Source organism: Bufo bufo, chromosome 1 (genome assembly GCF_905171765.1).
Source record: "Bufo bufo chromosome 1, aBufBuf1.1, whole genome shotgun sequence".
Taxonomy (NCBI): domain Eukaryota; kingdom Metazoa; phylum Chordata; class Amphibia; order Anura; family Bufonidae; genus Bufo; species Bufo bufo.
This window is the reverse complement of record NC_053389.1, coordinates 608590461-608662549: the sequence shown is the minus strand read 5'-3', so window position 1 is coordinate 608662549 and position 72089 is coordinate 608590461. Positions and strand designations below refer to the sequence as shown.

Here is a 72089-nt window from a genome sequence, read left to right as displayed (position 1 = left end):
AGTTTTATGTACTATTTTGAGAATCTTGTAGGTTGACTCTCTATGGTCTATAGCTTCACATGTGAGCTGCTTTTGCTTTTTGAACTTTCACTTCAAACTAATCAGTGACAAACAGGACAGTGACAAACTGAAGTCACTGATCTTTTCAGTCTCTTGATAATGTTTATCTATAGATAGCTTGGCCGTGGGCTGGGCCGGTGCAATGATTTTTGCCAACACAAGCGAAGCAAAATTTTGGCGCCCCCCCCCCCCGCTCGCAGCTCACCTGGCCCTGGTCCCGTCTGCAGCAGCTGGCTTCTCCTCTGTGTGGTCCTGGTATCTTCTCTCTGCTTCAGACAATCGCTGGTTTGAGGACCGTATTTTTCGCCCTCTAAGGCGCACTGGCCCATAAAACGCACCTAGGATTTAGAGGAGGGTAACAAGAAAAAAATATTTTCCATTGCACCTCATGTCAGACCAGCAATTATACCCCCAATGTTAATCAGACCTTAAATCAGCCCCCCAATGCCTCAGATCAGCCCCCTATGTCAGCCATCAGCCACAACCATCAGCCCCCATGTCAGCCATAATGCCCCCATGTCAGCCATCATGCCCCCATGTCAGAAATAAGTCCCCCCATGTGGAGGACCAGGAAGCAGTGAGTACAGATCCTTCACCGCTTCCAGGTCCTCCAGTACTAATGAAGCGCTTCCAAAATGGAAGCGCTTCATTAGTATTCGCCCCATAAGACCCAAGGACTAAAAATATGGGGTATTTTAAAAAAAAGAGTTTCATTTCCCCCCCCCCCCCCCCTGTCTCTGCGCCCTAAGGCAGCCGCTTGGTCAGCCTTATTTTAGCGCCGGCCCTGGACGTGGGCTTGTAAAGTCATGGGGTGTGTGTGTTGACATGAATAATGCCACCTGCAGAATCTTTGTTTGGCACAGAATAAATGGCAGGTAGGAAATTAAATTTTCAGCAAACTAAACTTTTTACTCAGTTCTTAGGCATAGATAGTATGTGGCTTTGATAACATCTTTACATGGTTCACAGCTTACGGTTAGATTCTCTCAATATAAGGGCACATCATGCTTACTGGTTTCCAGCACACTCATGGTTACTGTTAGCGGTTTTTCTCAGGCAGGTTTATGCTGGTTAAATGATGAGGCATCAGACCTCCAACCCGTGAATATTTCCCTGTGCAACGAATATCCGGTTTGCTTCTGATCAGGAGATACGACAGCCCAGACTCAACTCAGGTTGTCAAATATCTGAAATCTTTATTTCCCAGCACATACTTATAGGGCTTTTTGAGGGTGGGAGCAGCATATTGTCTCCCAAGATCCAATTGGAACAATCCTGGGGGACCTTGGGAAACATGTTTGTCAAGATACAGCTGAAACTTTGTTAAACAATACTGGTATCTGCTATATACAATACATGAAAAGGGTTATTTTACATATTGAACAGATTTACTCTACATACTAATAAGTTGAATGACTTATCATAGTTTGCTGTCATTGTATGTGAGGTGAGATGTTAAATAGCCTTTTGTTAAGGGAGGCTACTATTGTGTCCAGCAACTGGCAAAGGGTGTGAGATGTGCTAATTCTGTGTACTGTATTCCACAAGAGATGAGGCTTGTATAATCTATGTCTAATCTGTGATGTATCAAAAGTAAGATTATGAAAAATCCCTTTCAGTTACCATATCTAAATGCGAATCTGTTTACAAACTATGAACTTATGTATGGTTCTGTTTATCCATTTGGTATATTGGCAGCAACCTGGCAGTCTATCCCACTCTTGCAACTCCTATCTGTTGCAGGGGTATATTGCAAGTTGCTCTTAGGCTGATGGTGCTCTCTATCACTCTCACTTTAGCACTAGCGGGGAGTATTCACACTCTAGCAGCAGGTTAGCCTGATGGTGTGAAGTCTCCTTACCTCCACTCACTGCAGATCTTAATAGCACATATTCGTAGTATGCGACCATCGGGTTCGCCTCTAGCATCTCAAATTCTCCCATGTCCAGGTGTATTACATTCTATAAACCTGGCTTCTCTGTATGCCACTGGTACAAGGAGACATTCTCTTTGCCGTATCTCTCTGGTCCACAGGCCACCTTCTCAGCACCGCAGCAGCAATGATCATCACTCATCCCTATGGTTTCAGCCCTCCTTGGCTGGCTCTGTGACTCTCTGCCTATATGAAAAAGTTCTCTTCACTTCATCTAGGAGCAACAGGATCTCCTATCACTCCAAGTGGTTTCTACCACAATCTGCTCTCCTCTTCATGTTGCAAACACTTTTATATAGCTGATGCAACAAGGCTATATAATGGCAGCAGCACACAACAAAAGTAGGAATTAGACCTACCGTTAAGTGGTTTTCCAGGAGTCTGACATGACAGCACCAAGGAGGATGATCCATTTGACCTCTGAATAGTGGCGTACATAGAGAAGAAAGGGCCCCATAGCAAGGATCAAACCAGGCCCCCCACACAGAACAGAAGGGCTTCTGCCTAAACCCTTTTCAATGACCCATGGGAGATTTTTCCACTGCTTCATTTGCTAAAAGTTGTTCCTTTAGAGGGTAGAGTCCTGACCAAGTTTTCACCTCCAGTAGAAGAGGGGATGATCCCAACTAAGACTGGGCCCCCCTTGCCCTGAGTCCCATAGCAGTTGCATTGTCTGCCGCTATGGTAGTTACGCCCCTGCCTCTGAAGGGACAGGAAGACAGAGAAAGAGAGAGATTAAAAAACTCTAAAGCCTCCCACCCACCATTGTTTTCAAAGAACTACACCCGGATGGATGCAATAAGTCTTGGTTAAATCAACATAGTACTATATTACTTCACACAGTATCATTAAAGTATAGGGGGAAGAAATACCAGGTGCTGTCAAGCCAGACTCCTGGAAAATCAATTACCGGTAGGTCTAATTCCTACTTTCCAGGACTTCCTCCATGACAGCACCACAGGAGCACAAGATTCTAGGATGGCACCTTTAATGCTAATGAAATGTTAAGGCCAGGGAGATAAGGAAGGGGGACTTTGGCAGAGCCCTTGCCAGGTGTCAAATAGCAGGGTGGCACACCGGCTGCAGTTGTGCAAAAAAAACCTAAGTAAATACCTTGACACTAAGCAATGGTGAATAGGGAAATACGAGAATGGTCAGTAAACATAAGCCAGGGCACAAGAACCAGAAGACAACCAAAGCCAGAGTCAATAACCAGAGAAACCACTCACCAGATAGCTTCAGATCCAGAGCCAGGGAAGCAACTGAATAATCAGCAGTAAGTGGGGGAAAAGACCAGGTTTAAATATCCCTCCACAGATCACCTGACACTGCTGAGGTCACACACAATGTCCACCCTCAGACCAGGGAGGAACAGGTGAGGGCAGAGTGTGCAGAGGAAGTAACCTCCCACCATATGTCTAAGTCAGGAGACATGTCAACAGAGGTTCCCTGGCAACAGCTGACGCTAGGGGTTCTGGTGTCCCGGGCCCCCTGACGAGTGTCAGCGCTGGGAATGACGGCGTTATGTCTCTCAGCAGCACCAATATCTGGAATGGACCCCACAGAGTGACGCACTAACCTGTACTAGCTCCGCCCCCTAGAGGCGACACCCTGCACCTTGTGGCCAGCAAGGGGTAAGGGATGTCCCGCTGGAGGACCAGAGACTCCCTGGGAGAATGAGAGACACGTCTTTGCATGGTGACATGCTTCCAGCGAGACTGCGTCTGTCTCCCTGGCTGCCTGACAGAACCACTGCCTGATGGACTGTACAACCAAAATCTAGATCCCTACTGGCTTCAATGTCCAGTCTGTAATGTTTGCAGAAGGCATATATATTAGACCAAGAGGTAGCTCTTCAGATTTGGTCAATGGAAGCGCTTTCTCTTTCTGCCCAAGAGGAAGACACACTCTCGTGGAATGTCCTTTGATCCCTGTCGGTGGTATTAGATGTTGAGGTTTATAAGCCTCTGCAATAGCAAATTTCAACCATCTTGCAATCGTTGATTTGCAAACTTTCTCTACCTTCTTTTCTCCTCCAAACAGTATAAAAAGATTAGAGTCTTTTCTTCAAGGTTTTGTGGAGTCAAGATATTGTAATACCCTCATTCTTACATCTAGGGTTTGAAATTCTTCCATTTTTAGGATTTTGGCATATGGATGGCAAGATTATTTCTTGTTCTCTGTGAAATGGCAACACTACTTTTGGGAGAAATGCCGGATCTAATTACAAAATTATTTTATCTTTCTGGACAGTATGGAATGAATATAAAATACAGTACATAGAGACTGTTTCTCGTCTGGCCAATGTAATTGCCACTAAAAAGACTGTTTTAGAGTTAAGAATCTAATATTTACTAAATCTACCGGATCAAATGGGGATTTACATATCCTTTAATGACTATATTTAAATTCCATGCTGGTATATTCTTCCTTAGGAAGGGTCTAATTCTGGAACTGGCTGAAATCAACCTTTTCATGCACCTATGATCTGCTAGGGAGGTGTCAAACATGGCATGGCAGGAAAAATGGGTCGTACCGGCATGAAGTAGCGACGTAGCTACGTGGGCGTGTCGTGCGCCCGCTCAGGCACCTTCCCCCAGCTCGCCTGCCTTCCCCTCACTCCCGGCGCGGCGTCCCGTGTTGAATGCGGGTTTACGATGCGCCGGGGAACCGGTACATGCGTTGTTGCTGGCAGAGGTCCCTAGGAGTGCGCTGTGAGGAGAACTGGTGAAACGGCTGGAGCAAGCGGGATCGAGGGTCGGGAGCCAGAAGAGTGAGAGCACGGTTCTCATGCTGGACCAACACTGAGATATCGGGGTCCTACAGGGACTTGTAGTGGCCTACTTCCTACCTCCGTAGTAGATGCTGGAGGAGTGTTCCTGCACCTCTGCATTTGGAAAAGTTGCCCCACGACGAATGCCTTGAGGGGGGGCGCGTGGGGGCCGAACCGCCCGCAGGTGGATGTAGCTCATTTCTGGCCGGTAGGCTGAAGACTGGTGAGATTAAGATTTCCCCCGTGTGTTATTAACAAGCACTTTACCCGCGTAACCCACTAACTCCTAAATATACAATCAGAGTGTGCGCGGGATACGGGATAGTGTATAAGAGGGAGACTGCATGGTCCTTTCCTGGGACACAGATAACATACTAACTTGCTGGGACATACTGGTGCACTCTGCCAGATACTGGCGATACAATACGGTCGCCATAAAATTGCGCCTGTAGTCTTAACGGATTGACCATTGGCTGATGCACTAACATTTGGGGCTAACGACTACTATTGTGGGGGTTGCTGTGGCTATCCCCATACATTCCAAGTGCTCCTCCTATATATTGGTATCCCGGATTGTGTGCAGTATTCAACCCACCAATTTACAAATACACAATCAGAGTGTGTGCGGAATTGGGCATAAGCGGGGGATTGCATGGTCGGGGACATAAACTAATTCGCTGGAACATATATAATGTGGCTGCCTCTCTGCACTTTTGAATTCCGTTAGATATTGGCGATACAATACAACTGCTACAATATTGTAGCTAAATGGACTGACCATTGATCGACTCACTAACATCTGCGGCTAAGGACTACGACTGCGGGGGTCTCTGTGGCTATCCCCATATATTCCAAAAGTGCTCCTCTCATACACTGGCGTTGCAGGATTGTGTGCACCATTGGGAAGCGGTGGGACGGTGGTCCTCTGGTTCTATGTTAAAGCTCTCATTTGATCTGTTGTACCCGCATGACTGATGTTTTACCTTGATTCTTCCCTGCTCATAATTATGTCGCACAGGCCCCTGAGGGGGGCGCTGCTGGCAGCATAGTTTGGAGTATAGTGACACTTGATACGATCATATTGGGCGGATAACTGGGGGGAGGAGACTGCCGGGAAATCAATGTCTTATGTCTTGTGTTAATGTTTACTCTCAAATGTTCACAGCAATTCACTGATAACTATATATGTGAATTTTGTTCTCTTTTTGCGGATGCCCAACGCTGGTAAATATAACTCCAATTTGGGAGGCTGAGAACTTTTTGTCATCTTGCAGCCCTCCCCACTCTGGGACTTTGATATACTGTAAGATCTCAGGATAAGGGATTTGGTAAGAATATGCCGCCGAAATATAGTAGGAAGTCTGTGGGCACAGTATCACCAAAAGCAGGGGCTGGAAGTAGCCCACAAGCCAGAATGGAAAAATATTTGAAATCCCCAACATCAAAGTCTAGAGGGGGGTAAAAAAACTCTAGAGCTAGTGGAGGGCGTAGAGGATCCACCGCGGCGGGTGGAGCACCCAACGGCAAAGTCGGGGGAATCCGACATCGATCGCTTAGACATCATAGATAGGAAGCTGGTGGACATACTGGGGGTAGTACAGACCACTAATCAATCAGTGATAGATATTGCTACTTCTGTGGATGCAGTACAGATTGATATCACCCTAATTAGAGATGACATGAATAAAATCAGGGCGAATATCAAACATATTGAAACAGGATTAGCCGAAGTTAAAACAGATCAGGGAAATATGAGCAGGGCGATGGATGACCTAGATAGGGAATACAAGAGGCTCAATGAGAAGCTGATAGATCTGGAGGACAGAGCACGCAGGAACAATCTGAGAATAGTTGGCTTTCCCGAAGGAGTGGAAGGGGATAACCCGGTTGGATTTGTACAAAAATGGCTTACACAGGCATTGGGACCCAGTGTGGACTCGCCCGTGTTTCGCGTGGAGCGAGCTCACAGAATCCCTTTCAAAAAGCCTCCAACTGATGGACCCGCTCGTCCTCTCTTGTTCAAAATACTATGCTCAAGTGATAGAGATTGGGTGCTCAGGCGTAAGAGGGAATTGCAGGAGATTGAATATAATGGCAATACGATACAGATATACCCTGATTTGTCCAAAGACACGCAAAATAAGCGCAAAGAGTATTATGAGATAAAGAAAAGGCTACGGGCGGCAAGTATTAAATATTCTATGATGTACCCTGCTAAGCTAAGAGTGGTCTATAGGGATACTGTTCTGTTTTTTGTTAAATCTACAGACGCCCTTGTATGGTTGGACTCTGTGGAGAAATAGGATCCTGGAGAAGTATAGGGAAGTGATGGGGCGGAGTTGGTGGGATGGGGAGGGTGGTCGTCGAGCGGGTGGGGCGTAACGAAAGAGGTTGACAGGGTGAATTTCACCAGTGAACCAGTCTGGGGTTGTGGGGCGTGGGGCCCGGGGGTGGTGGGAGGGTGGGAAGAAGGGGGGGGTTGGAGTGGGTTTGAGTGCGGTTGTCGCTATGGGGCAATGGACGACTCCCTTACAAAGTTAAAACGTAATAATTGATAAAGTCTCAACATGGAATGTACGAGGGCTTGGGGATAAAACAAAGTGGACTATTGTGTTCGACTTGATTTCTCGACAACTCCCCGCAATTGTGGCATTGCTTGAAACCCATGCGTCACCAGAGACCCCCGTATATCTATTGAAGAAATGGGCAAAATGTCAGTTCCACTCCACCTTCTCTTTATACTCCCGTGGGGTCAATGTATATGTGCATAAAAATGTTGATTATGTACCTCTGGAACATCAGATTGATAAGGATGGGAGATTCGTCTTCCTTTATGGCCGGTGGAATGGTCGGAGTTGTATTTTGGCCTTTTTATATAGGTTCGTATACAGTACCGGTGTCCGGTATTAGTATCTGGGAATTTTAATTGCGTTTTGGATCTCGAAATGGACAGAGCATCCAATGTTGCAAAATATAATCAGGGAAAACACGTACTACTCCAAGGGTTTTGTCAAGAAATAGGGCTAATAGATATCTGGCAGGCGTTGTATGGCAATAGGCAGGTTTTTTCATGCTTTAGTAAGACATACAATGCCATGTCCAGAATTTATATTTCATTGGCCAATAGTGATATGATCGCCTCAATTTTGAAAATGAAATACGAGACCCACGGAATCTCAGACCACTCGCCAATCTTGATAGCTACTAAAATAGGGGGACAACACATTAGTGCCAGACCCTTTAGATTGAATGCACATTGGTTATCTATAGTACAGGATCAAGACAGGATAAATAAGGAACTAGCCCACTTTTGGATAAAAAATATGGGATCAACACATATTCATTTTGTGTGGGATGCGATGAAGGCGTATCTCCGTGGTCTGTACTATAGTATAATCAAAGTAAAAAGAGCAGAGTTCTTTAAAGAGGAAAAAGGCTTGGAGGATAATTTAAAATATTTGGAAGGGATTCTTAGAAAAAATAACAAGCTCAAAATAGCTAAAGATAAGTATACAAATTATCTGACGAAGAAGGCATAGAACAAACGGTTTTTCAAGGCTATGACTATTTTAGTGAGGCGGGAAAGCCAGGTAAACTATTAGTTTCTATAATATCTAATCAAAGAGGAGGTAATAAAATTAGACAGATTCAAACAAGTGATGGTCATATTACGAACAAGGCAGAATTTCTGAAATATTTTAATACTCTATACCAGTGATGGCTAACTTGGCACTCCAGCTGTGGTAAAACTACAACTCCCAAGATGCCCCCCTTGCTTGGCTGCTCTCAGAACTCTGTAGAAATAAATAGAGCATGCTGGGAGTCGTAGTTTCACCACAGCTGGAGTGCCAAGGTTAGCCATCACTGCCCTATACCGCTCCGAGATAAATGACAAAGAGGCACTTATAGAAGACTATTTGCAGAAATCTAAGATTCCTGCTCTTGCAGAACAGGACTCGGCACTCCTGAATCCTGCTGAGCGAGCTGCAGGAGATTGTATCTGGAATTCAGGGATCTCCAGTGCCTGGGTCGTATGGCCTCCTGTTTGGCATATACAAGTGCCATGGGGCGGTCCTCCTGCCAGGGTTATTGCAGGTACTAAACGAATCCCACATTGAAGGGAAATTGCCTCCATCATAAATGGAGGCAATTATTACATTGATTTTGAAGAGAGGGAAAGATGGAAATAAAGTGGAATCATATCGACCCATATCATTACTTAACTCAGACTACAAGATAGTCACCAAAGTCCTTGCAAATAGATTAATTAGTACATGTAGATCAGACGGGGTTTATCCCCGGGCGACAGATTCAGACGAATATACGCAGGACTTTCTGGAATATACAGATTGGAGGGGGGGAGGACCGCTCCATCCTGAGCTTGGACGCCGCTAAGGCCTTCGACAGTGTGGAGTGGTCCTTCCTATGGCAGACTATGTATAGGATGAATCTGGGGAAAAGTTTTATTGATTGGGTCCGAATGCTATACAATCGTCCAATGGCGAGAGTCAACATCAATGGGGTGATCTCCCCAGCCATCCTCCTGCAGCGCGGTACCCGACAGGGCTGCCCGCTTTCTCCATTACTCTTCGCAATCTTTATGGAGCCCCTTGCTTGTAGGATTAGAGCCGATGATAGAATTGTGGGATTTGGAGGAAATGGGGTAGGGGATAAGATCAGTTTATATGCGGACGATATATTGCTATATTTACATGATGGATGGAGAAGTGTCCCTCGTGTTATGCAGACAATTGAGGAGTTTGGTCTAGTTGCAGGCTATGAGATAAACTGGTCTAAATCCGTCCTCCTTCCTCTGAATCGATCTCCTCCACAAAGTAATATTAAAGTAAAAGTGATGTCACGATTGGACCATATTGAATACTTAGGGATAAAGATTGGCGGGTCGCTAAGTGACTATAATAGATTAAATATTACCCCCATGATAAACAAAATAAAGGAGAAGGTTAGGGTCTGGCAGAAACTCCCCCTCTCACAGACTAATAGAATTGCATTGGTCAAAATGATTCTGCTGCCATTGATACTGTATGTGATTGGTCCCTGCTCCATCTGGATTGAGGATAACTTCTTCAACTTGATGGAGAGACTGATCAACGATCTGATATGGGGCAGGAAAAGGGTCCGTATCAAACTGAGATATCTGTGGCTAGCTGAAATCGATGGTGGCCTTGGCCTCCCATATTTCCAGGGATACTACTTGTGCCCTCAATTGCAATGGTGTATCAATGTCGGGGATAGTTTTCTGTTATCGTACCTTACTGCACAACACAAGTGTCCCATACAGAATATATTCAGCACATTGGAGGCTGGCAGTTTCGGTAGCAGGGAAAACACTTGCCCCATAAGCATAATGCTGCAGAAAGTATGGAATAAGACAAAATCCATTTTGAAAGTTACATACGCCCTAGAGTTCACCCCGCTCTAGGATAATATTTTTTTTCAAGAATTCCTGGCCTTAAACGAAAATATTTATTGGAGTCGGAGAGGGATCACGATGGTGTCACACATTTGTACAGCAGGTAAATTAAAACCCATATCGGAAATATTTCACGAGACACCAACTACGGTCCTAAATCGTTATAGATATGCACAACTTATGCATGAACTTGCACATATGCGGAATCAAATTTTTCAAAAGATTCCCACGCAGTCACTTTTAGTCATTTGCTACACGTCATATGGTAAAAAAAATGAAGGTCTCACAAATATATGCTAGTTTACAAAAGGATTTTGGCACGGTTATTAAATTTAAAAGCGTTGGAAAATGGGACGCGGACTTAAGGATATGTAATACGTTTCAGTGGTGTGAAGTATATCAAAACATTAAAAAGGCCTCCCTCTCTAGCCAACATCGGCTGATACAGTTTAAAATTGTACATCGACTAGATTACACTCCGGAATTTCTTTCTAAAATGTACAAGAATAAAGAGAAAGAATTCTGCTGTCTGAAATGCCTTTGCCCGAAGGCTGGATATATTCATATGTTATGGAGCTGTCCGGTTATTAATAATTTCTGGCAAAGTATATTTCAGGTAATAAGATCAAGAACCACTATTAAACTTCCCCCCACTATGGAACTAGCCATACTTGGCATATTCCCTCCTGAGAGCAAAAGGTGAACATTTGCGATGGTTGAAGGGGCTTTTACTGGCAAAGGTTGTAATTCTCAGGAATTGGGCGACGACAAGGCCCCAACCCTGTTAGAATGTGAAAGATACAGTCAGGTCCATAAATATTGGGACATCGACACAATTCTAACATTTGGGCTCTATACACCACCACAATGGATTTGAAATGAAACGGACAAGATGTGCTTTAACTGCAGACTATCAGCTTTAATTTGAGGGTATTTACAGTACAGACCAAAAGTTTGGACACACCTTGTCATTCAAAGAGTTTTCTTTATTTTCATGACTATGAAAATTGTAGATTCACACTGAAGGCATCAAAACTATGAATTAACACATGGGGAATTATATACATAACCAACAAGTGTGAAACAACTGAAAATATGTCATATTCTAGGTTCTTCAAAGTAGCCACCTTTCTGCTTTGATTACTGCTTTGCACACTCTTGGCATTCTCTTGATGAGCTTCAAGAGGTAGTCCCCTGAAATGGTTTTCACTTCACAGGTGTGCTCTGTCAGGTTTAATAAGTGGGATTTCTTGCCTTATAAATGGGGTTAGGACCATCAGTTGCGTTGAGGAGAAGTCAGGTGGATACACAGCTGATAGTCCTACTGAATAGACTGTTAGAATTTGTATTATGGCAAGAAAAAAGCAGCTAAGTAAAGAAAAACGAGTGGCCATCATTACTTTAAGAAATTAAGGTCAGTCAGTCAGCTGAAAAATTGGGAAAACTTTGAAAGTAAGGGCTATTTGACCATGAAGGAGAGTGATGGGGTGCTGCGCCAGATGACCTGGCCTCCACAGTCACTGGACCTGAACCCAATCGAGATGGTTTGGGGTGAGCTGGACTGCAGAGTGAAGGCAAAAAGGCCAACAAGTGCTAAGCATCTCTGGGAACTCCTTCAAGACTGTTGGAAGACCATTTCAGGGGACTACCTCTTGAAGCTCATCAAGAGAATGCCAAGAGTGTGCAAAGCAGTAATCAAAGCAAAAGGTGGCTACTTTGAAGAACCTAGAATATGACATATTTTCCGTTGTTTCACACTTGTTTGTTATGTATATAATTCCACATGTGTTAATTAATAGTTTTGATGCCTTCAGTGTGAATCTACAATTTTCATAGTCATGAAAATAAAGAAAATTCTTTGAATGAGAAAGTGTGTCTAAACTTTTGGTCTGTACTGTATATCCAAATCAGGTGAACGGTGTAGGAATTACAACACTTTGAATATGTGCCTCCCATTTGTTAAGGAACCAAAAGTAATGGGACAGAATAATAATCATAAATCAAACTTTCACTTTTTAATATTTGGTTGCAAATCCTTTGCAGTCAATTACAGCCTGAAGTCTGGAACGCATAGACATCACCAGACGCTGGGTTTCATCCCTGGTAATGCTCTGCCAGGCCTCTACTGCAACTGTCTTCAGTTCCTGCTTGTTCTTGGGGCATTTTCCCTTCAGTTTTGTCTTCAGCAAGTGAAATGCATGCTCGATCAGATTCAGCTCAGGTGATTGACTTGGCCATTGCATAACATTCCACTTCTTTCCCTTAAAAAACTCTTTGGTTGCTTTTGCAGTATGCTTTGGGTCATTGTCCATCTGTACTGTGAAACGCCGTCCAATGAGTTCTGAAGCATTTGGCTGAATATGAGCAGATAATATTGCCCGAAATACTTCAGAATTCATCCTGCTGCTTTTGTCAGCAGTCACATCATCAATAAATACAAGAGAACCAGTTCCATTGGCAGCCATACATGCCTACGCCATGACACTACCACCACAATGCTACACTTATGAGGTGGTATGCTTAAGATCATGAGCAGTTCCTTACCTTCTCCATACTCTTCTCTTCCCATCACTCTGGTACAAGTTGATCTTGGTCTTATCTGTCCATAGGATGTTGTTCCAGAACTGTGAAGGCTTTTTTTAGATGTCGTTTGGCAAACTCTAATCTGGCCTTCCTGTTTTTGAGGCTCACCAATGGTTTACATCTTGTGGTGAACCCTCTGTATTCACTCTGGTGAACTCTTCTCTTGATTGTTAACTTTGACACACATACACCTACCTCCTGGAGAGTGTTCTTGATCTGGCCAACTGTTGTCAAGGGTGTTTTCTTCACCAGGGAAAGAATTCTTCGGTCATCCACAACAGTTGTTTTCCATGGTCTTCCGGGTCTTTTGGTGTTGCTGAGCTCACCGGTGCTTTCCTTCTTTTTAAGAATGTTCCAAACAGTTGTTTTGGCCACGCCTAATGTTTTTGCTATCTCTCTGATGTTTTTTTTTTTTTTAGCCTAATGATGGCTTGCTTCACTGATAGTGACAGCTCTTTGGATCTCATCTTGAGAGTTAACAGCAACAGATTCCAAATGCAAATAGTACACTTGAAATGAACTCTGGACCTTTTATCTGCTCATTGTTATTGGGATAATGAGGGAATATCACACACCTGGCCGTGGAACAGCTGAGAAGCAAATTGTCCCATTACTTTTGGTCCCTTAACAAGTGGGAGGCACATATGCAAACTGTTGTAATTCCTACACCGTTCACCTGATTTGGATGTAAATACCCTCAAATTAAAGCTGACAGTCTGCAGTTAAAGCACATCTTGTTTGTTTCATTTCAAATCCATTGTGGTGGTGTATAGAGCCAAAAAATGTCAGAATTGTGTTGATGTCCCAATATTTATGGACCTGACTGTACATGCGCAGAGTAAAGGAATTTGAGCGTATTAAATTCAAAGGGGGAAATCATCGCACTCTATGGGAGGGGACCTGGCTGGAGTGGGACTGATAAGGGTGTTTCGGGAAGAACTGCCCATGTACATATGGTAGGAAAGGTATGAACAGCATAACTGCATAAGAAATGATGGAACAATCCAGAATGTTGGTGGGAGTCGCCCACTGCCCTTGTGTCAACCGCGGTGGGGCTTGGGAGGGGGGGATTTGGGGGGGTAATATGGGAGGAGGGAGACCAGTACTAACACCGTTCTTTGTATTTTTGTTGGCCTATTAGGTTAATTGGCATTTTAATGTAGTAGTATTATTGTAACGGTCACATCCACACAAACACACAGGGGAGAGGTGCTCCACCCTCACCCCTGGCCCTGCCTACTTGCCACACGAGTCCTGATGACAGGGGACAACTGGACGGCAGTCCTTAACTTAGGATACGTGCGGGAAGGACAAACAAGACAAATAACGGATCGTGAACGGACCGGGTCAAAACCAAGAGAGCAACGCAGTACAGAGGGATAAGCAAAGAATGGTCAGGAGAAGCCGGGGTCAAATACCAGGAGAGTAGAAAAGCACAACAGGAGTCCACAAAGAATAGTCAGGTGGAAGCCGAGGTCAAATACCAGGAGAAATGCGCGGTACAGGAGGAGCAGGCAAGAGATCGTCAGGGAACAGGATCAAGTAGGTATGCAGGTAACAAACAAATCGCCAGGAAACCTAAATTAACAGGCAACCTGTGGCCAGCAGGCTGCCTGTTAAATACTGGTTAACTGGCCACATGACCCGCACCAGGAAGTACAGCTGAGCACCAAGTGCCCAGCTCGGTGCTCAGACCTCGGCTGGTTGCTGGGGGAACTGGGGACGCCGACCGCGCGGAGGAGACAACAAGCGCGGCCAGTTTCGTCCCGCCCCCTATCACCAAGGAGACGAGGACCCTGTGTGCGTCCTCGCTCCTGAGCAGAAACAGGACGTCGGCGGCGCTGGGGAGAGCGAGCGCCCTGGCGTCTTGTGACAATTATGTATGTTTTTGCGGTGGCAATACCCCGTAGGTGTAATATGTAGACCTTGTCTCTTTTGTATTTGTATACAGTTGTAAGAAAAAGTATGTGAATCCTTTGGAATGATATGGATTTCTGCACAAATTGGTCATAACATGTGATCTGATCTTCATCTAAGTCGCAACAATAGACAATCACAGTCTGCTTAAACTAATAACACACAAAGATCTAAATATAACCATGTTTTTAGTGAACACACCATCTAAACATTCACAGTGCAGGTGGAAAAAGTATGTGAACCCCTAGACTAATGATATCTCCAGGAGCTAATTGGAGTGAGGTGTCAGCCAACTGGAGTCCAATCAATGAGATGAGATTGGAGGTGTTGGTTACTGCTGCCCTGCCCTATTAAAAAAACACACACCAGTTCTGGTTTTTTTTTTCACAAGAAGCATTACAAGAAGCATTGGCTAATGTGAATGATGCCTCGCACAAAAGAGCTCTCAGAAGACCTACAATTAAGAATTGTTGACTTGCATAAAACTGGAAAGGGTTATAAAAGTATCTCCAAAAGCCTTGCTGTTCATCAGTCCGAGGTAAGACAAATTTTCTATAAATGGAGAAAGTTCAGCACTGCTGCTACTCTCCCTAGGAGTGGCCGTCCTGTAAAGATGACTGCAAGAGCACAGCGCAGACTGCTCAATGAGGTGAAGAAGAATCCTAGAGTGTCAGCTAAAGACTTACAAAAGTCTCTGGCATATGCTAACATCCCTGTTAGCGAATCTACGATACGTAAAACACTAAACAAGAATGGATTTCCTGGAAGGATACCACAGAGGAAGCCACTGCTGTCCAAAAAAAACATTGCTGCACGTTTACAGTTTGCACAATAGCACCTGGATGTTCCACAGCAGTACTGGCAAAATATTCTGTGGACAGATGAAACCAAAGTTGAGTTGTTTGGAAGAAACACACAACACTATGTGTGGAGAAAAAGAGGCACAGCACACCAACATCAAAACCTCATCCCAACTGTGAAGTATGGTGGTGGGGGCATAATGGTTTGGGGCTGGACGGATTGCTATCATCGAAGGAAAAATGAATTCCCAAGTTTATCAAGACATTTTGCAGGAGAACTTAAGGCCATCTGTCCACCAGCTGAAGCTCAACAGAAGATGGGTGTTGCAACAGGACAACGACCCAAAGCATAGAAGTAAATCAACAACAGAATGGCTTAAACAGAAGAAAATACGTCTTCTGGAGTGGCCCAGTCAGAGTCCTGACCTCAACCCGATTTAAGATGCTGTGGCATGACCTCAAGAAAGTGATTCACACCAGACATCCCAAGAATATTGCTGAACTGAAACAGTTCTGTAAAGAGGAATGGTCAAGAATTACTCCTGACCATTGTGCACCTCTGATCTGCAACTACAGGAAACGTTTGGTTGAAGTTATTGCTGCCAAAGGAGGTTCAACCAGTAATTAAATCCAAGGGTTCACATACTTTTTCCACCTGCACTGTGAATGTTTACATGGTGTGTTCAATAAAAACATGGTAACATTTAATTCTTTGTGTGTTATTAGTTTAAGCAGACTGTGATTGTCTATTGTTGTGACTTAGATGAAGATCAGATCACATTTTATGACCAATTTGTGCAGAAATCCATATAATTCCAAAGGGTTCACATACTTTTTCTTGCAACTGTATATCATTGTCTTCCTTCTGAGAAAACAAAAAAAAAAAAAAAAATGGCATTTAGGGCAGAGACCTGTACCTTCAGGGTACTGTTACGTAATCCTTAGTTGAGGTATGACTGGTGAAATTCCAGGATTTTGGGGATATTAGGGGACGATAGGCTAGGAGAAGATTCACCTGACCAAAAGCAATACGTCTTCCAGATTTGAAAAAAATGACAGAAGTTAACTTTTTCCGACTCTGTTGTAAATTCATAATTTCTTTATCAGTTAGGCCTTGTGTATGCAAAGTTTCCCTCTTAGGATCCATGCTGACAGATATCATTTCTGTAGGTTTCGTCAGGGGTCATATTCGAATTCGCTATATTTCGCGAATATTTTGTAGAATATTCGTTGAATATTCGCAAATTCGAATATTCGTTATATTCTACAAATTTTTTACTCAAAAAATCGGCAAGGTAATGATCGCGTAATATGCAAATTTTTATCGCAAATTTTTCAATTGCCGAGTAAAAACATGATTCCTCCCTGCTTCTTGCTTGTGGGCCAATGAGTCATTGGCCCACAAGCAACTTAAGCAGGGAGGAATCATGACTTTAGATGGGAAAAATTACGAATATTCTAAAAAACAAATATATAGCACTATATCGAATATATTTGTTTTTTCGAATATTTGTAGTATTCTAAAACAAGAATATATAGCAATAAAGCGAATATTTGAAAAAAACGAATGTAGAGCAATTTAGCTAATATAGTGCTATTGTCTGGATTCAAACCCAGTAATGCTTCAGTGCCTGGCTGCAGCTCTGTCTGCTGAGCCACCTTCACTGCGGATTTGTTACCTTGTCGGATCTCTTGTGCTAGATACATTGCTTCCCAGTTCCTTGCTGAACACTGAACTCCTGGCTCCTCCCATGTACTTCCTTTAACCGCCTCAGGACCGCCGTATGCAGGATTGCGTCCTGGCGGCGGCCCTGCTATTCTGGGTGGACGCATATACGCGTCCTCTCGCGAGAGGCGAGATTTCCTGTGAACGCGCGCACACAGGCGCGCGCGTTCACAGGATCGGAAGGTAAGCGAGTGGATCTACAGCCTGCCAGCGGCGATCGTTCGCTGGCAGGCTGTAGATGCGATTTTTTTTAACCCCTAACAGGTATATTAGACGCTGTTTTGATAACAGCGTCTAATATACCTGCTACCTGGTCCTCTGGTGGTCCCTTTTGCTTGGATCGACCTCCAGAGGACACAGGCAGCTCTGTAATAAGTAGCACCAAGCACCACACTACACTAAACCCCCCCTGTCACTTATTAACCCCTTATTAACCCCTGATCACCCCATATAAACTCCCTGATCACCCCCCTGTCATTGATCACCCCCCTGTCATTGATCACCCCCCTGTAAGGCTCCATTCAGACGTCCGTATTTTTTTTACGGATCCACGGATACATAGATCGGATCCGCAAAACATATACGGACGTCTGAATGGAGCCTTACAGGGGGGTGATCAATGACAGGGGGGTGATCACCCCATATAGACTCTCTGATCACCCCCCTGTCATTGATCACCCCCCTGTCATTGATCACCCCCCTGTAAGGCTCCATTCAGACGTCCGTATGTTTTTTACGGATCCACGGATACATGGATCGGATCCGCAAAACACATACAGACGTCTGAATGGAGCCTTACAGGGGGGTGATCACCCCATATAGACTCCCTGATCACCCCCCTGTCATTGATCACCCCCTTGTAAGGCTGGCTCCATTCAGAGGTCCGTATGTGTTTTGCGGGTCCACGGATCCATGGATCGGATCCGCAAAACATATACGGACATCTGAATGGAGCCTTACAGGGGGGTGATCAATGACAGGGGGGTGATCACCCCATATTGACTCCCTGATCACCCCCCTGTCATTGATCACCCCCCTGTCATTGATCACCCCCCTGTAAGGCTCCATTCAGACGTCCGTATGTTTTTTACAGATCCACGGATACATGGATCGGATCCGCAAAACACATACGGACATCTGAATGGAGCCTTACAGGGGGTGATCAATGACAGGGGGGTGATCACCCCATATAGACTCCCTGATCACCCCCCTGTCATTGATCACTCCCCTGTAAGGCTCCATTCAGACGTCCGTATGTTTTTTACGGATCCACGGATACATGGATCGGATCCGCAAAACACATACGGACGTCTGAATGGAGCCTTACAGGGGGGTGATCAATGACAGGGGGGGTGATCACCCCATATAGACTCATTGATCATCCCCCTGTCATTGATCACCCCCCTGTCATTGATCACCCCCCTGTAAGGCTCCATTCAGACATTTTTTTGGCCCAAGTTAGTGGAAATTTTATTTATTTATTTATTTTTCTTACAAAGTCTCATATTCCCCTAACTTGTGTCAAAAAATAAAATCTCACATTAACTCACCATACCCCTCATGGAATCCAAATGCGTAAAATTTTTTAGACATTTATATTCCAGACTTCTTCTCACGCTTTAGGGCCCCTAAAATGCCAGGGCAGTATAAATACCCCACATGTGACCCCATTTCGGAAAGAAGACACCCCAAGGTATTTCGTGAGGGGCATATTGAGTGCATGAAAGATTGAAATTTTTGTCCCAAGTTAGCGGAAAGGGAGACTTTGTGAGAAAAAAAAAAAAATAATCAATTTCCGCTAACTTGTGCCAAAATCTTTTTTTTATGAATTCGCCATGCCTCTCATTGAATACCTTGGGGTGTCTTCTTTCCAAAATGGGGTCACATGTGGGGTATTTATACTGCCCTGGCATTTTAGGGGCCCTAAAGTGTGAGAAGAAGTCTGGGATCCAAATGTCTGAAAATGCCCTCATAAAAGGAATTTGGGCCCCTTTGCGCATCTAGGCTACAAAAAAGTGTCACACATGTGGTATCTCTGTACTCAGGAGAAGTTGGTCAATGTGTTTTGGGGTGTCATTTTACATAGTTTTTTTCCTTACAAAGTCTCATATTCCACTAACTTGTGACAAAAAATAAAAACTTCCATGAACTCACTATGCCCATCACGAAATACCTTGGGGTGTCTTCTTTCCAAAATGGGGTCACTTGTGGGGTAGTTATACTGCCCTGGCATTCTAGGGGCCCTAATGTGTGGTAAGTAGTTTGAAATCAAAATGTGTAAAAAATGACCTGTGAAATCCTAAAGGTGCTCTTTGGAATGTGGGCCCCTTTGCCCACCTAGGCTGCAAAAAAGTGTCACACATCTGGTATCGCCGTACTCCGAAGAAGTAGGGAAATGTGTTTTGGGGTGTCTTTTTACATATACCCATGCTGGGTGAGAGAAATATCTCAGTCAAATGCCAACTTTGTATAAAAAAAATGGGAAAAGTTGTCTTTTTCCGAGATATTTATCTCACCCAGCATGGGTATATGTAAAATGACACCCCAAAACACATTGCCCAACTTCTCCTGAGTACGGCAATACCAGATGTGTGACACTTTTTTGCAGCCTAGGTGGGCAAAGGGGCCCACATTCCAAAGAGCACCTTTAGGATTTCACAGGTCATTTTTTACACATTTTGATTTCAAACTACTTACCACACATTAGGGCCCCTAGAATGCCAGGGCAGTATAACTACCCCACAAGTGACCCCATTTTGGAAAGAAGACACCCCAAGGTATTTCGTGATGGGCATAGTGAGTTCATGGAAGTTTTTATTTTTTGTCACAAGTTAGTGGAATATGAGACTTTGTAAGGAAAAAAAAAAACATCATCATTTTCCGCTAACTTGTGACAAAAAATAAAAAGTTCTATGAACTCACTATGCCCATCAGCGAATACCTTAGGGTGTCTACTTTCCGAAATGGGGTCATTTGTGGGGTTTTTCTACTGTCTGGGCATTGTAGAACCTCAGGAAACATGACAGGTGCTCAGAAAGTCAGAGCTGCTTCAAAAAGTGGAAATTCACATTTTTGTACCATAGTTTGTAAACGCTATAACTTTTACCCAAACCATTTTTTTTTTACCCAAACATTTTTTTTTTATCAAAGACATGTAGAACAATAAATTTAGAGAAAAATTTATATATGGATGTGGTTTTTCAAAAAAAAATTTTTGCAAAAATTTCATTAAATTTTGATTAATAACAAAAAAAGTAAAAATGTCAGCAGCAATGAAATACCACCAAATGAAATCTCTATTAGTGAAAAGAAAAAGAGGTAAAATTCATTTGGGTGGTAAGTTGCATGACCGAGCAATAAACGGTGAAAGTAGTGTAGTGCAGAAGTGTAAAAAGTGGCCTGGTCATTAAGGGTGTTTAAGCTAGGGGGGCTGAGGTGGTTAAAAGCCATGTCCTTGCTCTGTTTCATTGCCAGATTATTGTCCTCTCTGCCAATATCTTGCTCCTCGCTGCATCCTGTGAAATCGACGTTATCATCCGTGTACCGACCCGTGGCTTGTATTATCCTACTACGCTTGCTCGTGCTCCTTCACTTATCTGACATCCTCGGCTATTGACCCACGCTTGTCCTGACTTCCATCTGCTTGCTGCCTCGCATCTACCTCTGCTTGTGCATTGCTGCTTCCAGCTACTGGACTTCGAGCCTGAACCTAGATCATTACAGCTATAATCTTTTTTTTTAATAGTTGTCATTTTTTTCCAATCTGAACTTCAGATGAGAAAAACATTACAATTATTAGACAAAGATTATAGCACTATAATGCTCTATATTAGTTTTTTTTTTCGAATATTCGCTATATTGCTATATATTCTTGTTTTAGAATATTACGAATATTCGAAAAACAAATATATTCGATATAGTGCTATATATTAGTTTTTTAGAATATTCGTCATTTTCCCCATCTAAAGTCATGATTCCTCCCTGCTTAAGTTGCTTGTGGGCCAATGACTCATTGGCCCACAAGCAAGAAGCAGGGAGGAATCATGTTTTTACTCTGCAATCGAAAATTTGCAATCAACACTACTCCTAAAGTCAAAGATACTGCAGCCTTCTCATTGGTCCACAAGCTAGAAGCAGGTAGGGATCATGTGTACTGATTAAAAAAAAAAATCTCGAATATTCGAAATTACGAATATGTATCACTATATTCTAAATATTCGCGAATTCTCGAAGTGCCTATATTCGCAATAAAAATTTGCAATTCGAATATTCCTGATCAACACTAATCAACACTAGTTTTGAATAGTGTAACTGTCCCTGAGATAGAAGATCTTGTCTTAGTGGAAGCATCACTGGGTCTTCCATTGCTAGAGTCTTCAGGGAGGAGAACCAATTCCTTTTTGGACAATATGCAAGGATAAGAATAACTTTTGCTGCCTCTTCCTGTATTTTCCTGATTGCATGAGGAATTAATAAAATTGGAGGAAATGTGTATGCCACATTCATTTTCCATGGTTAGGATAAAGTGTCTACTCCCCACAGACGTTCTTGTCTGTTGAGAGAGAAGAATGCTTCCACTTTCTTGCTGTTTTGGAGGCAAATAAATCTATCTGGGGGAAACCCCATTTTTTTGTCAGCATCCTGAGGACCTCTGGGTGTAGGGACCATTTCCCCGGATCGATCTTCTTCCTGCTGAGGAAATCCATTGTCTGATTCTCTGTACCTTTTAGATGAACTGCTGAAATAGATAGAATGGTTGTCTCCACCCAGGAGAATATTTCTTCTGTTAACTCCTGTACGTGTTTGTATCTTGTCCCTCCTTGATGACAAAGAAAGGACACTGTTGTCATATGGTCTGAGAGTATTTCCACGTGGGACCCTTGTAGAAGGAATTGGTCTTTCACTGCTCTCAGCTCTCTGTAATTTGACGACTTCGTCTGGATTTCTGGAGACCAAGCCTGTTGGAAATAGTTGGAACTGAGCCCAGGGTATTATTTGAATGTAGAGTGTCATTAGTCCTAGGATGCTCATTGCTTGTCGTAGAGGTAAGCATAATGTTTTGAATTTTTGTATCATTGATTCCATAATTTCCAACGGGAGAAATTATTTTTGTAGTGTTGAATAAAGCGAGTCGAAGTTGACGAAGTGGAAATTGATCCGAATTTCAGGAAAAAAAAAAATCGCACCGAAGCCGAATTTCCTCACGCTTCATGGTAACGAATTGCAATTTTTCCTAAAATGGCTTCTGCACATGTTAGGACATGGAGCAAAGAACTTTGAGAAGGAGGGATCACCCACAATTTCATGCATGCAACCAATAAGCAGCCAGCCAGCCCCTGTGATGTCACAGCCCTATAAATAGCCTCAGCCATCTTGAATTCAGCCATTTTCTACTGTACTTAGTGCAGGGAGAGATATCAGCATGCGTTAGGGACAGTGCTAGGAAATACTTTATTGTGCTGAAAAATCGATTTAAGAGTTCAGGGAAAGATTATTCAAGGTGTAGGGAAAAGATAGGGAGGCATCATGTACACTATAAAAGGAGAATAGGGTGCAATAGGAGAGTGTTCAGCCTGGTTAATAGGAGCGATTCTATTACACCTTGCTGCACTAATTGGGGATCCAAATTGTAGTTAAACTGCTGCTTTTAGGTTATTTGCACTATATGATACATCAGTAATTCCAGCAAACCTTGCTTGTTATTGGGGTGCAAGTTCTGTGTGATACAGCCAATTACGGGGTGTATTTAATAGGAAAGATACGTCCGTCCTATTAGCCGTTCTGCGGTGAATTGTGATTGTGTTACATTTTGGGGGGGTGGTTTATTAATAGTAAAAAGAATAAGTCTTAATTGCCGTTCTGTGGTGAAGTTACAGTTATTTACGCAGTGTATTAATAGGAAATTTACCCCCATCATAGTAGCAATTAATTTTAATTTTTATTAATTTTTTTATTTTTATTTTTTGGGGGGGTGGGGTGTATTAAAAGGAAAAAATATGTCATAATTGTTGTCCAGCAGTGAAGTTACATTGTACTACAGCAATTTACGAGGTGTACTAATAGGAAAGATACGTATGTCCTATTAGCCGTTCTGCGGTGAATTGTGATTGTTATATTTCTTTTTTTAGGGGTGTATTAGAAAAAATAATACGTCTTACTTGCCTTTCTGCGGTGAAGTTACATTGTATTACAGCCATTTACGGGGTGTATTGAAAGGAAATAAACGTACATCCAATATATTAGCCGTTCTGCGGTGAATCGTGATTGTTATATTTTTTTTGGCAGGGGGGGTTTATTAATCGGAAAAGATATATGTCTTAATTGCTGTTCTGCGGTGAAGTTACTTTGTACTACAGCCATTTACGTGGTGTATTAAAAGGAAATGTACGTACGTCCTATTAGTCGTTCTGCGTTGAGTCGGTGGGTTCCTCTGACATGACACTTAGTTGGCATGGCCCGGGAGCGGACCCTGTGCACAAAACTGTCCTCAACCTGCCTATGTCATTTTCTGTTCCCTCAGTGAGAGAAGTATTATATGCCTAGGCTCAGCTCCACTTTTCAGCGAGGACGAGCTACTAGAGGACAGTCAGCAGCTACTGTCCAGCCAAGATCTGGAGGAGACATCTGCCTCTTTCTCCGGTAGGCGGGCAAATAGTGATGATGAGAGTCGCGTGGGAGCAGGTGTTGCGAGCGGTCAGGCTCCTGGCCCTGAGACCGTTGAGGGGAACATCAGTGACATGCAGATAGTAGCGGATGATGATGATCTAGCCGCACTTGGGAGCCGGGTAAAGAAGTGGCTTCATCATCATCATTTGCGGACTTCATCAAGAAATCGAATTCTTGCTTTCTCCTCGACAACTCAAAATCGGAACAACGGGAAGAACATGGTGTCGGCGCAGCGTCAAGGAGGGCTGAGCCATGCGCCCTGCATGGTGCACGTGTTCAATCTGGTTGTAAAGCGGTTCCTGAAGTCTTCACCCCATCTGCAAGACATCCTGAAAATGGCCAGGAAACTTTGCATGCACTTCAGCCACTCGAACATCGCAAAGCACGCCCTCCTTGAGCTGCAGCTGCAGAACGGCGTCCCCCAACATAGGCTGATATGCGACGTTTCCACCCTCCATATGTTGGACCCATTATATGAACAGAGAAAGGCCATAAACGATTTCTTGATTATACAGGCAGACAGAGGTACTCCCCTGTGCAACTTCAATGTTAGCCAGTGGCAGCTCGTGCATGACACCTGCCGTTTGCTCGGGCCCTTTGAGGCCACTTTATTTGTCAGTCGCCAGGACTACACGATGAACAACGTCATTCCACTGATTTATGTCCTGGAACAGAGGCTGCCAATTCTGGCTGGCCAGGGGGCAGGAGACGTGGCTACTACATCTCACGGCCACATGAGCCCTGCCCTGTGGGGGGCTGAACTAGAGGAGGAGGAGGACATTTGAGCACAAGCAATGCGTGAAAAAATAGCTGTTTTTTCTACACAGGAGACAGGGGAGGAGGAGCAGGAGCAGCCGGAGGAGCTACAGGGCGATGAGGAAGATGAGGCAGATGACCCAGACACACCGTGGCAGTATGCAGTGGAGATGGAGGCAGGGAGTCCCTTTGAGTCACTTGCGCAAATGACCTGATGCATTCTCAGTTGCTTGCGTAGTGACAGCTAATGCCACACCTGCTGCCAGGTGCTCCTACTGCCACCTAACATCTTCAGCTTGTACTGGTTTTTACCCCTACCTCCCCACTCTGTCACTGTACCACTCTGTGTTCTTCTCATGCTGCTGCCACCTCACCACTATGTCACTGGGCCTCTCTGTGGTCTCCTCATGCTGCTGCCACCTCACCACTATGTCACTGGGCCACTCTGTGGTCTCCTCATGCTGCTGCCACCTCACCACTCTGTCACTGGGCCACTCTGTGGTCCCCTCATGCTGCTGCCACCTCACCACTCTGTCACCGGGCCACACTTTGGTCTCCTCATGCTGCTGCCACCTTACCACTTTGTCACTGTGCCACTCTGTGGTCTCCTCATGCTGCTGCCACCTTACCACTCTGTCACTGGGCCACTCTGTAATCTGCTTATGCTGTTCCCACCCTACCCACACCACCCAAGTAATTGTTAAAAGTGGGCTCTGGCTAAATTGAGGAAGAAGGGCATAAATACCATAGGGGCACATGTGGCTGCTATAGACTCATAATAAGTAGACCCCACAAGGTTTCTCTTACCACAATTGCAAAGTGAGAGACAAGCCGCAATTAAGTGACTTGTCTTCCTGCTCTTCTACAAAACATTGGACAGGGGTTGAGGGTGAGAGGGCAACAAGCTGCAGACCATACTAATCTCTACAGACAGCTTCAAACCATAAAGATTTTTACCTGGATTTTGTAAGGTGTCTGTGTTTTATAAGGAAAAGTACAATTTATATTAATAAGAGAAAGTTGCATAGTATAGGGAAAAGTTTATGGACATACAGTATTGTATGTAACTAGAAGCAAAGCTGTAAGAGCTGTAAGAGACATAACACTCCACTTATGTTGTGTAACCTTTTATTATTTAAAAAAAAAGCCACCATAAACTCCTTGAGTGCACCCTTTGCATTTTACAAATGTGTAATTTATTATATCACAGCTGGTGATTGTGGCTCCCTCACCAGAAGTTAGAAGGTACAAAGAGTTAAAGAAGTCACAAAAGACATTCCCCCTTTAAGCCAGTTTTTGTCTTACATGAAAATGACCCCCTAACCCATTGTTGACGCCACTCTCAGCAGGAACCTCTGAATTTAGTGAAAAACCGCACATAGAAATAATAATGGGAGTGTCATATTATGCAGATTTATAGGAGTGTATGTCATTATAGCCAGAAGGGACTTGGATTTATGACACCTTAATGTCTACATCTATGTCCCAAATGTCTCACACCCATATACCAGCTGGGACAGTCTATCAAGCCCAATCTGCAGCTGTGACAAGCATTAACTGTTCCACTGCCTAAGGGAGGATGAGAAAACCAATAGTTTAAAGTGTGATAATTAAAAGACTTAACCATTGTGCTCCTGTACAACTGCCCACTTAGAAAAGTTAGAGAATCTTTTTGTGTTTAAAGTTGACAAAGATTACTCAACACTAGAATTCACATTTCATGCAGATGCTGGGGGCATGCACATACAAAAGTAAAGCTGGTCTCTGCTTGACATTTATCTCTGTATCATGATTAAACTCAAATCATGATGGTGACATTATCTATAGCTTTATATAGGACTGCAGGTAAACCTACAGCATTATAGTTATTCATAGAGTTTATGACAATGCACTAATTATGCAGCAAATTTATTAAATTAACTTAAAAGCATCCAAATCAAAAATATTCTGTTACTTTCTCCACTTATTACAGCAAAGACAGACTTTACATAGTGAACAAGTGTGGGTCAACTACCCAAAGACTTAGTAAAAGAAAAAAGTATTTCTACACAAAGAAAATCTAGGTTCCCTTATATAAATGGAAGAACACTTGAAATAATCTTTTCAACTGGAAATAATAAAACCACTCTGGCTGTTTATCCATTAGACCATAGCAAAGAAGCCGCAGCAGAGACAAAATCCTATACATTATTTCTATAATATGGAAATGTCCTTGTAAGGTGTTTATATTCCTAATGAAAATCTGACATTTCAGAAGGGGGGCAGTGAAGAGGGCAGAAGGAGGGGCACCCACTCTCTCCTCCATCACGATGACACACATGAGAGAATAAGACAGGACTCATTTAGACGTCTGGCAGGAATCAGAACGCCCGCTTAGGGTGAATCTTCCCGAGTTCCTTTATTTCTACCCTTCTTGCTGTCAACGCAGGTGTGGAACTAGCACATACATGATGCCGGATTTTGCAGGAATTTGGAAAATGAAAAGCAGTGAGAATTTTGATGAACTTCTGAAAGCTCTCGGTAAGACTGGCAAATAATTATACAACTGACCTGCATTTATGCCAGAATTTTACATTATATAAGATTTTATATATTTTCATGGGGGTCCTTGACTTTTTCATAAATAAAGCCATGAAAGTATCATACTGCCAACCAAATGAAGAAATCATTTCTTCATTCTTTCTATTATACAGTCATTACATCTTATATAGCGCTGATTTATTGAGAATTTCAGCCAACACTGAACCAATTTCATTATTAGTACTATTTAAATATGCATGACCTCCCTTTAATTTTTTTTATCTTTATTATTTCTTTATGCACAAATGTAGCAGGGCTGAGTTTACCATCTTGCACAAGACTGGTACATCTACTAAGATAGTTATGCCTTTAATTACTTGGCAGAAAAAGCCAACTAATTGAATATATGTAACATACACCATATAATATCCTATAGATACATTTGTGAGGAGGAAAGTTGATTCCACATGATAACCTCCACAGGTTGATTACAAAATCAATAGAAAACTAATTTTACAAATAGTGAATGAATACTAATTGATCGTAATAATACATGATAATACGATGGTGAACCTGGCATAGTAGAACTATACTAAAATATAGAAGGTGAATTTCCATTATTGACCTTACCAAGTTTCATTTCTCAAATAATGAAAGTATTGGGTTTTTCTGAAAATATTTTTTTTATTTAATGTTTTATTATTGGCAAATTTGGCTATAATTTAATAAAACACAAGACATATAATAATACATACAATACACACAAGATTATGTCAGTAGTGACTGAAATAACTGAAATGACCATTCAACTAAAGATATCTGATATAGGATGCAAAGAGAATTGTAGATATAGTAGACTGGATATTTTGCCACTGTATATTTTTAAACCCTGAATTGTGAGACTTGATCAGAAAGGACACATGATTCTGGTGAAAGACTGGATCTTGTAAGACCTACTTAGGGCTCGTTCACACAAACATTTTTTGTGTTCCGTATACGGAACCATTCATTTCGATGGTTCCCCCAAAAAACTGGAATGTACTTCGTATGCATTCCGTTTCCGTATTTCCGTTCCGTTGAAAGATAGAACATGTCCTATTATTGCCCGCAAATCACGTTCCGTGGCTCTAATCAAGTCAAGGGGCCCGCAAAATAAACGGAACACATACGGAATGTACTCCGTATGTCTTCCGTATCCATTCTGTTTTTGCAGAACCATCTATTGAAAATGTTATGCCCAGCCCAATTTTTTCTATGTAATTACTGTATACTGTATGTGCCATATGGAAAAACTGAACGGAAAAACGGAACGGAACCGGAAACACTACAAAAAAAAAAATAATGGAAAAACGGATTCGGGAAAAATGGCCTGCAAAACACTGAAAAAGACATACGATCGTGTGAACGAGCCCTTAGACTGATGTAGGTATTGCCCAAGAGAATTACGCCTGTGCCTATGACTAAGCTCTTGTCAGACTGAGTGTATTTCATGCCCTGTCACTCTGGCAATACCTTCAACTTGAGATACATAAGATCTCAAAGATTTATAACATCAATAGCCTTTTTACTTACTATAAGGGCTCATGCAGACAAACGTAAGGGCTCAGTGCCCGTATTGCGAATAGTAAACGGCTGGTCCGCAATATACGGGTACTGGCCGTGTGCCATGGTGCGGATGTGGACTTATTGACTTGAAGTGCGGATTTCAGACCCAGATACGACCGAAGATAGGACTGCACCTATCTTTTGCAGAGCGGATGCACAGATGGAAGGCCATGGAAGCACTACAAAGTGCTTCCATGGGCTTTTGGGTTCTTGCCTCCGCACCGCGGATAGCGGACCCATCCAAGTCATCCACAAACAGAGGGCACACGGTCGTTGCCCCTACATTGTAGACTGATATTTGCAGTCCACAGTATGGGCACTGGGCCCTTACGCTCGTGTGCATGAGCCCTAATAGTGTATATGCAGTATATATATATATTAGTTCTGCTGCTCTCAGAGTGGCAGTCCTTACTTTTGACCCAGATCTCCTCAATCCTCTTTGGTTACTGAATTGCTCATCTTTTAGAAATGATGAATAGATTTGATACTTTTTGATATTCTTTTTTACTTCAGCATATGCTAGAGGGTTCCATTATTACCCAACTCAATGAGGTGGATTCAGCAAATAATAATTGGGTACATTGTAACCATTTACAGTCTGTGCTGATCAAGATTACCACATTATAAGGTGGAATTAATAGTGCAACATGTTTTACAGTTCACAAATTGTTGACTAGATCATGTGAAATGATCATGATTTCTGATGTGAATGAATGAGAATAGTTTAATACTCACATGTGTAATGCATGTTGTATGATGATATAGGTGTAAACGCAATGCTCAGGAAGGTAGCAGTGGCTGCTGCTTCAAAGCCGCATGTAGAGATCCGTCAGAATGGAGACCGGTTTTATATTAAGACATCTACCACAGTCAGAACCACAGAGATCCAATTCACTGTTGGAGAAGAATTTGATGAGGAGACTGTGGATGGCAGAAAATGCAAGGTAGATTCTCCTTGTCTCAAATTATTATTAAGAAATATTGCAACAAGTACTGTAAAAGCTCTAGAAATATTAAAAGTCCAATATAAAATATATATCAGAAGAAAATGTTGAATAACTGTGAAACAGATTTGCGATCTCTATGCAGGAAGATAGATCTAAGTACAGTACATCAACTTCAGTATTAATAATATATTTAAGTGCCATCAAGAGTTTTTATAGATAATATGCTGTAAATGCAATCTGTCCCTATCTTGGAAAAAGAATTTTGCAATCTTGCAGATTTCCCATAATGTGCAATCATGAGCATTTTCATCCACTTTATTCTTCCCATACTTGCTACTAATGTGGAAAAGAGCTAGAATGCTAAGAGGACACATCAAACATTGTGTTTTTCACTTGGCTTCACTACTCAAAAAGCTAAGCGAAAAAATGAATACTCAGTTTTGGTTCAAGATAACATAACAAAACCATCCAATTTCACCAATCCGCCATGTTTTCAGCTCTCTGCTGCACTGAATTAGTTTATTCTATCACAGATTATGGTGCAGTTTTTCATGTAAAGACTGCATTTCAACTAAAGAAAATCACAAAATCAGAATTTCCCTGCAATTTGGGAATATAGCTGTGAGTGGATTACAAGGCTTAGCTCACATGGGGAGCTAACTGCTCAGAAGATATATGCACCATGTTTAGATGTTAGTTACTAGGGCCTTTGAAAACTGCCTTAGTTTAAGGGGTTTTCCAGGATTTTTTAACTGATAACCTATGCGATGAGGAGAAAGCAAAGCTATTAAATATTTTTTCTCCGCTGTATTCACTGAAGAAAAAAGACTGTCAGATGAAATGCAGAATGTAAAAGTTAATTTCCCATTAAAAGGGCCCTGTCTGACCCAGGAAGAAGTACAGCGGCATCTTAAAAAGATTAAGATAGACAAATCGCCAGGACCAGATGGCATACACCCCCGTATCCTAAGAGAACTAAGTAATGTCATAGCCAGACCCTTATTTTTGATATTTAAGGACTCTATACTGACAGGGAGTGTTCCACAGGATTGGCGCATAGCAAATGTGGTGCCAATATTCAAAAAGGGTCCAAAAGCAGAGTCCAGAAACTATAGGCCGGTAAGTTTAACATCTGTCGTGGGTAAACTGTTTGAAGGTTTTCTAAGAGATGCTATCTTGGAGTACCTCAATGAAAATAAGCAAATAACGCCATATCAGCATGGCTTCATGAGGGATCGGTCATGTCAAACAAATTTAATCAGTTTCTATGAGATAGTAAGTTCGAGACTTGACAGCAGTGAATCAATGGATGTCGTATATATCTAGACTTCTCCAAAGCATTTGACACTGTACCGCATAAAAGGTTAGTATATAAAATCAGAATGCTTGGACTGGGAGAAAATGTCTGTATGTGGGTAAGTAACTGGCTCAGTGATAGAAAACAGTGGGTGGTTATTAATGGTACACACTCAGATTGGGTCACTGTCACTATCGGAGTACCTCAGGGGTCAGAATTGGGCCTTATTCTCTTCAATATATTTATTAATGATCTTGTAGAAGGCTTGCACAGTAAAATATCATTTTTTGCAGATGACACTAAACTGTGTAAAGTAATTAACACGGAAGAGGACAGTAAACAGAGGGATCTGGATAGATTGTAGGATTGGGCAGATAAGTGGCAGGTGAGGTTTAACACTGACAAATGTAAGATTATGCACATGGGAAGGAATAATGCAAGTTACCCGTACATACTAAATGGTAAAACACTGGGTAACACTGACATGGAAAAGGACCTAGGAATCTTAGTGAACAGCAAACTAAGCTGTAGAAACCAGTGTCAGGCAGCTGCTGCCAAGGCCAATAAGATAATGGGTTGCATCAAAAGGAGCATAGATGCCCGTGATGAGAACATAGTCCTACCACTTTACAAATCACTAGTCAGACCACACATGGAGTACTGTGTACAGTTATGGGCTCCTGTGAACCAGGCAGACATAGCAGAGCTAGAGAGGGTTCAGAGGAGGGCAACTAAAGTAATAATGAGGGGGACTACAGTACCCTGAAAGATTATCTAAATTTAGGTTATTCACTTTAGAAAAAAGGGGAGATCTAATAACTATGTATAAATATATCAGGGGTCAGTACAGAGATCTCTCCCGTCATCTATTTATCCCCAGGACTGTGAATGTGACGAGGGGACATCCTCTGCGTTTGGAGGAAAGAAGGTTTGTACACAAACATAGAAGAGGATTCTTTATGGTAAGAGCAGTGAGACTATGGAACTCTCTGCCTGAGGAGGTGGTGATGGGGAGTTCACTAAAAGAGTTCAAGAGGGGCCTGGATGTATTTCTGGAGTGTAATAATATTACAGGTTATAGCTACTAGAGAGGGGTTGTTGATCCAGGGAGTTAGTCTGATTGCCTGATTGAAGTCGGGAAGGAATTTTTTTCCCCTTAAGTGGAGAAAATTGGCTTCTACCTCACAGTTTTTTTTTGCATTCCTCTGGATCAACTCGCAGGATAACAGGCCAAACTGGATGGACAGATATCTTTTTTCGGCTTTATAAACTATGTTACTATGTTACTATCCTCAGGATAGGTCATCAGTATCTGATCAGTGGAGGTCCGACACCCGGAATCCCCGCCGATCAGCTGTTTGAGAAGGCACCATTGCTTGTAGCAGCACCGCGGCCTTCTCTCTGATCACCAAGCACATTGCCGTACATTGTATAGTGGCTGAGCTTGGTATCGCAGCTCAACCTCATTCATTTCAATGTGGGTGAGCTGCGCCTAGGCCATGTGACTAATGAACATCGCATTACATGGCCAAAGCTGCAAGAAGTTGCTGATGCCTTCTCAAAGAGCTGATCGGCGGGGGTTCTGGGTGTTGGACCCCCACTGATCACATACTAGATGACCTATCCAGGATAGGTCATCAGTTAATAAATCCCAGAAAACCCTTCTAAATAATAAAATTCTGGGTTCCTGCAGCCACTAATAGGGGTGTCAATATCATATACATCCAAAGGCAGTAAGTTCCCCCAAATTTTGCCTACAGGCAGCAAGAATCGTGTCCATTAAAGAGAGTCTATCAGAAGTTGTGACATTATAAACTGCTGAAATCACTAGGTAGGAAGGGTGGGGAAATAAATATTGGTGGCAGAGTTCCACCTTGAAGTGCTCTCTCTCCTCTGCTCTGAGTAACAGCTGTAGTGGTCTCCTGGTTGGATGTTAAATCGATCACTCAGAGCAAGGAGAGAGGCTGTGAAGCAGATCAATGCACTTCACAGTGAAGCACTGCCTCCTGGGCACTTGTAGGAGCAGAAGCTGGCAGAATAAAAGTTCATATATACATTACTCCAGATAATAAAAGCTCCACAAATGGTATGATTGTACGGCGCCTTCCAGTCCCTATCTGGTGCTGTTAGCCATTTATGTGCTGTTAGGAGTTTAAAGGGAACCTGTCACCAGCTGAGGACATGGGTTGCTAGATGGCCGCTAGCACATCTACAATACCCAGTCCCCATAGCTCTGTGTGCTTTTATTTTGTAAAAAAACGATTTGATACATATGCAAATTAACCTGAGATGAGTCCTGTTCCTGAGATAAGTCCAGCGTGAAGGAGCCCAGCACCGCCCTGCATCCTCAGAATCTCCTCTTTGCTCCCCGACATCAGAAAGCTAGAGCGCCGTAATCTCGCGAGTTCGTTCCCTGAGGCTGATGCCAGCACAGGGAATGAACACTATGACGACACTGCGCATGCGCTAGCTCGCGCATCGCGAGATTACGGTGCTCTAGCTTTCTGACGTCGGAGAGCAAGTAGGAGATTCTGAGGATGCAGGGCGGTGCTGGGCTCCTTCACGCTGGACTCCTCTCAGGGACAGGACTCATCTCAGGTTAATTTGCATATGTATCAAATAGTTATTTTTTTACACAATAAAAGCACACAGAGCTATGGGGACTGGGTATTGCGGATGTGCTAGCGGCCATCTAGCAACCCATGTCCTCAGCTTTATACACAAAATCCCGGTGACAGGTTCCCTTTAACTGTAGGTGTGGTAAGCAAGGTACTTGTAACACTGCATTACAAAAACAGAGCTCTAGCCCCTGTAAAGATGTGAAAACACAAAAATCCTCTCAACCTGCAAAAATTAGGAACAGCCCGTAAAATACTTACATCAACCCCCACTGTCTAGGCAACATTGCCTCAAATTTACTATTCCTGCAACAAATTTACCATAGTGGCTGATGCTAGATGGTAACCTGGGACATCTTTAGACTGTCTAGTTTAGTTTTATACCACCCATTTGTTTGCTTACCTTACTGTGAAAGTCTGTCCACATGCCCAGAAAATCTGTCCACGTGCCCTGAAAATCTGTCCCAATGCACCAAAATCTAAGTTGGGCTAATCTGCACCACTTTTTTGCCCCAGAATAGTGGATTTCCAATAGACAAAAGCTGGCCATGCACACATTCTAGTTTAAAACCAGAAGACATCATTCTTTTTGACAGATCTGATGATGAATTGCCTAAAATGAGATGTGCCAAACTTTTGAAACAAACAATGCCATGAGAGGGGTGCGCTTAGCATGGTACACGTTGCCAGTCTGTGGCCTAGTCTTCCCGCTGGAGCACAGAGGACTGGTAGTGGGGGTACCGATAAGGAATGATGACAGTAAGCATATTACATATGAGCCATTAATAGAGGTGTGTGGCGGTGAACTATTTCTATACCCCTATTGGAATACCAATGCGCATGTTTATTGTGCGGTTGAAAGAAATAGCTGTATGCCAACCTCACCTACAGTATCTTAGAGGGGAAGTGTTACAGGGAGGATTTTATTCGTTTTAGAGGAACCGCATGTTTGGACCCTGGAGAGTATTAATGCAGATGTTCTGCTAGCAATAGCACCACATTCATAAGCCATTAATAGAGGTGTGTGGCGGTGACCTATTCCTATTCCCCTATTAAAATACCAATGCGCATGTTTATTGTGCGGTTGAAAGAAATAGCTGTATGCCAACCTCACCTACAGTATCTTAGAGGGGAAGTGTTACAGGGAGGATTTTATTCGTTTTAGAGGAACAGCATGTTTGGACCCTGGAGAGTATTAATTCAGATGTTCTGCTAGTAATAGCACCACATTCATCTACAACTGCAGCTCTCCTGCTTTTCTCAGAAATCTCCATTGCATAGGACATGTAAATTGGGAGGTTTGATTCCTTAAGAGTTTGGGGATAATACAGCATACCAAATGTAGTATTTCTTTGGAGGCAGAGCATTATATAAAATCTTTGTGCTTCCATTATTTCATTGTATTTTGCTGGCCTACAAAACCTGATTGCTAGAATATATTGATGAACTAAATAAGCACAGAATTACCACGCAAGTCCGCAGATGCATTGTATCTGCTGCAATATAACCCATGCATTTTCGGATTGTTCATTGATTAAACTAGATTGTATTGATTTGCCACACAACATTAATGAACAATATTAAAGGGGTTCTCCAAGATTTTGTCAAATTTGGCAAAGGGGCTGTGTAAAATGTAAAAGGAAAACCTTATCTTTAAAATATTCCATGCTGCCCCTCCGGTCCCTGCTGGGCGTGTACTGATCATATCATGTACCTGCTATAGCCAATCACCGTTTACACTAAAGAGAGCAATTGTCTACAGTGGTCAAGGGAATGAGGAGTGGCATGTGACCACTGCAGGTCCAGCAGGGATGGGAGTGGAGTGGACACTTGCCAAATTTTACAAAACCTTGGAGAGCCCCTTTAAATAATAGAATATTCAGTGCCAAATGTCAACTATACCTATTGGTACCTACCTTGTTGTATATAGATCTCAATAATTTACCTCCCTCAATAAGCAGAATCCTCATTTTAATTATCCAGATAGATCCCATAAAAATAATCATAAAATAAAGTATTATCCACTTAATGTAAGACAGTAAGTAGTAAAAGTGTAAGTGGATTAATATAACACACAGAGTGGGAGAGTATGAGCGAATTAGCTAGACGTGGTGCAGCTGTCAATGGAAGTACATTAGTATAACAGATGATACACATAATGGGATACCATAGATCTTTGGCTGTCACACTGAACGTGAATTGGCTACATGATTACATCCCAGACATTACACAGTCCACACAGTGTATATTAAACCTGACACAGCAAGGCATGACTCCGTGATTTATATAGCTACCTCCCATCTGCCTCCTTTATGCTGTCCAGGCGAGAACATGGGGTGGATTTATTGGATCCCAACAAGCCTGCATGAAGGCTTTGGCGCTAATGATGCAATAGAGCAACTTATTGATCAAAGCCCTTTGGTAATGAAATACTATCAGCTAAACAGATTACATTACAGCTAATACATATAATTCTTGGCTAAGATTTGGCTGCTCGAGACTATATAATTGCGATGGGACTTTATATACTGCAATATCGGAACTAGAACCGCACCGAAACTAAATCAGAAAAAGAGAAAGAAAAAAATGTAATTAATACTATTAGCCAATAATATACAGTGCTGCCCATAATTATTCATACCCCTGGCAAATTTTGACTTAAAGTTACTTTTATTAAACCAGCAAGTAATTTTTTGACGGGAAATGACATAGGTGTCTCCCAAAAGATAATAAGACAATGTACAAGAGGCCTTATTGTGGGAAAAAAACATTTCTCAGCTTTTATTTACATTTGAGCAAAAAGTGTCCAGTCCAAAATTATTCATACCCTTCTCAATAATCAATAGAAAAGCCTTTATTGGCTATTACAGCAATCAAACACTTCCTATAATTGCAGACCAGGTTTTGGCATGTCTCCATAGGTATTTTTGCCCATTCATCTTTAGCAATGAGCTCCAAATCTTTCAGGTTGGAGGGTCTTTTTGCCATCACCCTGATCTTTAGCTCCCTCCACAGATTCTCAATTGGATTCAAGTCTGGACTCTGGCTGGGCCACTCCAAAACGTTAATGTTGTTGTCTGCTAACCATTTCTTCACCACTTTTGCTGTGTGTTTTGGGTCATTGTCATGCTGAAATGTCCACTGGTGCCCAAGGCCAAGTTTCTCTGAAGACTGCCTGATGTTGTCGTTGAGCATCCTCATATATTGCTCTTTTTTCATGGTGCCGTTTACTGTGATTAGGTTCCCTGGTCCATTGGCTGAAAAACACCCCCAAAGCATTAGGTTCCCACCACCATGTTTGACAGTGGGGATGGTGTTCTTTGGGTTGAAGGCTTCTCCTTTTTTACGCCAAATGAAGGAAACATCATTGTGACCAATCAATTCAATTTTTGTATTATCTGACCATAACACAGAAGACCAGAAGTCTTCTTCTTTGTCCAGATTAGCTTTTGCAAAGGCCAAGTGAGCTTTTGTATGCCTTATCTGGAGAAGTGGAACCCAGCAGTGTGCAGTGTCTGTTGGATTGTCTGCCTTGAGACATTGCCACCAGCAGAGCCCAGATTCACCAGGATGGCCCTGGTGGTGATCCTTGGATTCTTTTTCACCTCTCTAACTATGGTCTTGGCCAGCACAGGTGTCACTTTTGGCTTCCGACCACGTCCTCTGAGATTTTCCACAGTGCGGAACATCTTGTATTTTTTGCTCAAATGTAAATCAAAGCTGAGAAATGTTTTTTTTTCCACAATAATGCCTCGCCTTATTATCTTTTGGGAGACACCTATGTCATTTCCCGTCAAAAAATTACTTGCTGGTTGAATAAAAGTAACTTTAAGTCAAAATTTGCCAGGGGTATGAATAATTATGGGCAGCACTGTATATTAGTCAACAAGTTAATGTGCAAAGCATAAAACATGGAAGAAGTATATAGACATAAGGGGAGATTTATCAAAAGGGGTGTAAGGGTACTTTCAAACTAGCGGCAGCGGACTCCGGCAGGCTGTTCCGGCAGGTGAACAGCCTGTCGGATCCGTCCTGCCGCTAGTTCACGTGTGCCCCCGGACTGCCGCTCCGTCCCCATTGACTATAATGGGGCGGGGGCGGAGTACTTTTAGTCCGGCTGCCTCTCCGCCCCCGCGGCAGTCCGGGGGCACACGTGAACTAGTGGCAGGACAGATCCGACAGGCTGTTCACCCGCCGGAACAGCCTGCCGGAGTCCCCTGCCGCTAGTGTGAAACTAGCCTAAAAGAAACTAGCTTAGGCTACTTTTATATCTGCGTTTTTGCTGTACGGTTTTAAGATCAGGGGATCTCAAAACGACAGCAAAACGCTTCCATTATAATAATACAACCGGCTGCATCCGTTCAGAATGGATCCAGCTGTATTATATCGAAAACAAAGTAACCGTATCCGTCAATAAACCATTGTTTGTGTCCGTAAAAACTGGATCTGGGACCATTGACTTACATGATTTTTGGTGCCTTCAGTTTGCCATGCCGCCCACAAATACGCTGCTTACAACGATGTTGTGTCCGGCATGGGAACGCAACAAACTGGAACAGAATGCATTCTGGGGCACTCCTTTCTAGTCTGTTCAGTTTGTTCCCCATTGGCAATGAATGGGGGAAAAACTGAAGCTTTATGCTTTAGTTTTGAGAGCCTGTGCTGGATCTCAAAACCGGACAGCACAACGCAGAAGTGAAAGTTGCCTTAGTTGTCTGTAGCAATCAATCAGTTTCCTTTTCATTTTTTCAGAGCTCCTTTGGAAAATAAAAAGTGGACTCTGATTGGTTGCTAGGGGCAACTAATCTAGTTTCTTTTACATCAGTTTTGATAAATCTCCCCCTATGTCTGTATACTTGTTGATGAGTTCTATGCTTTGCACATTACCTTGTTCACTAGTATACTTTATTGGCTAATGGTATTAATTCAATATTTTAATTTTTCTGACATTATTATTTATCTTCTGGGACTCTGTATTATGTGACAGAAGTATGAAATTAATGATACAATTCTAATAATCTGCCAATTGTCACAGTATGGTATCCTGGATCGATAATTCAATACTTTGAGTACGCTCATAGTAATCTACGCGATGCATTTTGCTATTTTGGCTGCCACTACTTAGAAGCATTTAGTAGCATTACTGGAATGGTGCAGAGATTGTAATCATAGCAGTGCATAATCCTCATGTGAGAGCCCTGTAGATCCATCTGCAACATAAGAAGACAATAGAAGTCCTATAAGCATGATGTCATCAAATATAGTGGACAACAAAGCCAGTTAGGACGCCTACCCAGGGCTCCACAAATCTTTTGACCCTGTAATTCCAAGAGGATTCGGCAATTCCGAATGAAAAGCTTCATATATATAATAAACAATTGGTAATTTCTGTTATAATAGTAATATACACTCACCTAAAGAATTATTAGGAACACCTGTTCTATTTCTCATTAATGCAATTATCTAGTCAACCAATCACATGGCAGTTGCTTCAATGCATTTAGGGGGGTGGTCCTGGTCAAGACAATCTCCTGAACTCCAAACTGAATGTCAGAATGGGAAAGAAAGATGATTTAAGCAATTTTGAGCGTGGCATGGTTATTGGTGCCAGACGGGCCGGTCTGAGTATTTCACAATCTGCTCAGTTACTGGGATTTTCACGCACAACCATTTCTAGGATTTACAAAGAATGGTGTGAAAAGGGAAAATAATCCAGTATGCGGCAGCCCTGTGGGCAAAAATGCCTTGTGGATGCTAGAGGTCAGAGGAGAATGGGCCGACTGATTCAAGCTGATAGAAGAGCAACGTTGACTGAAATAACCACTCGTTACAACCGAGGTATGCAGCAAAGCATTTGTGAAGCCACAACACGCACAACCTTGAGGCGGATGGGCTACAACAGCAGAAGACCCCACCGGGTACCACTCTTCTCCACTACAAATAGGAAAAAGAGGCTACAATTTGCACGAGCTCACCAAAATTGGACTGTCGAAGACTGGAAAAATGCTGCCTGGTCTGATGAGTCTCGATTTCTGTTGAGACATTCAAATGGTAGAGTCCGAATTTGGCGTAAACAGAATGAGAACATGTATCCATCCTCTGATGGCTACTTCCAGCAGGATAATGCACCATGTCACAAAGCTCGAATCATTTCAAATTGGTTTCTTGAACATGACAATGAGTTCACTGTACTAAAATGGCCCCCACAGTCACCAGATCTCAACCCAATAGAGCATCTTTGGGATGTGGGGGAACGGGAGCTTCGTGCCCTGGATGTGCATCCCTCAAATCTCCATCAACTGCAAGATGCTATCCTATCAATATGGGCCAACATTTCTAAAGAATGCTATCAGCACCTTGTTGAATCAATGCCACGTAGAATTAAGGCAGTTCTGAAGGCAAAAGGGGGTCCAACACCGTATTAGTATGGTGTTTCTAATAATTCTTTAGGTGAGTGTATAACATCATATTCTTTTTACAAGAGGGATTAATAAATAAATAATACAATCAAAGAGTAAAGAAAGGACTGAACACAGAACAGGGCAGATGCTGGACTACAGACAGCAAGCGGATTCAAGATTATAGAAAATATAAAAGATTTTTAAAAAAATGCATTTATCAGCTGCGTCTAGATAGGCATCACAGATGTGACTCAACTGCTATAAGAATTTTATTAGAAGTTTTCCAACTTCTCTACTAGAAAAAAAGAAAAGTTTGAGTATGACAAATCATTGAATTGTGAATTTATGACATAAAACTGGATAAATGGATTACTTCAATAGATTTTATACTGTGGTTCTGTTTTTTCATCCACCACTATCCATCTAAAACAAGTCCCAGCGCAGAGAGGAAGGTCATATCTAAATAATAGTATATATGCACATGGATATATTATGGATCCCTAATACGACCCCTATAGCCACCTATGGGCCCATAGTATGCTTAAGTCTATCTTTATGCAATCCATGAGAAAGAAATTGAAGTGATTAGTTGCCACTGTACTGGGCTTACTTACATTCATAGTTACAATGTTACTAATATTGCTTTTACTTTTTATATATCTTATTATAACATATACTGATTTGTTTTTTCCATTCACCAGAGTTCCCCTGTTTGGGAAAAAGAAAATAAGATTTACTGTAAGCAGACTCTGGTAGACGGGACAGGACCCAAGACTTACTGGACTCGAGAACTTGTAGGAGATGAACTCATACTGGTGAGGCAATAATCTATATGTAATTCCTATGTGTTAATTGGACAGCATTTTCTGACCACTTAGGCCTCGTTCACACTTCAGTGAGTCATGGACGTGTGCTGTCCCTGTTCTCTGTGGACTGCACACATCCACTTTTAATGTTTTAGTTCACACATGAGTGCTTTTCTACTGACCAAGGGTCTGTGCAAAAATCCGTGATGCAGACCATTCATGGCCATGGAAGTCTATGGCATCTGTGTTCTGTCAATGGTCTTTCATAGTCCATTGGTAAGAAATGCTCTGGAAATAAATTTTAAGTGTCAGTATTCAGTGGAATATGGATGACACATGGAGGGACGGACTGGTCATAGACCTTACAGGAAAATTTCCCGGTGGCCCGATGCCCAGGAGGCCGCCTGAGCCCTTCTCACGGCCAGCCAGTGTAAGTTTCTGGGAATTTATTTTGTGCTGCTGGCAGTATTTTGTGATGGACTGTGGTATTTGGCTCTGTTGGGGTGGTATTCAATTTGGACCCGACTACACAATGGGGCCATTTTTAGCATTTTTTCCAGGGCCACTTTAAGTTCCCAGTCTGCCCCTGCTTCACAGACATTTTCATGGAACACAAACAGATTTTGCAAGTCAGTTTATACGCTGGGTTTTCTCTGCAGCATGCCTATGAGATTTTTTTAAATGACATTCCCTTTGTTCGTACTATACTATCCTACAGATTTCCTATATGCATCAGTTATTAGACCCTGATTTATCAGGCCTTCACTCCATAATTCTGCCTTCAGATTTGTAATGTGGGTGGAAAAGTGGGTGTGGTTAGCTATGTTAATAAGCTTCACTCCAGATTTATCATTGAGACTTTTTTTTTTTAAGTCACAATCTTACTCCGGTAGAAGGGTGGAGTAGTAAAACTGGAGCAGCTTTTCTAGACAAAAGTGTTTACAGGGCTTGTCTCCCTACAGCAAATAGCATTTATTATTTAAATAAAGCAAGGTGGGGAGCGGCACCACTGCACCGGCTGGGCGCACACAGAACACAACGCTGGCGTGGCTAAAGGAGGACACACACGTATGGAGGTGCTCAGCTGGGCAAAGCAAACAAGATAGAATGCGTACTCAATAAAGAAGTGAAGATAAGTAGCGGCACTCACCCGTGCGTTTAGAACAGCTTTATTATTCAAAAATCACATGAGGCAGGGGGCGGACAGATCCAGAGCAAGCATTGAAAAAGTGTATCCAAAAAACTATCCACCTGTTTTTATAACACAGATGACATTGAAGATTCACATATAGGATGTTTAGCATGTGATAAAAATTTCTTTACTATAGTGAGCAAGCACGACCACTGCTGCGGGATTGCAGGGTGGTCGTAACCATAGAAACGAGCAGTGTATAATGTGATGGAAAAATGTATCCAGCCAGCAAAGTAAGTGCCTTGTATTACATTAGTAAGTGCCTTGTATATCTACAGCAAATAATAAATGCTTACTCAATAAAGAAGTGAAGATAAGTAGCGGCACTCACCCGTGCGTTTAGAACAGCTTTATTATTCAAAAATCACATGAGGCAGGGGGCGGACAGATCCAGAGCAAGCATTAAACAGCGGCGGCCGTTTCGCGCTACATGCGCTTCTTCTGGCTGTTTGTCAATGCGTGCTCACGCATCGTTCCTTTTAAATGCTGGCGCAATCTGTTGCCATGGAAACCGACAAACCAGGCTGCGTCCGCACAAAGGTAATAACTGGGAATAATATAGATACAAGTATAAAAACAATGACATGTGCAACGTCAGGTATGATAAACAATACAAATAATATGGTAAAAAATTAATACGCAGGGTATTACAAAAAGGGGCTGAGATCATTCCTATCGTTCATACCCAGATCCCCTAAGGCATGCGTACGTAGTACCCATCTAGCCTCTCTCTGTAGGAGTAGACGATGTCTGTCTCCTCCTTGCGGGGGCGTGGGTACTGTTTCTAAACCTGAGAAGGAGATACAGCTGACATCACCGTCATGAGCTCTTCTAATGTGCTCTATAAGTCTCGGACATCCTTTACCTGTCCTAATGGAATTAAAATGTTCCCTGACTCGTTCGTATAGGCATCTTATAGTCTTCCCGATGTAGAAGCGGCCACACGTGCACAATAGCAAGTATACTACATAGGTGCTACGGCAATTGATAAAGGTGTTAACTTTATATGAAATGCCGGCAAACTCCACACATTGTTTCTGAGAATTGCTAGTGCACAGTGAGCAGCTTCCACACCTGAAGTTGCCCTTAGGAAGATTACTATTGAGCCAACTCTTGCTCCTGTCTGATTGAAACCTACTCCTGACCAGCTTGTCCTTCACAGTGTGGCTTCTTCTGAAGGAAATCAGGGGTTTCTGTTGTGTCAATTCATTTAAAGTTACGTCCCTTCTCAGTATGTCCCAGTTTTTGAATATGACTGACCGTATGCGTTCAGCCATAGGGCTGTACTTAAATGAAAATGCGAATCTGGTACTATTATTCCCCCTTTTCACCCTTTTCATCTGATCCTTTTTCTCACGACCACTCTTCAGAAGACTTTCTTGTGTGAAGTTTTGTGCTACTCGTTCCATCTCCCTCTCTAATAACTCTTCAGGATAACCTCTCCTAACCAATCGCTGTTTCAGATCCTGAGCCTGTTTATGGTACCCACTGTCAGTGCTGTTGATCCGTCTCAATCTAATGAATTGACCGTAAGGTACGGATTTCTTGACACTCTGTGGATGGAAGCTGTCATGGTGGAGCAAGGAGTTGGTCGCCGTGGGTTTGCGAAAACCCTCCGTGACCAACCCGTCGCCTTCCACCAAGACAGCCACATCCAAGAATTCTAACCTACCTCCTCCAAAATTGAGGGTAAAGGTCATGCCCATATCATTCTTATTGAGATATTTCACAAATTCACCGCACTCCTGTTCTGTACCTTGCCAGACGAGGAACACATCATCTACAAAGCGCGAATACGCCTTGAGTTTTGGGAGAAAAGGATTGTTGGTAGAATAAACATACCTGTCCTCTAGTCTGGCAAGGTACATATTAGCAAATGTACAGGAGACCGGGGTCCCCATAGCCGTGCCCACTTTCTGTCTGAACCACTCGCTCCCAAACTGAAAAGTATTATTAGTTAAAATAAACCTCAGTGCTTCGCCAACAAATTCACAGTACAAATCACTCTTACCCAGGTTCGCCACGATGTCGAGGACCGCCTCTACACCCGCATCGTGTGGGATGCGGGTGTAGAGGCTTTCCACATCGAGGGACACCAACTGGTAGTCTTGTCTGAAGAGTGGTCGTGGTCGTGAGAAAAAGGATCAGATGAAAAGGGTGAAAAGGGGGAATAATAGTACCAGATTCGCATTTTCATTTAAGTACAGCCCTATGGCTGAACGCATACGGTCAGTCATATTCAAAAACTGGGACATACTGAGAAGGGACGTAACTTTAAATGAATTGACACAACAGAAACCCCTGATTTCCTTCAGAAGAAGCCACACTGTGAAGGACAAGCTGGTCAGGAGTAGGTTTCAATCAGACAGGAGCAAGAGTTGGCTCAATAGTAATCTTCCTAAGGGCAACTTCAGGTGTGGAAGCTGCTCACTGTGCACTAGCAATTCTCAGAAAAAATGTGTGGAGTTTGCCGGCATTTCATATAAAGTTAACACCTTTATCAATTGCCGTAGCACCTATGTAGTATACTTGCTATTGTGCACGTGTGGCCGCTTCTACATCGGGAAGACTATAAGATGCCTATACGAACGAGTCAGGGAACATTTTAATTCCATTAGGACAGGTAAAGGATGTCCGAGACTTATAGAGCACATTAGAAGAGCTCATGACGGTGATGTCAGCTGTATCTCCTTCTCAGGTTTAGAAACAGTACCCACGCCCCCGCAAGGAGGAGACAGACATCGTCTACTCCTACAGAGAGAGGCTAGATGGGTACTACGTACGCATGCCTTAGGGGATCTGGGTATGAACGATAGGAATGATCTCAGCCCCTTTTTGTAATACCCTGCGTATTAATTTTTTACCATATTATTTGTATTGTTTATCATACCTGACGTTGCACATGTCATTGTTTTTATACTTGTATCTATATTATTCCCAGTTATTACCTTTGTGCGGACGCAGCCTGGTTTGTCGGTTTCCATGGCAACAGATTGCGCCAGCATTTAAAAGGAACGATGCGTGAGCACGCATTGACAAACAGCCAGAAGAAGCGCATGTAGCGCGAAACGGTCGCCGCTGTTCAATGCTTGCTCTGGATCTGTCCGCCCCCTGCCTCATGTGATTTTTGAATAATAAAGCTGTTCTAAACGCACGGGTGAGTGCCGCTACTTATCTTCACTTCTTTATTGAGTAAGCATTTATTATTTGCTGTAGATATACAAGGCACTTACTAATGTAATACAAGGCACTTACTTTGCTGGCTGGATACATTTTTCCATCACATTATACACTGCTCGTTTCTATGGTTACGACCACCCTGCAATCCCGCAGCAGTGGTCGTGCTTGCTCACTATAGTAAAGAAATTTTTATCACATGCTAAACATCCTATATGTGAATCTTCAATGTCATCTGTGTTATAAAAACAGGTGGATAGTTTTTTGGATACACTTTTATAAAGCTACTCCATGTATTCTGCTTCCTGTCCTGGAAGGGTTCACCCTGGCAGCTCCTCCTTGGCTGCTTTGATTGACAAGGCCAGGCAGTGGCAAAGCAGGCAGAGAGGGGCTGGCCACGGAAATGAGCGGAGCTTTGGTGCCACAAGAGTAATGGTGATACCCTCATTGCACCAAAGACCTATTTTTCATATTAAGAAAAGGTATCCTAGCCTGGGAAGGGACCCTCGGATTAACAAAATAAAAAAGTGTTTTAATCAAGTGAACCACAGCTAGGTGACTACCTTTAATTCTACTTCTGCATAAAGTTCTATATGGTGCTTCTGAGTGAGAGAATGTTAGGGAGCAGATTCTCCTGTCTCTATGTGTATTGTATGGGGAGACATCATTATACCTAGTCTCCACAAGCTCAGAGAAAGATGTGAATAAGAGATGCTGCATGCAAAAAATTGCAGATACAAGTCACATAATGGCTACATATGGTGCATATAGACACACATGGGCAGGTATCTGAAAGTGTAGATATGTGTCAAAGGGATTGTTCACCCTGGGGGGCCTTTCAGGCAGACCCCCCACCCACGGCACCAAATGGAACCATACTTACCTGTTCCTGACGGCTAGGTACTCCTTTGCTACCAGCTACCTCCCTCTGATCTCTTTGCGTCAATTTCCTGTTGCGTGGCTGCAGCTGTATTTTGTACCCCATGCATCGCATGACCCAGTGACATGATGCATAGGTGACATATCACCGCTGTGGCTAGTCATAAGCTGTAGTGTCCACGTGACTAATGTCAAATAGGAAGTTGACGCCAGAGGGTGACGGCCATGACTGGGAAGTGAAAGAAGCCATAATCCAGCGGTGGGAAGCAGGCAAGAATGCTTCCTATTGCAGGTCTGGAGCAGTGGGGGAGGGCCCCTGGATAAACAACCCCTTTAAGGAGTTATGACAATTTGTATTGACAATTTGCTAAATTCCAGAAATCTTTTCTGAAGACAAATAGTTGGGTGACTTTTGGCAGAAGTGCAAGTGAGTCAGGTTTGGTGATGAGCAAAAGATGTGAAAATGAAATTTTATAATTAGGGAAAAATGATAATAAAGGCAATTTTGGAGAAGAAACTATTTCATACCAGTGTTTTAATGAGCAAAAGCACAATGACCTCTTTGTATATGGATAACGTTAATGAGAGCTTGGTCAGGAAACAAAGACCTTCTTGTCTTAATATGATGTTCTTATTGACCTCAGTGTCTGGCCAGCTCATCAGTATATACTAATGAGGTGCATTAGTATCGCTGAGTGTCAATGCGGCCTGTGTACAATGTCATTTAATGATTCCTCTGTCATACACAACAATGGGTGCCAGATATAGCACTTTGTACTCTGCCACTTCGACATAGACTCATTAGTAGAATAAAGTACACCCTTTCACCAGCAAATATGTTAACACATATTTCGGCTTAGTTTCTCCTTAAATTAATCTCATCAAATATGCAGATATCTCTGGGTTGAATGGTTCTTTTACAGTGCCCGCTGTGCCCCTACAGATACCAAACAGGGGAACCCTTTCTTTGATGTTCATATGTCCCAACCTGGCATAGGGATAGAGTTGTTTTCTTGGGAAAATTCTTTGTAAAAAATGTTTCATAAAATATGGGATGTGTAATAAATGCATAATTGCTAGGAATCCCCCACAACTGCAGTCAAGCATGAGCACTGCTGCTGTTCCAATCTAAGTCTATGTGTCATGCTTCGGTGTGGGAGGGATACACCACACCGAGCATAAGAGGGAAGGGGGAAACAGGGAATCAGGCCTGAAAACTTTGGAAGGAAGAAGGACACCTCCTAGTAAAACCCTAGCCAAGATCCTGACTATCAGTATTAAGAAACCTATATAAAGCCCAAGACCAATATCCAGGACCCATACCTGAACATATCAGAGAAAACCAACAAAAGATGAATGGGTCACTCAATAAGCAAAAACACATGTGAATACAAAGTAATCACATAATTACATAATTTTTCTTGGAAATTTCAAAAAAACATGACTAGCAAAAACACAGGACATTTAAAAACTTTAAAAACCAAATGGACCAATGGTGGGTGGTCGGTGTACAATAATAAAGTGCAAGTGCAATATTAATGGTCAGCATCTGACAGTAAAAACTGGTGTGACCAAACAATTTGAGCTCAATAACAAGTGGTATCAAAATTCATGTCTAAGAACATCAAAACCACATTGCCATATCAGTGATGTCACATAACGCACACCACATGAAGTACATAAAGCATGTGGGCAGTGGGGAGTGGACTGGTGGTGTTCGTGTGCGGTGTCTCAGTTAGGTTGGTCAGTATCTGTAATGTGTTGATGACATTGTGTTGCCCTTATGCTTTATGGATGGGACGAAACTACCTGTTCCTCCAAACTGGTGTAAAGTAGAACTGGCTTAGTTGCCCATAGCAACCAATCAGATTCCACCTTTCATTTTTCACAGATCCTTTGGAAAATGAAAAGTGGAATCTGACTGGTTGCTATGGGCAACCAAGCCAGTTCTACTTTACACCAGTTGATAAATCCCCTCTTTTACCTGCCTTTCGTTATCACTTGTACAGAAGCATCTTAAAGGGTTAGTAGCTTTCTAAAAGAATTTCTAAAACCCCATAACCTTGTGGTCACTAGTACAGGAAACCCCAAGACCTCTCATTTCTTACCAGAGCACCATGGCTCAGTGTCCCTTGCAGCCCATGGATTTGGCCTGATGCACATGGCCTCTGCATCCATGATATTTAAGATGGCAACAGTCACATGATTTACCTGTGTGACCAGTGCTCCAGAAACATCTTCTTCTGAGCTAGCGCTTAAAATATTTGGCACATATGCAGATACATGCAGCAGAACCTTTGGTATCTGTACATGCTCTGAGCGCTTTCAGCACAAGTGCAGATGTGGATGCATTTAGGGCAGCTATCATGTGGGTAAATCATGTAACTACTGTCATCTTGATTGCCATGGATCTGCTGGCCGCCATTGTCCTTTGTTTACAGTCCGAATCCATGGGCAGTGGTGGACCCCAAGCCAGGGTGTTCTGGTAAGAAATTGGAGTTTCCTATGTTAGTGGCCACGAGGTTAGGCTACATTCACACAAATGTATTTTGTTTCCATGTATATTCCATTTTTTTGGAGGATTGGATGAGGACCCATTTATTTAAATGGGTTCGCAAAAAATGCGCACAGCACACCATGTGCTGTCCGCATCCGTATGTCCGTTCCGTAGCCCCACAAAAAATATAGAGCATGTCCGATTCTTGTCCGTTTTGCGGACAAGGATAGGCATTGTTACAATGCATCCGCAAAAAAAAGGATGCAACACGGATGTCACACGGACATTATCCCTATTTTTTGCGGATCTGCATTTTGCGGACCGCAAAATACATACAGTCGCGTGAATGTAGCCTTATAGCGTTTTATTGATCAGCTGTTCTTAAGTAGCTCCAGTCCCACAAGTCAGCACTGGAGCTACATAGCGCCATCCATTGTGTACTGGACAGAGATGGTAACTGCAAAGCTGCGCCTATTGAAGTAAATAAGAGCAGTACTACAGTGAACAGCTCTGTCCTCTACACCAGTGTTTCCCAACCAGCGTGCCTCCAGCTGTTGCAAAACTACACCTCCCAGCATTCCCGGATAGCCTTTGGCGGTGCGGGCATGCTGGGAGGTGTAGTTTTGCAACAGCTGGAGGCACACTGCTTGGGAAACACTGCTCTACACAATGGACAGAGATGTGTATTTTCAGTGCCAGAGCTACTGCAAAATAGCTGATCAGTGGGTGTATGGATTGTCAGACCCCCTCCAATCAGACACTGGAGGCCTATCCTGAGGATAAACCATCAATATTATACTCCTGGAAAATCCCTTTAAAAAAACGGATCTTGTGCATCAATTATGCACATTTTGCACCCGTTTGAGCCATTTCCATCTGAGATCTGTTTTTAAGCAGGACTCAGGTGGAAATGGCTCAGGCCTCTTGCATGGGAAGGTTTTTTTTTTCGTGTCCATTCCATTTTTTTGTGTTCCGTTCGCGGTCCGTATGCGGAACCATTCACTGCAATGGGTCCGCAAAAACGACGGAAGGTACGCAGTATGCATTCTGCTTCCGTATTTTCGTTCCGTTCAAAGATAGAACATGTCCTATTATTGCCCGCAAATCACAGTCCGTGGCTCTATTCAAGTCAATGGTTCCGAAAAAAAATACGCCCAGCCCAATTTTTTTATGTACGTACTGTTTAAACATAATTGTATGCTTCCGTTTGCAAACTGCAAAAAACTGATCACAAACGGAAACCAAACGGAAAAGCAAAACGGAACGGACGTGGAAAACTGATCCGTTCAAAACAGACTGCAAAATACAGAAAAAGCCATACGGTGGTGTGCAGGAGGCCTTATTAGTGAGTTTTCCTGTCAGGCTGCTCAGCCATGATGGCACATTATAGGCAGGATCACATCATTGCCATATAGATGTATAGTTCTAGACATTGATTATACGATGTTTTGGGCTTCTAGTGAATTTTGTCCAGTTGTATACACCACTGCCTGGATGAAGCCTGTAAAGCTATTATAAGGGCTCATTCACCGGAACGTATGAATGGGTCTTCATCCTTTTCGTGATTTTGCGGAACGGGTGCAAACCCATTCAGCTTAATGGGGCCGCAAAAGATGCGGACTGAACACCGTCTGCTTTTCACATCCATAGTTCCGTTCTGCGGCCCCGCAAGAAAGATAGAGCAAGTCCTATTCTTAGTGCCGGCCATGTGTGGTCCACAAATGCAGAATGCACACGGCCGGTATACATGTTTTGCGGATCTGCAATTTGCGGACTGCAAAACACTCCGGCCATCTGAATGAGCCCTAAATGTGCTATTTACCACAACAGGCTTGTAATACGTTTTTTTTTTTGCTGCATGGACTGTAACTCATGGAAATAATTGACACTAACTGAAATGTTCATTGTTACAGGTCTTCGGAGCTGATGACGTAGTCTGTACAAGGATATATGTGAGAGCTTGAGAAGTAAATTGTCTGGGCTTCAGTAACAATAGGGATCATCTTCTTGTCACACATAACCTGTTGTATATTTTAAGGTTTTAAAGGGAATCTGTCACCACATATAACAGCATTGATCCAGCTGACATGTGAGATGTGCGTTGTCAGCTGAATGTAATGCTGTTGCTCCCATCTCCATAGGTGGCCACAATATTTAGAATATAGCTGTTTTACTATATGTAAATTAGCCCCGTAGTGCATCAAGGGCAGTACAATTGCACCTCATTGCACCCAGAGGCTCCACCTTGTCTCCTATGCTGTGCCCCCCACCAGTGGAGGTGAAAACATATTCACACCTGGCTCTGAAATCTCACAGGAACACGCTGTACATGGATGGAGCCCCAGGTGGTCTCCATCGCTGTACAATGCATGTGCAAGACTTCAGGGCCATGATTGGTTATGTTTTCACTGGTGGGGGCGTGGCATAGGAGACAGGTAGGGAAGCCACTGGGTGCATCCAGATGCAATGGCACTGCCCTCGTTGCACCAAGGAGCTATTTTACATTTGATAAAACTGTTATTTTCTCAACATTGTGGCCACCTATGGAGATGGGACCAACAGCATTACATTCAGCTAACGCACATCTCGCACGTCAGCTGGATTAATGCTGATATATGCGGTGCTAGATTCCCTTTAAATAGTGCCATCATCCACTAGTAAAATCAGATTGCGTTCTTACAAAATGCAGTTATCAACAGAAAGTATGAATCTCCAAAGATGATGAGGTTATCATAGTATTCTGGACTGGTGCTATCTTCTACACATCCTGCCAAGCACTTCAACTTTTACATGTAACACTATCGTCTACAGTGATTCAAAGGCTATTCATTTCTAGAGTAGCTTTAGAGAGAACTGACCCTTAGGGCTCATGCACACGAACGTATTTTCTTTCCGTGCCCGTTCCGTTTTTTTTGCAGACCATATGCGGAAACCATTCATTTAAATGGGTCCACAAAAAAAAAACGGAAGTTACTTGTGTGCATTCCGTTTCCATATGGCTGTTCCGCAAAGGGATAGAACATGTCCTATTATTGTCTGGATTACGGACAAGGATTGGACTGTTCTATTAGGGGCCAGCTGTTCCATTCCGCAAAATACATACGGTCGTGTGCATGAGCCCTTATGGAGAGCTCCACCGTTTGTTATATTTCATTCTTAGGCCTTATTCACACAGTCTGTGTTCCGTCAGTGATTTCCGTCAGTGATTTTGAGCCAAAGCCAGGTGCGGCTCTAAACACAGAACAGGTGCAGATCTTTTCCTTATACCTTATGTCTGTGGAGGCTCCAGTCCTGGTTTTGGCTCACAATCACTGATAGAAATCACTGACCAAAACACTGACGGCATAATTTTATCTACTAGGCACTTGAATACCTATAGCTAAACAATTTAGCTATGCATCCCTAGTGCACAAGGCGAAATAACTAAGCATATCATTCACAATATATAGCACCTTTAAGACATGCAACCAGAATTAAAACTACAGTGCCATTTGTAAAATGCAGCCATTTAAAATGGTGAATTATGCCTTAATGACACATGTCTATGCGACCAAACCTAAAATCGTCAGACAGCATTCAGGAACTGTGCCCAAGGCGCTCACACTGTCGTGACACACTTCTGACCTTGTGAGGCTATGGGATTAGAGGTTCCTTCATTATTATGGTATGTTTACAATTTAGTTATTTTTTTGTATTAATGTCCCTGTATCTGCAATGTTAATAGATAGATTTGATCTTTTTTATTAGATACACATTTTCACAGGACTAGACACATTTTATACCTATTAGTTATTATTGATCATACAGTGTTTGCATTTTGTCTTTCTTGTGTAAATGATTTGTCCACAAGAAGTAATTCTGAGCCACCAGGTAGGCAGCAGAATGAAGATACAGGAATCACATCTACCACTTATTTTACATTTAGGACCGTTATGTATGTTTAGCGTCTAATGCTGAGTTAGGGCTTGTGCACCCGACCATGTTTTTTTGTCCACATTTTTTGCGAGTTGGATGTGGACCCATTCACTTCAATGAGGACATAAAAGATGCAGACAGCAGACCTGTGTGCTGCCCACATCCGTATGTCGGTTCCGCAGCCCTGCAAAAAATCACGGACATGGATAGGACAGTTCCATAGAGGGCAGGATTTTCCGTTACGCAAAATCCAGAATGCACATGCCCGTGTCCGTAATTTGCGGCCGTGTGCATGAGCCCTTATAGGTTTTCACGCTTTGACTCTACAAAGCTTTCAATTAAGGAAGAACTACTGAAAGTGCTTGCCCTCATTAGTGTTTGAAGTATCAGGCCTGAGGTGTGCAGAAACTTGGCTCCTATAAGGCTGAGTTCACACGGGCGAGATTTCCGCGCGGGTGCAATGCGTGAGGTGAACGCATTGCACCTGCACTGAATCCTGACCCATTCATTTCTATGGGGCTGTGCACATGAGCGGTGATTTTCACGCATCACTAATGCGTTGCGTGAAAATCGCAGCATGCTCTATATAGTGCGTTTATCAATCAACGCAGGCCTCATAGAAGTGAATGGGGCTGAGTGAAAATCGCAAGCATCCGCAAGCAAGTGCGCATGCGGTCCGATTTTCACGCATGGTTGCTAAGATGACAGTCTATTCACTGTATTATTTTCCCTTATAACATGGTTATAAGGGAAAATAATAGCATTCTTTAATACAGAATGCTTAGTAGAAGGTCAACTGAGGGTTAAAAAATAAAAAAAAATGAACTCACCTCCTCCTCTTGATCGTGTAGTTGCCGGCTTCTTTAATCATGAGCTGCCGGCTGAAGGACCTGTGGCGACGTCACATCACATGGTCCAATCACATGGTCCAATCACATGGTCCATCACCACGGTGATGGACCATGTGATTGGACCATGTGATGATCCCAGTGACGTCACCACAGGTCCTTTGACAGGTCCTGAAGAAAGAACTGGAGACCGACAGCTACGCGATCAATTGGAGGAGGTGAGTGCATTTATTTAAATTTTTTAACCCTCAATTGACCTTCTACTATGCATTCTGTATTAAAGAATGCCATTATTTTCCCTTATAACCATGTTATAAGGGAAAATAATTACATCTACACACCACCGAACCCAAACCTGAACTTCAGTGAAGAAGTTCGGGTCTGGGTACCACATTCAGGTTTTTATAATGCGCGTGCAAAACGGATTGCACCCGCGCGATAAAAACTGAACAACGGAACGCAATCGTCGTCAAAACTGACTGCAATTGCGTACCTACTCGCGCAGGTTTGCCGCAATGCACCCGGCGGCATCTGGAGCCAAAACGTGACGCCCGTGTGAACCTAGCCTAGCAATTCTTCCTTCTCTGTGCTCTAGCCTAGATCAATTCTGTCACAGGAACATAGGGGCAAATTTACTATTAAAAATGCGCGTTTTTTTGTGCAGTTTGCGCAAAAAAACTGACATGCATGCTTTGTAAATGCAACACATTTACTAACTGTTTTACACTCTTTTCTAAGCATTTTATGCTTTGTCTGACCAAGAGGTGTTGCTTTGATGTGAAGGGGGTGTGCCCTAAATGCAGCTCCGTGCGCCAAAATTTTGGTGCATTTTTAGAGTGAAACTACGTCAACTTATAGGTGGATTAAACTTAGGGCTCATGCACACGAACATTTTTTGTATTCCGTATACGGGCTGTATTTTGATACCGTATACGGAACCATTCACTTCAATGGGTTCTCAAAAGATGCAGACAGCACTCCGTGTGTTGTCCGCATCCGTTGCTCCGTTCCGTGCGGACAAGAATAGGCTTTTCTATAATGGGCCTCCTGTTCCGTTCCACAAATTGCGGAAGGCACACGGGCGGCATCCGTTTTTTGCGGACCGCAAAAAAACGGCACGGTCATGTGCATGAGCCCTTAGACTAGATAGTTTTTTTTTGGGCGCACTGCCATTTTTTGGTGCATGGACAGATTTTTGCTGCACAGACAAAATTCTGGTGCATGAACACATTTTTGGAGCACAAATGAAATTCTAGGATCAGGATTTACCGTACTCCAAATTCACAAAGATCTGTGTGCCAGAATAGTAAATTTGTCTAATATCAAGACTGTGCAAAGTACCACATCATTGGTAAATCTGCCCCATTGTGTGGATCCAAGTTTTCATCTACCGGTGAAACTCGAAAAAGTTTGAATATCGTGCAAAAGTTCATTTATTTCAGTAATGCAACTTAAAAGGTGAAACTAATATAGGAGAGAGACTCATTACATGCAAAGTGAGAGATTTCAAGCCTTTATTTGTTATAATTTGGATGATTATGGCTTGCAGCTTATGAAACCCCAAAATCACAATCTCAGAAAATTAGAATATTAAATGAAATCAATAAAAAAGGATGTTAAATAGAAAAATGTAGGACCTCTGAAAAGTAAAATCATGCATATGTACTCAGTACTTGGTTTGGGCCCCTTTTGCATCATTTACTGCCTCAATGCGGCGTGGCATGGATGCTATCAGCCTATGGCACTGCTGAGGTGTTATGGAAGACCAGGATGCTTCAATAGTAGCCTTAAGCTCTTCTGCATTGTTCAGTCTCATGTCTCTCATCTTTCTCTTGGCAATGCCCCATAGATGCTCTATGGGGTTCAGGTCAGACGAGTCTGCTGGCCAATCAAGCACAGTAATCCCATGGTCATTGAACCAGGTTTTGGTACTTCTGGCAGTGTGGGCAGGTGCCAAGTCCTGCTGGAAAATGAAGTCACCATCTCCATAAAGCTTGTCTGCGGAAGGAAGCATGAAGTGCTCCAAAATCTCCTGGTAGACGGCTGTGTTGACTCTGGACTTAATGGAGGACAGTGGACCAACACCAGCAGATGACATGGCTCCCCAAATCAACACAGACTGTGGAAACTTCACACTGGACTACAAGCATCTTGCATTGTGTGCTCTCCATTATTCCTCCAGACTCTGGGTCCTTGGTCTCCAAATGAGATGCAAAAGTTGATCTCATCAGAAAAGAGGACTTTGGACCACTGAGCAACAGACCAGTTCTTTTTTTCTTTAGCCCAGGTAAGACGCTTCTGACGTTTGTTGTTCAGGAGAGGCTTGACAAGAGGAATATGACATTTGAAGCCCATGTCCAGGATCAGTCTGTGTGTGGTGTCTCTTGATGCACTAACTCCAGCCTCAGTCCACTCCTTGTGAAAGTCCCCAACACTTTTGAATGGCCTTTTCCAGACAATCCTCTCCAGGCTGCGGTCATCCCCTCTGCTTGTGCACCTTTTTCTTACACACTTGTTCCTTCCACATAACTTTCTATTAATATGCTTTGATACAGCACTTTGGGAACATCCAACTTCTTTTGGAATTACTTTTTGAGGATTTCCCTCCTTATGGAGGGTGTCAATGATGGTTTTCTGTATAACTGTCAGGTCAGCAGTCTTTCCCATGATTGTGATTCCTACTGAACCAGACTGAGAGACCCTTTGCAGGTGTTATGGATTAATCAGCTGACTAGAGTGTGACACTTTGAGCCTAGAATATTGAACCTTTTCACAATATTCTAATTTTCTGAGATTGTGAATTTGGGCTTTCCATAATCTGTAAACCATAATCATCCAAATTATAACAAATAAAGGCTTGAAATATCTTGCTTTGCATGTAATGTTAGTTTCACCCTTTTAAGTTGCATTACTGAAATAAATGAACTTTTGCACAATATTTTAATTTTTCGAGTTTCACATGTACACCAATATGGGATGGTGATTTGGTTTCATACTATGGGGCAGTTTTACTAACAGGCCATGTTCCCACTGCAAAATGTGCAGTGTATTTCAGAGCCTGTAATAAGCTTTAAAACAATGGGAAATACATGCATAGTTCACACCGGCACCTATTTTTACATCGCTGTTTTCAAAATACTTCAAGAAGTGGCATTCACGTCATTGACGCAGTTTAAAAGCTGTTTTTTCCAAAATGGATTCCAAATCCATTTGTTTGACAATGGGCATGTATTTTTCAGGTGTTTACACAGCTGAAAATGCTCCTATAAAAAGGAATACACTAAAAAAGTGCCTGGATTTCAGAGGCTGATTCCTCTTGAAAGCTCTGTAATTTCCAGCTTCAAAATGATGTTGTGGCCATAGCTGTCCTGTGTAACATTTAAAGAGGACCTTTCACCGATTATTACACTATGAACTAACTATACAGACATGGAGAGCGGCGCCCGGGGATCTCACTGCACTTACTATTATCCCTGGGCGCCGCTCCGTTCTCCCGCTATGTCCTCCGGTATCTCCGTTCACAAAGTTATGGTAGGCGGAGTCTGCCTTGTTCTTCTGTAGCACTGGCCAATCGCATTGCAGAGCTCACAGCCTGGGAGAAAATAACCTCCCAGGCTGTGAGCTCTGCGCTGCGATTGGCCAGAGCTAGAGCAGAACAAGGGCAGACTCCGCCTACCATAACTTAGTGACTGGAATCTCTGCCTACTATAACTTAGTCAGCGGAGATACTGGAGGGCATAGCAGGAGAACGGAGCGGCGCCCGGGGATAATAGTAAGTGCAGTGAGATCCCTGGGCGCCGCTCTACATGTATGTATACTTAGTTCATAGTGTAATAATCGGTGAAAGGTCCTCTTTAACATTTAGCTACAGTAAACTTAGACAGAGAGTCGAAAGATGCACCAAATTTATCACAGTGACTCACTCTGGATGATACATTTGGTACAATTTCAGATGTTTTGTCTAACTTTATGCCACCTATTGGTTGGTTATCTTTGCACCAAAATTTTGATGCAATTATGGCAGACTAATTTAGCAATTTAAACCATGCCCCCTTTCCAGCTAAGACACACATCCATTTGTCGAGTTAGGCATGAAAAGTGTCAGTACTCTAAAACTACTAAATACCATCACAATGGTGACAGACCGATGAAATCAGCAGGTCTGTCGCTGCACTATGGTTGTATATGGGAGCTGATAGGGGTTATCTCATGACTAATGTAAAAAAATTAAAATCAGATATCGTATAGTACATGACAACTTTCTAACAAAGCTAGAACCAGCCCTGTACCTCACATGGATCCAGAGATCTCCCCATTCATTGCTCTGCTAGATTTATATCAAGCTGACAGCTAAGGGGGCGTGTCCATGCTCTCCCTATCACAGCTCAGGAGGAGGTTGAAGGATGAAACTGAGCATGTGCGTCCATCTCAGTGAGCAGGACATAGAAATAAGAAAAAAAAACTGCAGGTGGTGCCATACAGATACATTTTATTGAATAACTCAGTGGCTATGTTAAATTTTTAATTAGATGCAATTACAAAAGTATTCTGCTCCAGGTGCTGGTTTGAAAACTGTAGAAAATTTTTCGTGGGACAACCCCTTTAAGTGGCTCCAATGTCTGTCTAATAAAACTGTGGTGTTAACAGCAGAAACTATGTAGGTTTCAGACCTCCATGTTTCAGACCTCCATGTACTCATACTTTTTATAAGGCAGCTTTTATGGATCTGTTTTGAAAGAGATTATCGACTGATGATGGGTCTGTCAGGCTTCCTCAAACATGTTTTTTTTTTTTTTATGGCAACAATTATGTTATTCTTGTCATTAAAAACCTGACCTAAGGAGACTTTTTATGTGCACTATAGGGCCTTTATAAAATAGTTTTGGTTAAAAAAAAGACTACATGAAATAAAAAGATCCAGTTCTAGTGGCAAACACTCATATTTCTTGTACAACGCTATAACAGTATCAGTGTTCTTCTGATTTATTAACGTGTAACTGTCATTTCAGTATACTTTATATAATCTGTAGATGTGAAAGATGTTTCTTTGTATTAAAAACAGAGTGTAAAGAGTCTCCTTAGCAGCACACAGCATTGCTAAGGAGAGATTGTCTTCCTTCTGCTACTGGGCACTGAAGACACTTGTGTGTAACCTACAGAGGCTTCCAGCCGTCTCTTGTCAGTACACCAGTTCCTCTCTATGTGTGCTTCATCTCTTCTGTGACTTTCTGCTAGTTAGTTAGTAAGTGCAGGGAAGAGAGCAGGGATCAGGACTGCAAGTGTACAGAAACAAGACACACTTTCAGAGCAAAAGGCTACAGCTCCACTCCTCTCAAACCAGTGTGTCTCTTACTGAAGACTGAAGATGGACTCTCATTACCAATGCTCACATAGAGTGTTACTAAGGAAATTCTTTACACCTTGTTTTCTACTACAAAGAAACACATTTCACTAATAAAGCATATTAAAAAGCATTTTAAGTGTAAATGTCATTTTAGTTTATTTTTTAATATAGTATAGGGACAGGGGTGTTATATAGTTTTGTAATATACTTTATTAGAATTAGATGTTTCTTTATACTGCAAAAGAAGGTGTAAAGAGTCTTCTTAGCAAAGTTCTATCTTAGCATTTCTAAGGACAGTCTATCTTCAGTCTTCAGTTCTACTGAGTGCTGAAGATGCCTGCAAGTAACAAATCAGATCAGACAGGGTGATGAGCAGTGAAAGGGCACATGTACATATTCAGGGACTGGGGTAGAGGCTAAACACAAGAACAAGCGGGCACAGTCTGAAATTAGCTGGGGGTAAGATCAGGAGCAATTTCAGGAAATATTATTTTACTGAAAGAGTGGTTGAAGCTTGGAACAAACTTCTAGCAGATGTGGTTGGGAAATCTACAGTAAGTGAATTTAAACATGCCTGGGATATACACATATAAGGGCAGACTAGATGGACCAGGTGGTCTTTTTCTGCCGTCAATCTTCTATGTTCCTACAAAAGGCACGCTGGAAGCCTTACACACAGGAGTCTTCAGTGTTCAGTGGAATGATGAAGACTAAAGGGGAGACGCTCAGTTAGAGCTTTGCTAAGAAGATTCTTTACACCCTCTTTTCTAGAAAAAAAGAAACACCTTTCACTAATAAAGTATATTACAAAAATGCTCAACATCCCTGTCTATACACTATATAAAAAATAAACTGAAACAACAGTTACATTTTAAAACGGTTGTCCATCTGATAAAGTTAAAAAAATGTAAAGATAAAAGCTCAGCATGGTGTAAAAAATTAAAAAGGTCATACTCATTTGACCAATTCCCCACCATACCTACTTCCTGGTCCCTCTCAACAATTCTGTGTCAAGAAGGACCAAACGATTAGTAGAGACCATCTGGGGACTGGGAGAGGGAATCAGTGGGATGGCTATCACTTATTTTATTATACTATGCAGAGGCTTTTGAAAAAAATCCGCTGGACAACCCCTTTAAATCAAGCAATTTCATTTTTGGCTGAATAAAAGTTTAAACTACATTTATTTGCAGGGGAAACGTCTAAGCATTTAAAATTTAGGTATAAATTGTCTTTATGCCTTGCCCTAAATGGAAATACATATACCAATTCAATCTCATTGAAAATTGTTGTGGAAGTTGCCATTTTAAACTGAAGATGTCATAACAAATAGGAACAGTGCGTTACTTTTCTGTATCGATTATGTTACATTCATGCATTATGCAAGTTTCTTACTGACTGTCAAAATGGTGAGAGCAACTGGAGAGACACTTCTTCAGATACGAGACTTAAAATGGACTGAACGTTTGAACGAAGGCTGCATTTCATAAGGACACAGTCTGTATTTAATCCTTTACTGCTGAAAGGGTTGCAATGCCATAGCGCCATTCCTCTAGTGCCCTTACCTTCTGCAATGTTTTTGTATTGTGTACTGTGCCTTTGGTGTCTCATTCCATGTCATCTCATGTTACTTTGTGATCAAATAAAGTTATTTCAGTAAAAACTGTAGTGTGTACTGTTATCTGTCAGAACAAGCTGTCATCCTGCAAAGGTACAAATACACTGGATCACACATGGATGATGGCACACATTTTGTCACTGTGCAATGGTTGCATGCTTTACAAGTCAGGGGGTTATAGCTTTATGTATATAAAGATTAATCTCTATATAAATGCCTTTTTACATGGGCCGATGATCAAGGTAACTACTGGGAACCAGCATTCCTAGGAATGATCGTTCCCGATAACTGCTGTTTGTAAAGGTGCCACTGATCACCTGATGAAAAAGCAAATGATCGTTCATCAGGTGATCGCATCTTTACTGTAACACATTATTCTGTACAACAGATCATCTTCTGTAAATAGCAATCTGCTGCTTAGAAACAATCATTCTCTATGGGGATGAGCGACTGCAGCAGCTATTGCTCATCCCCATACAGCAGAGGTCATTGCTGCATGTGAACTCAGCTTTCCCTTTTGCTTAACTATAGATAATTATATCAGGAATGAACAGTTTGTTTCCTATGCAGGGGTCTTGCAACTTTTTAATATACTTTATGTTCCAGTTCTTTGCCATTCTAAGATATTTTTATACTGTCAGTCTACATTAACTCCATCCCGGCCTCCGACATACATGTACAAGTCAAACAAGATGGGTATCCAATGTGTGAGAGAGAATCTAAATCACACATCCTCATTACTATGCTTTTGATACAACAACTGTTTTAAATTTAAGCAAGATAAAAAATAGCTATACAGCACTATTATCATAAATTTGCTATGCACTATTAGGAGGCATAACAAGATGGGTCTTCAAACATGGAGCCCATTCAGACTCTCCATAAACAGCAGAAACCCAGAGCAAATGTCTGTGATCAGCAATAACACCGATCACTGACATTTAACACCTCAGATGCCAGGGTCAATGGTGACAATGTCACCTGAGAAGCTCCCGGGCCCTAAGTGCCATGTGGGGGAGCTATTCATTCGTTGTGGTACTACAGAAATACATTCATGTGGCATGGCCCCATAGGAAGGTACTGAATCTCCCATAGGCTGCAATGGTAATTCTTTGCAGTTTAGGGGAACAAGCGATCTAACGTTTGTATGTTCAAGTCCCCTAAGGGAACTTTAAAAAGGTTCTGAATTTTTTTTTTTTTAAAGAACATTTTATTTATTTTCTGAAAAATGCATCTTAAGAGCAAAGCATAATTCTCAATGCATTTAAGTACAAAAGAAAAATCAACATGGTTACATGTTTTTGAGACATTCTTGTACAAATGAAGAGTAACATATTTTGCTTCATATAACAGTAATCTCTGTCCAAAATATAATAACCTTGCCCCCCATTCCCCCCGCCTCCCCAATCTGGATGTGTACCCGTCCCAGATAATACTACTAAGGTTATAAAGACTGCTAAAGACTCCCTTTCATGATGAATAGTTTACTTTTAAGTTGCCCAACTTCCCTTTCAAGTCAGTAAGTAGATACCATTCTGTGTATTTAAAGTTTTTCCTAATTTTCAGAATTTCATCTTACAGTAGCTGCTTACTAATATATACCTTCCACTTGTCAAAAAAATTTGACGTTTTACACGACTTTTGTTTTACTGTTTCTAATTGATCCATCAATAGGAAGTATCTCATTTGTAATTGAACTTCTGCGATTGAGGGAGCTTTCGGTTGTAACCATGAGTTCAATAAACATCTGAGTGCCACCAATAAAGCACCATCTACCAACCTAGGTACTACCAATTTATCTGGGAAGTCGTGAAACAGAACTACCAGAGGTTCTAATGGTAGGTCTAGCTGCCATATTTTCTTTATCCAGGCAAGAGTTTCTTTCCAGAATAAACCTACTTGTGGACATTCCCAAATACAATGATCCAATCCCGCTTTAGATAAATGGCATTTAGGGCATTCCGTTATCCTATCAGATAGATTATTCTTGAACGGGATGTTAAAAGCATAAATTGCCCTATGCAGAAATTTAAAATGAGATTCCCACCATTTTTCACATGGGACTGCCCTTCTCATTCTCTCCCATCCCTCCATAATCTTATCAATCCACTCACTGGAGCCCAAAAGTGGTTTCCATCCCTGGAATCTTTTAGTGGACAAGCTATTATTACCCTTTTCTCTCAGGCTTTTGTAAATGTCAGAAAGTGATAATTTATTTTCTCTTTGCATCAGCAGAATATCAAAGGGATTGGAAATATATTCATTCTGAAAGTCTCTCAATCTAGTCCCACAAAAATTCTTAACTTGGTAATATTGTAGAAACTGTTACCTAGGAAGCCCATATTTATTTTGTAGTTCCCCTAGTGATAGATATCTAGGTTCTGCCTCATGAATAATATGCGACATTTTGTGTATACCTAGCAACTTCCAAGAATGAAACAGCTTGTTTGTTTTACCTAGATCGAAATCTGGGTGATTCCATAAAGGCATATGTTTAGAAGCAAAAAATGAGAGACTGAACATTTTCCGGATCTCCTTCCAGGTGACCACCATATCCCTGATCACTATTGAATTTTTTATAGTCGGATGTAAAGAACCCAACTTGGAATGAAGTAGAGATCCAAGATCCCATCCTCCCGCCAACTCCCCTTCTAGACTGCAATTAGAGTAATGTGATGTCCAATTTAGCCAATCTCTACAATGCCTGAAAAGACATGCCAAGTTGTAACTCCACATCCGGCAATCTTAACCCTCCTTTATTTATAGGGGCCCATAATGATCTTAATGCTATACGTGCTTTTTCCCCAGACCAAATAAAATTTGTAAAAGCCCTATTTAGACACACAACATCTGCATGTCGAAGTAAAATTGGCATAGTCTGCATAGGATATAATAGTTTTGGGAAACTAATCATCTTGATTAAGTGACATTTACCCATCACTGACAGCGGCAAATTTTGCCATCTCTTTAGTTCTTGTTTTATTTGTGCAAATAATGGCGGGTAATTTAGGGTGTATAGAGAGTGAGGCGTACGCCCTATTTTGATCCCTAGGTACGTGATGTGAGTTGTGACTAAAGATACCGGGCAATCTCTCAGGATGAAATCTCTCCTATGGTTTCCCATCCCTATAGTTAGTAGCTCGCATTTACCTTGATTTACCTTAAAGCCTGAAAAGGAGCCGAATTCCCTCATGACATTAAAGATCTTGTTAATATCCCTCTGTGGGTTTGACAAGAACATAATGATGTCATCTGCGAACAGTGACAATTTGATCTCTTGCTTACCTATTTTGATACCTTCGAATATTTCTGTTGACTCCAAAAGTTCGATCGCTATGTTGAATAGCAGAGGATACAAGGGGCACCCCTGTCTTGTCCCTTTTAAAAGTAAAAAAGAGGTGGACAAAAATCCTGGTAGTGCAATTTGCGCTTTAGAGGATTTATACAAAGCATTGATATATGTCCTAAAAGCACCTGTATAATCCGCATTCTATCCATTACAGTCCCCAACCAGTTCTAACTTATATTATCGAATGCTTTTTCAGCATCAATTGTTAATAAGGCTGGTAGTGTTAAAGTATTTGCTTTCCTGTTAACATGATCCAGTACAGATAGAACCCTGCGAATATTAAACACAGCTGACCGTCCCTTTACAAAACCCACTTGAGATGCTCCAATCAACGATGGCATAATATTTGCCAACCTATCCGCCATTATTTTGGAAAGTACTTTAACATCCACATTTATAAGAGATATAGGACGGTAGGAGGCAGGTTGGAAGGGGTCTTTTCCTGATTTGGGTATTAATTTGATATGTGCTAAATTGCTTGTTTCTGTCATTGTGGCCGTCCAGTACTCTATTGTAGTTATCTACCAGTAGCTGTGAAATTTCTTCTCTAAGGATTTTAAAGAATTCTCCCGAGAATCTGTCTGGTCCAGGGGCCTTCCCTGATTTCAGTGTTCGTATAGTTGACATCACTTCCTCAATCGTAATAGACTGGTTAAGTGAAGCTAGTTGTTCTGCGTGTACACCTGGAAGAGAGATCTTATCAAGAAAAGTAGTAGGGGGGTGATGGGCCTCGGGATCTCTAGTATATAAATTCTGATAGTACTCCCTGAATATCTCCACTACCCTTCTGGGATCTTTTTGAAGATGTCCTTGAGAATTTTTCAATGACGGTAATTGGATGGGGCCTCTGGCACCTTTAGCCAATCTCGCTAGGATTCTCCCTGACTTATTTCCGAATTTGAATAACCTAGATTCCTTTTGGGATCTGTACATATCATCCCACCTTACGAACCAAAGTTCGAAGTCTTTCTTTGCTACCCCCCAAATTAATTTATTATCGCTTGTAGGAGAAGTCAAGAATGTTACATATGCCTTCCGTAGTGCCAGAGTTACTTCATCTAGCTATGCCCTGGTCTTATTTTTTAGGTAATGGACATAAGATATAATCTTTCCCCTTAAAACTGCCTTCGCTGCGTCCCAAAGTAAGGAGGGATTGTCTTTACGTTCTGCATTGTCTTGTAAGTATTCTATAATCCAACCCTTTAACAAATCCCTAAAATTTTCATTCTCTGAAAGGAAAGAAGGGAATCGCCAGATGAAATCAGATCCCCTCTGTATCTGTTCTTTTATATCTATCTGTACTCGAGCATGATCGGAAATTGCAATGTCTAAGATTTTGGAATGGTGGGTCCTGCGCTGAATAGAAGTTGACACAAAAATATGATCGATTCTGGACCATGAATCGTTTGGGAAAGAATAAAATGTGTATTCTCTTCCCTCCGGATTTTCTAGTCTCCAAAGGTCTACCAGGTTATTGTCGTGTATAAATGCAGCTAAAACAGAGTCCCTATTCCTTTGTGATATAACTTTCCCGGGAGAAACCCGTCTGTCTTCCCTACTATCCACACCAGCATTCATGTCCCCTCCCACTATATATTGTGCTGAGGGATCTTTTCCCATCAAAACAGGGAAAAAGGATCAATTTTCCCCATTCGGACCGTACACATTTACTAAACAGAGAACCCCTAAAGGAGATTGTATATTCAGCTTTTGATATCTTCCCTTATTATCTGTCTCATGGTTAAGTATTTTATAATCTACATGTTTACTTATCAGAATCAGCATACCTGCCTTCCTAGCTATCGAGGGCGACCCCACCACTTTTCCAACCCACATCTTTTCCATGCGGAAAAAGTCCCCTTCAGTTAAGTGAGTCTCCTGCAACATAGCAATATCAGGCTTAGGTCGATGCAGGTATTTGAGTATCATATTACGTTTAGCTGGAGAACGTAAACCCTTAACGTTCCAGGACACAATGCGCATCATGGGACCTCCTCATGGAAAAGATGTATGCAGGACATAGCAGTACACATCCAGATAAAAACAATCCCAAAATCCCCAATAAACCTGACAACAATACAAAAAGAATGTCTAACTAAGCAACATTTCCTTATCCATAAATAAGGTAGAGTCCTCCTTCTCCTCCCGCTAATAGTGTACTTTAAGCTGACATCACTTTTTTCCTGCCTATGTGCAAACCTACACATATTTACTTCCCTGAAGTATATTCCCCAAACTCGGTCCGTGACCTATTATAAGAAACATGACTATATAGAGAGCATTTCAACAAATCACATTGTCTCCCCTCATTGAGTCCTTGAGAAAACCAGACCAACTGAGCTAGACCCGATACTAAATAAGTAAAGATATACTCAAGTCTAATGATTCTTCATCTGGATCCCTTGGCGGCTATTGTGTTATGCTGACTTTCCAGACTGTTCTTCTGTTGTTCCATGTATCTCTTCGGGCTCTGGGAGTGATCCAATTCTCCGTCTTTCCCTCTTGCTCTCTTTTCCGGAGCTTGTTCTGTGATATCTAGTGGTATCTGCAAAACGTCCGCAGCTTCCTCCGGAGTTGAAAAGGTTTGAGATGATCCATCCCGCTTGAAGACCTTTAACATAGCCGGATACAGGAGCGCGAAACGGGTATGTCTTTGGTAAAGTTCAGAGCAAATGGCTGAGAAGGCCTTCCTTCTTTTAGTGACTTCTGCAGAGTAGTCCCCGAATATTATAATCCTTGAATTTCTCAGCTCCACAGGTTCAGTGCATTTCTTGAAGTTACGCAGGATAGTTGTTTTATCTTGGAAATCAAGGTACTTCACTATCACCTGTCTCGGTTTGCGGCTAAATATTGCGTTGCTTTTATCAGTGTCCGAAGTCAGATTTTTCAGATCCGGACCCAGTCTGTGAGCACGCTCGACTTTGCACGGGCCATTTAGACCCAATAGTTTAGGTAACTCTTGTTCACATATGATGTGCAAGTCTTTTTCAGGGATCTCCTCCGACAAGCCAACGATCCGTAAATTGTTCCTTCGGGACCGATTTTCGAGATCTTCCACTCGATCCCATAGTTTTTTATTCTCTTGTATAAGACCGCAAATTTGCGTGATACATTCCTCAGAGTAAAGTTCCAGGGTATGTACCCTATTTTCTATCTCTGTCACGCGCGTGTCTTGCTTTTGCAGCGCCTCATGTATTTGCTGCATGGAAGTTTTCACTGATGCTTCTAGCGTGGCTTGTAAATCAGTAGCCAGCTGTGATGCAACTTCTATTGCCAGTAGTTTGTAATCGATTCCCCCTGCTGTATTCACTTCTTGTGATAGCATTGTGGAGGGTGCGCTTTCATCTTCCTCAGCACGAGGTGAAGGAGTGTCAGGCGCCATGTCATCATCTCTGGCTCGACCCGGGGAAGGTGGGACTCCCAATCAGTGCTGAAGATGACTATGTCATCTAGGTAGACAGAAGCGTACCGTTGGTGTGGACGCAGAGTTTTGTCCATGGCCCTTTGGAACGTGGCCGGGGCTGAGTGTAGACCAAATGGCATTCTCTTATATTGGAAGTGGCCTTCTGGGGTAGAGAAGGCTGTCTTCTCCCTGGCTTCCTTAGTCAGGGGAATCTGCCAGTACCCTTTTGTGAGGTCTAGCGTGGTAATGTACCTGGCAGGCCCCAACCTTTCAATTAGCTCATCTACTCGTGGCATGGGATATGCGTCGAACTTGGAGACTTCATTAAGCTTTCTGAAGTCGTTGCAGAAGCGGAGGGTGCCGTTGGGCTTGGGTACCAACACAATTGGACTTGACCATTCGCTCTGCGACTCTTCAATGACTCCAAGCTCGAACATTCTTTTAACCTCTTCGGACACTGCCACCCTATGAGCTTCTGGGATATGGTAAGGCTTTAACCTGACTTTTACATTGGGCTCGGTCACAATGTCATGCTCGATGACGTTGGTGCGACCGGGCAACTCTGAAAACATATCTCTATTTTTTTGTAGAAACTCTTTTGTTTGCTGGGTTTGAGGTCTAGTCAGGGTAGAAGCAACCTGCACCAAGTCGATCCCTGCATGGTCCCCTGACTGTACCCCTACTACCGCTGACACTTGTTCTCTGTCTCTCCAGGGTTTCAACAAATTGATGTGATAGATCTGGTATGGTTTTCTTTTCCCTGGCTGGTGTACCTTGTAGTCCACCTCACCGAATTTCTCTACTACCTCAAATGGGCCCTGCCATTTGGCCAAGAATTTGCTCTCTACCGTGGGTATTAGAACAGCCACCCGGTCTCCTACTTGGAACTGTCTAACTTTAGCCGACCTGTTATACACTCTTCTTTGGGCATCCTGGGCCTTCTGCATATGCTCCTTCACCAGTGGCATCACCTTAGCCACCCTCTCTCGCATTTGAGAGATATGCTCTACCACCGTTTTGTGTGGTGAGGACTCACTTTCCCATGTCTCTTTTACCAGATCGAGTAACCCCCGGGGCCTTCGTCCATACACTAATTCAAATGGCGAAAAACCTGTGGATGCTTGCGGGACCTCCCGGATAGCAAATAACAGGGCAGGGAGTAACATATCCCAATCCTTCCCATCTTTCTGGACTACTCTTCTCAACATGGATTTTAAGGTTTTATTGAATCTTTCGACTAGGCCATCGGTCTGTGGGTGGTAGACAGACGTCCGCAACTGCTTAATTTGAAACAATTTGCACAAGTCCGCCATTACCTTTGACATAAAAGGGGTACCCTGGTCTGTCAGGATCTCTTTGGGGAACCCAGTTCGTGAGAACATTTGAAACAACTCCCTGGCGATGGCCTTAGAGGAGGCTTTCCTCAAAGGGACAGCTTCTGGATACCTAGTTGCGTAATCTAGGATGACCAATATGTATTGGTGGCCCCGTGCCGACTTTACCAGGGGTCCCACCAGATCCATAGCGATCCGTTCAAACGGGACTTCGATAATCGGCAAGGGCACCAGAGGGTTTCTATAGTGTGGCACTGGGGCGGTTAACTGGAAAATGGGACAAGACGCACAGTATCTTTTAACCTCGGCCTTCAACCCTGGCCAGTAAAACCGGTCGTTTATCTTGGCCTCTGTTTTCTCCGCCCCCAGGTGTCCTCCCAGTGCATCGTTGTGGGCTAGATCGAGGAGCATCCGCCTATACGGTTGGGGAACCAGCAACTGCTCTATAGTTTCCCCTCGGCTCTCAGCCACTCGATACAGTAAGTCCCCCTTCAACGCAAAGTGAGGGAACCTCTGGTCTGCATCTGGCATTTGTGGGACCCCATCAACAACAGAAACCTGCTCTCGAGCATTGACCAAGGCAGGGTCCCGTAATTGGGCGGTACCAAATGCACCTCTGGACACGTCTAGATCTGGATGTACTGGCCTTGAGGATGTTTCCCCTTCATCTTCCTCAACTGGGGAGAGCTCCTCGTCATCCTCCCCCAGCATGACTTGTAATGGGAAGACCTCCCCCACCTCAGAGATCAACCCGGGTTTAAGACCTGGGTCAGGGGCATTATCCTCCACATTAGCATTCCCTGCGACTTCATTATCAATGGTAGGTATTTCTATATCAGAGGGGTGTATTTCAGCTCCGGACCCCTCGGACCCTGTCCCTTCCAGGCCCAGTGCCCCCAGTTCCCCTGGTGGTGCCATTTGCACCTCGTTCCATAGTTCCAAAAATAGTGGACAGTCCCGCCCCACTATGATGTCATGAATTAAACTGTTTACCACCCCGACCTCCTGTGTAACTGAGGCATGGCCATAAGAGACAGTCACCGGAACCAAGGGGTACTCCTTGGTATCCCCATGAATGCATACCACCCGAAGAGTTTTAGTCACTGGTCTAAGCCTCCCAAGTACCCTGGCATGTACTAATGTTACCATGCTACCGGAGTCCAGTAGGGCCCTGGCAGGAAGGTGGTTCACCCACACTTCACACTCAAACCGTCCTGCAGCCAGGTCAAGATGAGTGGTACACACACTTCGCACATAGAAGGAGCTTCTCCGACCAGTTCCGCACTCTATAGGCTCCTCCTGCAGTGGGCATTGTGCCCGGGTATGCCCCCAGGACCGACATCGCCAACATTGTATGTCTCCCATCTTTGGTACAGGAACCGACCTCCGTGGTTCTAGGGCAGATGGTGTAAACCTGCGGACGCCAACATCTGGCAAGGCTTCTCTCCTCAGGTTGGTGGCTGGTCTGGGTGTCCTTGGCGTGGGTTCTCGACGCTTGGCAGGCCCAAGCAGGTCCTCCACCACGGTATACCGTTCAACCAGCTCGATCAGCTGGTCAGCATTAGTAGGGTTTCCATGGCTTACCCAGCGCTGTAGGTCATCTTGTAGGGACCGTAGGTACCGGTCCATCACTACTCGTTCCACCATTTGTGGACCTGACAACTTTTCTGGCTGCAGCCATTTTTTAACTAACTGAATTAGTTCATGCATCTGGGACCTGGGTGGTTGGTCCGATTTGTACCGCCAGCGATGCACCCTCTGAGCCCGGACAGCTGTGGTCACTCCCAGGCGGGCCAGGATTTCAGCTTTTAGACGTTCATAGTCTTTGATGTGCTCAGCTGGGAGGTCAAAATAGGCCTTTTGCGGGTCACCAGTGAGAAAAGGCGATATAATGCCGGCCCATTGGTCCCGGGGCCACGCTTCTCTCTCTGCTATCCTTTCAAAGGTGGTAAGAAAGGCTTCCACGTCATCGCTGGGTGTTAGTTTCTGCAAAAAATGGCTGGCTCTAACAGATACTGGGTTGCTGAGCCAGCTGCTGTACGGCCTCCTGCAAGGCAGCCACCTGTGCTTGAGTGGACTCCTGCTGGGCCGTAAACTGGGCGGATAGCAGCCGTGTATTTTCCTGCTGCGCAGCTATAGCCTGTGCCAGGGCCTGCTGCTGCTGAGCCATCGCTTCCTCATGGCGACGGTTTGACTCTGCTGACGCTTGCAGCTGGGCCACAGTGGCTTGCTGCTGGGTCACAGTGGCTTGTGCCAAAGCCTTAACGACCTCCTCCATGCCTTTGTCTGCTGTTTGTAACGCCTGGGCTGACTTCACCCAAGACATGCCATAAGTATACTGTCTCTTTAAATGTCAGTTTTAAACGTGTTTTTTTTGCGCCTGCAAATGCACTTTGCCCGCATCCTCCACCAGTTGTAAACTTTGGGGGTCTTTAAGCTCCGCGAGACAAGTGCGTAAAACCGTGTCAGTAAAGCAAAGGGTCTTTATTGGTGACCAAACAAAACAAAATAAAGCTTTTCTCCAGCATCCAAAACGTCACAACAAAAGTCCTGCTTGTTTCCAGCATAAATTAGGAAAAAGTCTTTCTTCAGAAAAACAACCAAAAGAAAGACACATACGTTTTTAGTAGACGTCCTCCAGACCTTCCCTGCAGACACAGCTTCACTTCCAAACTACTCAAAAGTCCTCTCTGAGCAGCTAGCAGACTTCCATCTTGTCCTCACAGGTGCACTCTCCCAACTCACTCACTCCCTCCAGCATCACTTCCTGCTTTAATGGGTGGTTGTCTGTGAGATCTTAACCCCTTGTGCGCTGGCTTCCAGGGTTTAGGAGTGGAGGCTTCATCCCACCCAAATAACACTTTGGAGCCTCCAAAATTCCAGGCCCCAAACTACTTTACTAAGATAGAGAAGACTGTGAGCCAGTCCTCTCTGAATTAGCGCCTGCCTGGAACTTTTCACCCACTTTTTGGGTGACCCCCTGAACCTTCTACCTCTATTTAAATGGACCATAGTCCAAACAGTGGTGCCGTATAGCACCCGTCCAGGACCCACCCCCGGTGTCCTGTACAATATAAACATACTTATTCCATACAGTGAACTCCATGAAGAAAAAATCTAAATGGTCAAGTGATCAAAAAGCCATACACACTCCAAAATGGTATCAATAAAAACTACAAATAGCAGAAAATGATCCTTTTACTCAAGTTATGTGTGTTAGAATATGGAGATGCAATAAAAATTTTTTTACATATTAAAGCACAAAAAAAATCTATCAAAATGTGCTATTGCTGTAATCATACTGACCTGGAGAATGAAGGTAACAGGTCAGTTTTACTGCACAGATAACATTTTAAAAACGAAACTAATTAAAGAGGACCTGTCACCTCTCCTGACATGCCTGTTTTAATAGCTTCCTGCACTCCCCATGTAATAACAATTCTGGAACATCTATTCTTATGGCTCTATGTTATGCCATTCCCTTATTATTTCTACTATTTTCTACTACCATAGAAGTTACAAATGAATTGCTAGCAGTCTGCAGTAAGGGTGTTACCAGTTGGAGATGTGTCCCTGCACAGACTCTATCCAATCAGTGCTGCCATTTTCAGACTGTGCAGGTACACCCCCCCCAACTGGTTACCTCCCCTCTGAACCCTTATGCCCCTTTCACACGGGCGAGATTTCCACA

General features: G+C 42.8%; 1 protein-coding gene across 1 annotated transcript; it reads left to right on the top strand.

Annotated features, from left to right (window-relative positions):
- The first annotated feature begins 27095 nt into the window (after window positions 1-27095).
- CRABP1 (cellular retinoic acid binding protein 1) lies at window positions 27096-50565 on the top strand. The gene is made up of 4 exons (XM_040415759.1): window positions 27096-27168; window positions 29539-29717; window positions 40738-40851; window positions 50501-50565. The coding sequence occupies exons 1-4, from the start codon at window positions 27096-27098 to the stop codon at window positions 50549-50551; spliced, it is 417 nt and encodes a 138-aa protein (XP_040271693.1). The 3' UTR covers window positions 50552-50565.
- Window positions 50566-72089: the final 21524 nt, after the last annotated feature.

Coding starts and splice junctions, on each gene's coding strand:
- CRABP1 (XM_040415759.1), top strand. CDS start 27,096: ATGATGCCGGATTTTGCAGGAATTTGGAAAATGAAAAGCAGTGAGAAT. Junction 27,169..29,538: donor TGAACTTCTGAAAGCTCTCG/GTAAGACTGGCA, acceptor ATGATGATATAG/GTGTAAACGCAATGCTCAGG. Junction 40,852..50,500: donor TAGGAGATGAACTCATACTG/GTGAGGCAATAA, acceptor TCATTGTTACAG/GTCTTCGGAGCTGATGACGT.